The sequence below is a fragment of the Lolium perenne genome, chromosome 1, assembly GCF_019359855.2.
Source record: "Lolium perenne isolate Kyuss_39 chromosome 1, Kyuss_2.0, whole genome shotgun sequence".
Lineage (NCBI taxonomy): Eukaryota > Viridiplantae > Streptophyta > Magnoliopsida > Poales > Poaceae > Lolium > Lolium perenne.
In genome coordinates this window covers 50377050-50448030 of record NC_067244.2, presented here as the reverse complement: position 1 = coordinate 50448030, position 70981 = coordinate 50377050, and the positions used below count along the sequence as shown (strand labels likewise).

At 43.3% G+C, this 70981-nt stretch overlaps 5 protein-coding genes and 1 non-coding gene across 9 annotated transcripts; 2 read left to right on the top strand and 4 right to left on the bottom strand.

Annotated features, from left to right (window-relative positions):
• Window positions 1-19402: 19402 nt before the first annotated feature.
• Window positions 19403-20367, bottom strand: LOC127330997 (pleckstrin homology domain-containing protein 1-like). Its single transcript, XM_051357089.2, has 2 exons — window positions 20056-20367; window positions 19403-19441 (listed from the first exon to the last, which is right to left on the bottom strand). Exons 1-2 carry the CDS (start codon window positions 20365-20367, stop codon window positions 19403-19405), a joined length of 351 nt encoding a protein of 116 aa, XP_051213049.2.
• Window positions 20368-20868: 501 nt separating this feature from the next.
• Window positions 20869-23641, bottom strand: LOC127349378 (uncharacterized). Of its 2 annotated transcripts, none has more exons than XM_051375117.2 (2): window positions 23378-23641; window positions 20869-23270 (listed from the first exon to the last, which is right to left on the bottom strand). In XM_051375117.2, the coding sequence occupies exon 2, from the start codon at window positions 23261-23263 to the stop codon at window positions 21296-21298; it is 1968 nt and encodes a 655-aa protein (XP_051231077.1). In that variant the 5' UTR covers window positions 23264-23270; window positions 23378-23641; the 3' UTR covers window positions 20869-21295. The 2 variants fall into 2 exon arrangements, with proteins under 2 accessions (XP_051231077.1, XP_051231085.1); XM_051375125.2 differs by having other exon boundaries at window positions 20869-23265.
• An 11563-nt stretch (window positions 23642-35204) lies between these two features.
• LOC127349369 (protein disulfide isomerase-like 2-1) lies at window positions 35205-38674 on the top strand. Its single transcript, XM_051375110.2, has 11 exons — window positions 35205-35428; window positions 36090-36174; window positions 36312-36409; window positions 36500-36555; window positions 37033-37150; window positions 37240-37267; window positions 37383-37474; window positions 37647-37803; window positions 37884-38008; window positions 38131-38230; window positions 38315-38674. The coding sequence occupies exons 1-11, from the start codon at window positions 35253-35255 to the stop codon at window positions 38384-38386; spliced, it is 1107 nt and encodes a 368-aa protein (XP_051231070.1). The 5' UTR covers window positions 35205-35252; the 3' UTR covers window positions 38387-38674.
• Window positions 38675-40534: 1860 nt separating this feature from the next.
• LOC127349355 (uncharacterized) lies at window positions 40535-43400 on the bottom strand. Of its 2 annotated transcripts, none has more exons than XM_051375103.2 (3): window positions 43089-43400; window positions 42679-42752; window positions 40535-41374 (listed from the first exon to the last, which is right to left on the bottom strand). In XM_051375103.2, the coding sequence occupies exons 1-3, from the start codon at window positions 43236-43238 to the stop codon at window positions 40690-40692; spliced, it is 909 nt and encodes a 302-aa protein (XP_051231063.1). In that variant the 5' UTR covers window positions 43239-43400; the 3' UTR covers window positions 40535-40689. The 2 variants fall into 2 exon arrangements, with proteins under 2 accessions (XP_051231063.1, XP_051231055.1); XM_051375095.2 differs by having other exon boundaries at window positions 42655-42752; window positions 43089-43397.
• A 4621-nt stretch (window positions 43401-48021) lies between these two features.
• LOC127349342 (uncharacterized) lies at window positions 48022-54088 on the bottom strand. 2 transcript variants are annotated; one of them, XM_051375076.2, is made up of 13 exons: window positions 53837-54088; window positions 53606-53743; window positions 51693-51774; window positions 51504-51580; window positions 51304-51410; window positions 50569-50701; window positions 49827-49943; window positions 49609-49700; window positions 49376-49442; window positions 49204-49282; window positions 49035-49126; window positions 48664-48807; window positions 48022-48496 (listed from the first exon to the last, which is right to left on the bottom strand). In XM_051375076.2, the coding sequence occupies exons 1-13, from the start codon at window positions 54035-54037 to the stop codon at window positions 48338-48340; spliced, it is 1488 nt and encodes a 495-aa protein (XP_051231036.1). In that variant the 5' UTR covers window positions 54038-54088; the 3' UTR covers window positions 48022-48337. The 2 variants fall into 2 exon arrangements, with proteins under 2 accessions (XP_051231036.1, XP_051231045.1); XM_051375085.2 differs by having other exon boundaries at window positions 48022-48478; window positions 53837-54087.
• A 69-nt stretch (window positions 54089-54157) lies between these two features.
• TRNAT-AGU (transfer RNA threonine (anticodon AGU)) lies at window positions 54158-54231 on the top strand. The gene has a single exon. It is a non-coding gene; the product is annotated as a tRNA-Thr (tRNA).
• Window positions 54232-70981: the final 16750 nt, after the last annotated feature.

Below are 70981 nucleotides of genomic sequence, written 5' to 3'. Positions count from 1 at the left end.
CGCCCGCGCCTTCTCCTCTACATACCGCGCGCCGCCATCGCCATGTCGTCGTCTTCGAGCTTGCCTCTATTTGATGATCATTTGGCCATGGGAGAGAGCACTTCTATCTTGTGTGTGAAGCGCTTTGTCGTTGCAATTATGAATGTTTTCGGATCCACATACTTGAGAGCCCCCAATGCTCAAGACACGGCAAGGCTTTTGGAGATCAACGCCAACCGGGGATTTCCCGGTATGCTTGGTTCCATTGATTGTATGCATTGGAGTTGGAAGAATTGTCCAGCGGCTACGCATGGACAATTCAAAGGATACAAGAAGGATGCCACCATAGCCCGTGAAGCGGTCGCCGATCAGGAGACTTGGATATGGCATGCATTTTTTGGAATGCCCGGATCTTGCAATGACATCAATGTTCTTCAACGATCACCACTAATGACAAGACTTGCAATGTGGGAAGGTCCATTGGTGGAGTTTGAAGCAAATGGCCACAAGTACAACTATGGCTACTTCCTCGCCGACATCATATATCGAAGGTGTCAAACATTTGTGAAGCCGGTTATTCAACCACGAGGTAAGAAGCAAACCCAATTCCACAATGCACAAGCGGCGGCTAGGAAAGATGTAGAGAGAGCATTTGAGATTTTTGCAAGCTCAATTTGCCATTGTGAGAGGGCCAGCTAGATTTTGGGACCAAGCGTGTCTTTCGTATATCATGACCGCTTGTGTCATCATGCATAACATGATTATAGAGGATGATCGTGGGAAAGATGTGGATCATAGCCACTACGAGTTGATGGGGGTTCCCGTGCAAGTAAGGAGGTCCGCACATAGGATTGCCCGGTTTCATTGCCTCGTACCATGTCATTTGCTCCAACGACACACATGATGAGCTCCAAAAGATCTCATGGAAAAATGGTGAAATTGGCATGGACAACAGTAGTTGCATACTTCTTGTATTTGTTTGAAAACTATGTGGTGTATTGTCTCAAAACTATGTTGTATTGTTGTATGTTGGTCCTTAAACTTGTTGTATTTTTGTGAACAATTTTATGTACTTGTTGTATTTGTTGTGAACAATTTGTTGTATTTGTATGGTACATTTTATTTGTGAATTTATATGGTTGTTTGATCTTCTTTGATGCATACTTGTGTGTGTTTGTTGTTTGCGCCGCGCTGCGCGCCGCATAATAGAGTGCCCGGTGGAGGAGTTTTTTTACCGCGCCAACGCGCGCTGCAAAATGGAGCATCCGGTGGGGCAAATTTTAGCGTAGCGCGCACTATCCGTTTATAGCGCGGCAGAAGCAAGGTTTAGCGCCCCGATTTTTAGTGCGAACGTTGGAGATGCTCTTATGGGTGGGACTATATATACATCTCATTTGTTGAGAATGAAAATAAAATATATAAATGGAAAGGAGAGAAAGTAGAGCTGGTCCAGCTACATGTTGCAATGGTATAAATGAGATTTATTGATACAACAGGTTGAAGATCACGAGATCAGATATTATATACAAAATATACGGCGGCGTGTGTTCTCTCTATTTCTTCCCATAAAAACATCCCAATAATGCCTATGTTAACTACCACCATATATTCCAACCATCTTGGCATGTTCTATCCACTTCAAAAGTTTATGAAAAATGTTGAAATTTAAGAGCATCTCCAGTCGCGTCCCCAAACCGTCCCCCAAACGGCGCCGAATTGAGCGTTTGGGGAACGTGTTTCGTTCGTGCTGCGTTTGGGGGACATCGCGCCCAGCCGCGTCCCCTAAACACCCGCCAAAAATGAAAAATAATTATAATAGATAGAAGAAAACTCTTTACTAATATTCAAATCGGTGCAACATAAACAAATTACATATAAAACTTCGAAAAAACATAATTAGATTACATATAAATTATTTTAAACTACTTTTTCTTCTTCTTTGATGATGGCCCCGCCTCGTCGTCGTCATCATGGTGGCGCTTCCTGCTCATCACCTCTTCCGAAGAGGCGGTGTCGGCCGACGCGTTGGAGGAACTTGTGTCCTCCTCGTCGTCGTCAGTGCTCGTCGGCTGCACCTTCGCCTTGGCCTTGGTCTTGGCCTTCGCTTTTGTGTCCGCCTCCGCCTTCGCACAGGCCACTGCCACCTCCTCCTCTGACCCTTCTTCCTTCGTGTCCTCCTCCACGTCCTGCCATTCCTCGGCGCTGTCAACTGGCGGCGGGGAATTATCGTCGCTGTTGGGCGTCCCGTTGTCCCACCAATGGCGCCATCCTGGAAGCTTGCCCTCGCTGGAGGTGTCGGATGGAAGCTCAGAGATGTAGCTCATCATCGTGAGAAGAAGCTTGGATGAATGGCGGCCGGTTGAAGATCCGAAAGTGCCTACGTACGGGTCTTATTGAGCGCGGATGAACGGTGGCGCAGAAGTCGAAGAGAGCGGCTGTTGCTCTTCCGAGGAGTCCGCGCTCCATTCCGGCGGTTGGTGCGTCGGGTGACGCGGTTGCCAATGCGACGGTTCCGCTTCACGGCAACTGCACCGTTGCTAGGTAGGTGGCGGTTGAGCGTCTGATCCGCTGACGTGTCGGGCCCGCGCCTCCCCGCATCTCATTTCTTTGTGTCCGGCGTGCCCGGAGCGTCCCCTGTGTAGCGGTGACGGGCTGGGGGTGCCGGACACCGTATTGGGCCGTGCCGAACAAAAATGGTCTTTGGGGCGCGCGGTTGGGAACGTATTTTTGTCCGACGCGCCCCAAATCGCTTTGGAGAACGGTTTGGGAAGCGCGAATGGAGATGCTCTAAATGCGACAGATACGGTGCTATAACAATGCAAAATGGGATGTTCTTGGGTACACACCCTTTGGAAAAAAATGCAACATTCGATTCAGATCGATGGTCACCATTAAAACCTACATGGTTCATATTGTTAACTCATTAAATTAGTCAACCTAGAAAAAACTTATCAAGTTAGTCGCTCTTCCGGTCGTGCTTCTCTTGTTGTTAGTGTGTGCGCACCAACAATATATATCAGATCAAAGCGAGGTGGTCTCACACGTGCAACGACCGCTCAATCCGACCCATAGTTTTCAATTATTACGGGTCACTAGTAAACATGCACGGGCAACGCACATCTCTATCAATAAAAGAATACAATCATAAAATTTGTGAGCCATTTTCTTTTTAATAAGTATGTAAGATTTCCATGGGTTCAAAAATAGATGTATCATTTCTATTTGATCTCAAGGTGTGATTATTTCACATGACATCAACAATACAATATTTGCAAATTCCTTTGAATACCAAGAGTCTGACCAAGGAAAACCAGGAATAGATCCATCACCAATATGAGAAGATAATCTTCTCTTTCTTAATAGATGGTCCCATTTTGCTGATCTCTCAGCGAGCCACGTCACCAGTTAAAAAATTTACTCCCGCAGCGTTGTCGCCCGTCACGTTCGCTGGTAGCTCGGCCTTTTCTCCTGTCCCGTGCAATCACCGAGAGCCTCGTCGCCCGAAGATTCTTCTTAGATGGGCTGGACCGATGTTGACTCGCCGGCAGTTCGTGGGCTCGCAACCTCGCTTGCAGGATTGCTCGGCACCCATCCTCGTGGGCTTGCAGTGTGAAAAAAAACAGAACCGCTGTTCCTCTTCCACAAGTGACCGGCCGCGACCTTCCTTTCTCCTCGCCACGAAAATTCCATCCACGACCTAAATCCCGATGAAAACGCCTCATAAATCCCAGCAATTACCATCGGAAACTGCTCCATGGAACTCATCCGTCGCCACCACCATTATAAAAATCAGGCCATGCCGCGCCCAACACCAGTCCGTTTGTCGTTTCGCATAGGTCGGGCGGCACAAAACAGATGCGTTAGTCAGGAAGAAGCCGTCGTCTCCAGGACGCCACCAGCCCTGATTTGTTTCAATGGATCTAGGATCGAGTACATAGTGACTCATGGATGCGGGCAGTCCTGGTAGCAACGCCACCATCCGTGATTGAGTACATCTCTTTTGTCTACCTGCATCATGTCTTCCACTCCCCTCATATAGCGATTACTGGGTCTGAATCATTTACTCTCAAAGTCTCAACGATGGTTTGCTTATTCACAGGTTCATATATCTCTGTCCTCTAGGTCTCCGGCCGTCCGTCTGCATATTACTGGATTCCTGGTTATTTTATTCTGTATGTGCGAAACTGAGATTTACAGTTCCCATAAGATGTTGTAACTGAGCTATTTCATATGATTTATGTAGATCATTTGGATTTTGGTTAGCTAATTCTCCCAGTCTTAGTGCATCGTCTTAAAACAATGTGATGCTACTTTGTACTGGTTTCGGCAGCTTAGGTACTACTGATCTTTTTCCTCCTTCTAGGATCACTACCTGTCATTTATGAGGTGTCGCACGGCTCATGTTAATAGAATCTTTGAAGCAATTCAAAAGGAATTCTGCAGGGCTATTATTTGATTGTTATATGTCAATAGATGAAGGCGAATTATCAAGTTCAAAACTTCAAATGTCAGCATGTATTTGTCTTGCACCTCAAGGCTATATATCATGTATTCCCACATTCTGAAAGCCTATTTGTTATTCTCCTTAGACACACTCAATCACTTCGGCTTTGCTCTGATATCTGCTATTTCTATGGTTGAGGATGCATGCTATATGAAAGAATTGGTTAACACGTTGTTTAATTGGGGGCCTTTTGAGATTCAGGATAAGATATTCCTGCCTGAACTACCTAGATGAGTTGTTGGTAATGGAAATATAAACTGTTGTCCTACAAAATTTTGGTACATCTTTGCTCAATTTGTCCATATACGAGCAAATTAACTCCATTACACTGCACATATTCTTCAGGTATGAATTACAGGACCATATGTATTTTTGCTTGATATGTGTATTATTATCTCAAGTAGATGTTATTTATTGCTATCTTGAATACAAAACTTATATATTTTGGCAGGCTGAAATACTCGATTGTGGATTGTGGATATATATAGGTAGACCCATGTTGTTGTCTACCTTTTCTTTTGAATAATGTTGTTTTGCCATGCTTATTTTAGTGTTAACTTTAGATCGTACTCTATATGACAATAATGTGCTATCCATATGAAATATTGATTTGATGATATTCACATCATCATGCTTCAGATTTATACTGGACAAACATGTGTTCTACTATTGTTTAAGATTCATTTTGCATCCTAGGTGGTAAACTCAATATGCAAAGTGTTTCTTCTACATGTCCGGGAACATGAAACAAAGATTACAGGTTTTGCCACGATTATTTGCATAACCGGCAATAATAGGAAATTTGTTTAACAAATTTGTTTTCATATGCAAGTGGGAAATGCATTGTCGTGGATAAACATGCCCATAAATCTACCAAGTAATACGCATGTATGTATATTTTGAAAATTATAAATATTTTTTCAACCTATGCTTCTTATGAATAAAAGCATATCGATCCATACATTTCATTGCTTTTTATGAATAAAGTGTTTTAGTTTATGCCTTTTCGTTCTCATAGATGTCCGCAGCAACGCGCGGGGAATCATCTAGTTTTATAAGTTAGCAAGAGCCCATAGACCGAGCAACTTCAGAGAGATTGTTTCTATTGGCCAGCTCCATCTTCCACATCGCTGCTCAAATCCTGGTCTAGATGAGGGATGGCATTACTGTATCAAAATAAATATTTCATATGTACACAAACAAACGAAAACTTAAGTAAAGGGAAGGCATCATTCTGTAACTACTTTTTAAAGAGGTTATCATAGCATGACAAGCTGGAAAAGAAATTGAGGGTAATTTATGAACCAGCATTATGTAACTGAATCACTTGTGCAATTTCTAACACAAAGACTCCTGTTAGCGGTGTCTCCGATGCTGACACAAACAAAATGCTAGAATCACTGACTTCACATGCAAGAACTACTGGTGGCTCAAATTGAGTGACCATTAAGTATTAAAGATTTTTTTTCCATGACTATAAACAATTGTATGAATAGACGATAAAAATTTAAGAAAGATAAAAAATAACGTGTATGTAAGGGCAATACCTCTGTGTACCAATTGTGAAGGCAACAACAGTTGCCATTAGCACACATAAAACTAATAATTATTAACTGCCGAGAGAAGTATATTTCAAGTTTTATTTATTATCAAAATTCCAAGGGAACTGATTCAGTTTTATGTTACGACTAATGAGAAGAAACAAGGGATTTCTATTTTCGTGCCCCTGGTTCGTTAGCTGTACTCAGTTTTCCCCAGCCTCTTAACTTTTCCTCAGTTTTCCCCTCCCTCTAGTTTGAAACCCCTCGCAGAGGCTCGGACGGGAGGGTTGCCGTCAGGTCAGAGGCCTTCCGTTACCGGTGACGGCTAGGGAGCCGCGGTGGTTTTGACTTGACCGTTGCTTTCGAAATGTGTTGACTATTGACCGGAAGAGCTGGCCCAAAGCTTTCCCCTCCGCCCGAGACTGGAGGAGCTCACACACCGCCCCTCCGCCGCCACGCCATCCTGCCCACCTACCTTATGGCGTCGTCCGCCGGCGAGCCGGCCCCGCCCCCACCACCACCCCCGGGCTCCGCCTCCACCAGATCTGGATCTACCCCTGTCCTCTTTGAAATTCCGTCTGGTGTGCCGCCTATTCCCGTCAGCCGTGGAGAAGATTGGGAATCGGAGGGATCTAACGCATGGATTCCATCTGGGTAAGCATCGTCTGCCTATGTGAATTAACAGTAGGCAGTTTTTGAGCGCCAATCGTTGTTGCTCAACTAACTGCGTTGCTTTTCGAATAGGATGGATCCAGCGCTGGCTTTTCGGCTGGTGGTTAGGCTGGATTCTAGCTTTACGCGTGATTCTAAACGCTGTAAGACTGGGTTTGACTTCCCTGCGGTGGTTGCAACCACCATCTCGTTAAGGGATTTCAAAGCTAACATCTACGATAAGTACAGCTGGAGCTCTTTCGATGCAGTTCATTTCGAATATTTCAACAGCCCGAAGGGAAGATTTGTTCCACTAATTTCCGAAGACGATCTGGGAATTCTTTTTGCTTTGAATGCTTCTTGCCGGTTCGGTAAAATTCGTATCCATGTGGACAGGGGCCAGGCATCATCTGGTGCTGGGGCATCATCAGGTGGTCGGGCATCATGTCTCTCTACTGCTGCTGCCTCTGCTAATAGTGTGCGCCGTGGCGCTCCTTGTAGGTCCACAGCAGCACCATCTGTCCCCAGTGCTAGTGGTAGCCAGATCGTTCGTACGGTCGATGTGGAGGATGATGCAGACATTGAGGATCAGTCTCCTCAAGATGATGAGGATGAGTTGATGTTTCCTGAATTGGTAGATCGATGCGAAGCGTGCAATGGAGGATCAATACATGGAAGATATTGCTTTTGGTGCCAGATTTGATGACACTGATGATGAAGAGAAGAATGAGAATGATGACAGCCTCGTTTTAGCCGATTACGAAGGTGAAGACTTGCCAACAATTGAGTGGAACAGGGAGAATCCCCAGCTTGCAGAAGGCACCGTGTTTCAAACGATGATGGACTGCCGTAATGCAATTACTACATATCACATTCTCACTAAGAATAATTATGAGGTTATTAAAAGTGAGCCAGGTAGGTTCACAATTAAATGCCCATACCAAAGGTGTAGGTTTAGGCTGCATGCATCCACAATGCGCAGAAGCAGCTTGGTTCAGGTACTACGCCAACCAGTTGTGTATTTAGATCACGGTGTAAAATTTGTTATCTATTACTGACATCCCTTATCATTATGTTTCAGATAAAGAAGAATAAGGAGATCCATAGGTGTCCACCTCTAGGGGGAGAGCCAGAGCTGAAAACAAAGCTAGCGAAGACTAGGTGGTTGGCAGATATAATCCTAGATTGGCTGAGAGAAAATCCTTCACTTGGTCGAACAGCACCCATAAAAAAGGTGGTTGAGAAGTATAAAATGGAAGTACCTTACATGAGGATGTTCTATGCAAAGGAAATGGCTCTTGACAAGATCAATGGTCCATGGAATGAAAGCTTTCAGTTGCTTTACACTTTCAAAGCTGAAGTGGAGATCGCTAGTCCAGGCAGTGTTGTAGCGATAGACAAGCATACAGTTCCCTACAAATTGAAAAGCGGGAAGGTAATGCACAAGGAATGTTTTAGAAGGGCTTTTGTTTGTTTCAAAGCTTGTTGGAAAGGCTTTTTGGACGGTTGCAGGCCTTATTTGGCCGTGGATGCATCAGCTCTTCATGGCAGGTTTAAAGGACAACTAGTTGCTGCTACTGCAGTTGATGGACATAATTGGATGTTCCCTGTTGCTTATGGGGTTTTGGAGGTTGAGTCACAGGAAAGTTGGACTTGGTTTCTGCAGAATTTGCGCGACCTTATAGGTCATCCACCAGGACTTGTTATCCACACAGACGCTTGCAAAGGTTTGGAGACTGCGGTAGAAGCAGTATTCCCTGGAGTGTAGCATAGGGAATGTATGCGACACTTGGTACAGAATTTTACAAAGAAATTCAAGGGTAAAGTTTTTACTGACAACCTATGGCCAGCTTCATACACATGCAGCTCTAGGAAGCATCTGTTTCATTTGGATTTGTTGTATAAACAAAAACCGGGAACGTATCTGCTGAAAACACACTACTTCCTGAAAATCTGAAAATTTTGGACATGGACCACTAGATCTTGTACCAACGGTGAGATGTTAACCTTCCTCCCACCACGACATATTTATGCAGAAAGCCCCTGAAGTTAACATAAATTTCATAGATTTCACCACTGACTCTGTTCCGATTCCCTGTATCGCTGGAGTTTGACAATGGAACTAAGCAGGCCATGAAACTCGAGGTTAAAATGACGATTATTCAGTCTTGTGAATCTCAAGAACCAGCTCCGTGTCTACAATCGTGAAGAAAAAAAATCCGAATCAAAAAACCCATGACCAAAAGAACCTAACAATTTGGATCCTGGATCTAAGTGAATCTGCGATCTAATCAGGCCGTTCCAATCATTGAGAAACTAACCGTGATTGTTCTTGTATCAGCCAGATCGAACTCAAATCTGAGCAAAATGCAAAAAAGAGAGGAAAGGAAACAAGAGAAGATGCACGTCTGTGCAGCTTGGTCTGAAACGGACGGATCCGGCGGTGGTGAGCGCGGGCGGCGCCATCGTTCAAAGACCGGTGGCGACAGGGTCAGCTGGACCGCAAAAACATAGTTCTCACGATCTGATTCGTGGCATCGCACAGCCGCATACGGACGAGAGGTAGGAGACAACAGGACTGTGAATCTGAGATAGAGTAATATCTAGGTACCTGTTTGCAAAATGGATGGATGCGGGATGGTTGGTCATGATCTAGTCGTTGGTGCACGATCGGGCGGCCCATATCCAAAATTTTCAGGTTTTCAGAAACTGTCCATTTGCACCAGATATGTCCCCAACAAAAACCTGGGGTGAAGGAGTACTTGGATGAACATCATGGTAGGGTGTGGTCAAGAAGCCAATTCAATGAAATTTGCAAGGTAGACTATGTAACAAGTAACCTTGCGGAGAGTTTCAATTCAAAGGTCAAGTCATTGAAAGGGCTTATGCTGTGGAAAATATTTGATAAGATTAGGCAGATGATCATGATAAAGATCGATCTGCGTCAAAGAATTGCATCCACAAAATATGCTGGCCATCTCATGCTCCCATCTTTGATTAAGTCTTTGCATGACAGGGCAAAACAATTGAGGATGCAATGCGTCAGAAAAGGAATGGAGGCTGAGGTAACCTATACTGACAGTCAAAACAGGCAGTGGAGGTATCCAGTGAGTTTGGTTGATAGGACATGCCATTGTAGGGGATGGCAGATCCGTGGGATACCCTGCATACACGCATTGTTTTTCATGAGTGTTATAGGGGGTGAAGATGGTGAAGTTGATCAGTATGTGTCAGAGTATTTCTCTGTTGCCAAATTTAGGGCTGCATATGCTATGAATGTTCCTACCTTGTTGGGAAAAGACCAATGGATGAAAGTCGATCCAGGCTTCAAACTGTACTCTCCAGTATTGACTAGACCGGCAGGTAGGCCGAGGAAGAATAGGATCAGAGCTAGTGCAGAGGGTGGTGCACCGATTCGAAAACGTAAGTGCAAACGTTGTGGAATCCCTGGACACATTGCTAGGCTTTGTAAAAATGCAGTTGACCCAGCTTTTGGAATGGAAGATCAGGCGGGAGCAGCAAATGCAGAGGAGAATGAAGCAGCAATTCAACTTGAGATTGAAGCAGCAGTTCAACATGAGGAGATTGAAGCAGCAAATGCAGAGGAGATTGAAGCAGCAAATGCAGAGGAGATTGAAGCAGCAAATGCAGAGTAGATTGAAGCAGCAATTGAACATGAGGAGATTGAACCGATGGATCGAGAGCAGAGGGAACAGATGGATGTAGAATGGCTTCAACCGATGAGTCCAGAGGAGAGGAATGATAATCGAGAGTGCCTCGAAAGTACTAAGGCCATGGTAGAAGCTAACTTCGCAGAAAGTACATGGCGTAATAGTGCCAATAAGCTTCGCAGAAGAAGAAGAACAAGAAAGAGGGCAAAAGGAAGGTAGACACCGGTAATATCCCTGGTAGGGTTACCCGGAGTAAGGTGGTGGCCCCGGCGAGTCACACCAGGAGCAAGAGAAAGATTTTTTTCTGAACAACTAATTTGAATTTGTATGAACAATTTGTATTGGGGTTCCCTTTGTATTGGGGATCCCTTTGTGTTGAATAATTTGTATTGGGGTTCCCTTTGTATTGGGGATGCCTTTGTGTTGAACAATTTGAATTTCTATGAAAAATTTGAATTTGTATGAACAATTTGTATTGGGGATGCCTTTGTGTTCAACAATTTGAATTTGTATGAACAATTTGTATGCCACATTTAAGCCACATTTATCATTTTCTCTAGGGTTTAGGGTTTTAGGGTTTTAGGGTTCAATTCAAAATAATTCAAAATATGGTGGAACCTTCCCATGGAGCCTTGTTATGTTACCTACAACCTAGAGAAATAATAATGGAAAAGGAAATATAGAGATATGAAGTTTTTATGCCAAAAGCTTCAAAACCACTTCCTAGTCCATGAGCTACTAGATATGAAGATGCAGGGCTTTCTGCTCAATACACCTCCCAAATACCCACTATGCTTACAAACTTTGTCCAAATGAGTCCAAATTCGTCACACTTGTGTATCTTTGAATTGCAAACAATATCTGGTCGGCCAAAATGTAATATATTGTTCAAATAACACAATTTTACAATTTTTATGCCAAAAGCTTCAATTTTCCTTGGTCCATTTATTATTTGGGTGCCCCTGTTTTACTTAGTGTTACTCAGTTTTCCCCCTCCGGGCCCACTTGTTGTACTCAGTCCTACTCAGTTTTGCCCTTCCGATAAACATTTCCTCACTTTTCCCCCTCTTAGTTCTACTCAGTTTTCCTAACTTGTACTCACTGGCTGATCTCTGATTGGTCGAGATGTATGTCACACGGATCTTGGTTGGTTGAAAGCTCAACGAACGCTTGCACCGTACGATCATTTATGATCGGACGGCCTGTATATCTCTCTCTAACACGATGGACGCATACGGAGACAAGAGCAGAACACATACCTACCAACCCTGGCAGTCGCATCTTCCTCTCTCCTCTTTCCTCTCTTACTCCGGCGGTCGCAGCGCCGCGGATCTAACCGTGCGTGCAGCGGCGCGGATCTAACCGTGCGTGCGGTGGCGTGCGGCTGCGCGGATCTAAGAGCGCCGGTGAGGATCTAACCGTCAGAAATAGTTGAAATGTCTCTCTCTGTCTCACTTTCGTTTCTCTTCTCAGATCTGTTGAATGATGAAGAACCCCAAGACGGCGGCCGTGCCGACAGTGGTCATCGATGCCGCGAACATTGAAGCCATCGCCTACAACATCGCTTCGACGGCGCAGATCCAGCATTCAATGTCGGAGGCTGTTGATGTCTCACTTCCGTTGCCCTCCTCAGATCCGTTGCTGATGAAGGACAACAAGACGGCGGCCGTGCCGACAGTGGTCATCGATGCCACGAACATTGAAGCCATCGCCTGCAACCGCGCTGCAAACCCGTCGATCCAGCCCTCCACAGATCCGTCGCTGATGAAGTACACCAAGACAGCGGCGGTTCCGACAGTGGTCATCGATGCCACGAACATTGAAGCCATCACCTGCAACCGCGCTGCAAAGCCGCCGATCCAGCCCTCCGCAGATCCGTCGCTGATGAAGTACACCAAGACAGCGGCGGTTCCGACAGTGGTCATCGATGCCACGAACATTGAAGCCATCGCCGATAACATCGCTTCAACGGCGGATGGCGCAGATGACCACCCTCAGCCGCCCGTCGACCCGGCCTTTCTTGCCCATCGCTGCGCGGCCGTGTTCGACGCCGCAAATTGAGATAAATTATGATAAATTTGTATTTTTCAATTTCCAATTGGGATAAAATTGTTCGAACTACTACCACCGTCTCAAAAAAAGCTTCTCCACGTTCTTGATGTGTCCATGTACATCCGTATGTATGATTTGAATTCTATCCCAACTTGATTGGGAAGATATTGATATGTATTTGATCCGGAGGCTGGTACATGCTTTCACTTTTGGGATCCCTCCACTTTTATAAAATGTTCATGCATTCTAAAATTATTGCGCGCATTACATAGCACAACTAGGAAATTGTACGCCAAAATACAGTGCTTAGAGCCACAACAAAATACAGTGGTTAGAGCCATCTACTGAATAACAATTCTATACAAAATCGTCTACCAGAACCACATAACTGCTAGGACAGGGATGACACCTAATAAAACTGCCCAGATGAATCTACTTTTCTCCTCTCCCATCACTTTAAGTTCATGTTCTTGATTTTCTACCACTTGATCAAATACGGCAAGATCTGTCTCAACTCTCAACTTCTCCTTGTGAATAAGCTCTGAATTCTTCTTTTCTTCCTCCACAATACGCTTCAGCTCGAATATCATCAGGTTTTTACGGGCCAATTCATCACCTAAATTGGCCACCTTCTCCTCCAAATCCATCCTCTGGCTACACCACTGGGTTGATTCATCTTGGTATGCAATGTACCATGGATCATCGGCTTGCCTGGCTAACTGTAACAATAATAGAAAAAAGAACAACTCAAATCACTCCAACAGGCCATGGCGGAACTTTCAACGGTAGTACAGAGAGCTGAAGCTAGATACCTGCACTTCCGACGAGGTAGGAGAAGTAGAACGTGGCCACGACATGATCGAATCCCCACCCTCACCGGTGTACCCGCTACGACCAGACATTGAGGACTATTTCGTACCTGCAAACTCCAATAAATTACGGGAACCGAATCGATTAGGGGGCGGGGGAGGCGGAAGCGGAGGTCTTACCAAGCTATACTACCAATTGGTGCGCGGAACAAATCCCGGTCGTCGTGGGCGGTGGATCTGCTTGCGGCGGACTTTTCTGCGGTGGGTACAATGTGTGCGGACGAAACAAGTGCTGGAGCCGTGGTTGATGTGCAGCGCCGCAGTCCGTCTGACGCCGCGGGGGGACAGAGCCGGCGGCGCGACGAGGCGCCGGCGATGGCTGCTCCGTCCGACGGTGGGGAACGAGCTGCCAGCGGTTCTCCGGTCTAGCTTAAGAATAATTAATTAGCGAACTTGTTGCTTCTCTCTATGATATTCTCTAAAGACATATATCAGAGCGGCAATATGTGTCTTTTCCTGAAAAATAGACGACCCCACTCGTCATTGGCTGCGGGGGCCCCACAGAGCGGCAATATATGATTTTCTCTAAATAAATAGACGACCCCACTGGTCATTGGCTGCGGCAGCCCCACAGAGCGGCAATATGTCTTTTCCTGAAAAATATACGACCCCACTAGTCATTGGCTGCGGCGGCCCCACAGAGCGGCAATATATGATTTTCTCTAAATAAATAGACGACCCCACTGGTCATTGGCTGCGGCAGCCCCACAGAGCGGCAATATATGTCTTTTCCTGAAAAATATACGACCCCACTGGTCATTGGCTGCGGAGGCTCCACAGAGCGGCAATATATGATTTTCTCTAAATAAATAGACGATCCCACTGGTCATTGGCTGCGGCAGCCCCACAGAGCGGCAATGTATGTCTTTTCCTAAAAAATATACGACCCCACTGGTCATTGACTGCGGCAGCCCTATAGAGCGGCCCCATTTATCATTGGCAGCAACGCGTATAAAATCATGACATAAAACGGCCCACACGTCAGCGATAGATGGATGCCTGCTCCGACGTGTCTCCTGATCCTACCCGTCAGCACGAGACGGTCAGGGAGGAGCTGCCCCTGTGCGGCCCCATCCGGTCAGACTAACGGTCAAGGCCTCTGACCTGACGGCTACCGGCCGTTCCAGCACTTGTGCGTGTTTCAAACTAGAGGAGGGGAAAACTGAGAAAAAACTAAGGGACTGGGGAAAACTGAGTACAACTAACGAACCAGTGGCACGAAAATAGAAATCCCAAGAAACAATTGCAAGACATTCAAAACCCTAAATAATCAGCGCAGATAAAAGACGGTGAGGAAACTTAGAAGGTCGGGGAGATTTAGCTACAGCAGTCCCAATTCAGTATAATGCATAAATAATTGCCTATGAAGACAATCTAGTAATAACACTTACAGGTCCAGATCGGAGCTAGCAAGAAAGAAAAACAAACTGTTAACTTCTCAGAGCTACCAATCAGTCAGAAAAGGTCGAAGCTAGCAAGAAAGAATGTCAATCAGACAAAGTGTATCACACAAACTTAAAATATATATTCATTGGAGAGATGATATTTTTCTATCACTGATGGCACCAAAGGTTCACATTTTCGTCTCAAAAGAAGGGTTGGATATATTTATTGAGCTTTTAGATTTATTACCATTATTAAGTTTCCAACAAATAAAAAACACTATTTAAATAACGACAATGTGATGCAAAACAGCTTGTGATTACGACCTACCACCACTACTCCTGGGAACAAGATTGCAAAGGCGCGAAAAATTGTCACAAAGTGTATTTGTGATTATTTAAAATTTATTTTGTTGAGAAACTTACACAAAACTCAATCCCTTAATTTTATCTGAACATTGCTCGCCAGCTTGCAGGAAAAAGAAACCGTTATGAACAACCAAATAAAAGTAAATGTTGGATGGTCCAACCTGAAAGAAAATTTTCATGCGCCTGTACTCTTAGCACTTCCGGAAGGAGCATATGACCATTGCCAAAAAAGGTTCAGTTTTAAGATTCGTATAAATTCCGAAATAATTCGGCTTCACAATGCAAGTCTCCTAGCCTTCTTAGTGATTCTTTTTCACAAATATAAGGAATGATACCTTGCGATACCATAAGTGGGGAGCATATATATCTACATTAATAAAGAGCATGGAGACTTTACCTGTAGGTTTACATCAAATCAATAAAGGTTAGATCAAATTCAAACTCTGTAATAAGCCAACTTGAATATCTAAACTAAAATTCACCAATAAATCTCCCATACTACATCAATCATACAGAAGGGTAATAACTAAGAAGAACACACTATAGTGACACAGATTAAATATTGTTTACTGCTAATTTCACATTTAAAAAATTGAGAACTTAACAAACAGAACAAATCAGCGTTTTCGAATAACAAAAATTCCAGAATGGTTCAACCTGCATTACTGAGCGCAAGTTGTACTCCTGTTCAAACCGAGATCGTCTAAACAGGAGTACTCCCTCCGTCTCACCAAAGTTATATGGGATTTGTTAAAATTGGGATGTATCTAGACACTATCTAGCTAGTATGTAGATACATCCAAATTTTGTCAAATTTCAGACAAATTTAATGAGACAGAGGGAGTAGTTCAGATTTGGTTCATGCATACCTTTGAATGTGAGAAGTTGAGATTTGGTACATACACAACTCGTGTAAACATAAGTAGTATTGAGATAGTATTGAGAAGTAGTAGTTCAGATTTGTAAACTGAAGTAGTTGCACGATATGAAGGAATGCAGATGAACCAATTTGAACGAATCTGAAGCCCAGCTTCCTTAGTTTCTCATACAGCAAGTACAGAAGCATAGACAAAAAAAAAATACGAACTAAGCTGAACCAATCTGAACCAATAGATGCTACAGCACTGCATTATTTGGATATACACACAGTATAGAAGTGAAATCGATCAATGAATGAACACAGCAATACACTATTTGGCACCATGAACAGAACAGTGCAACAGGGGAAAGATTGATGAAAACAGAAAGTCTACCTTTAGCTTCAGGTAGCAGCTTCAGGGAGCCGGTGTTCATGTTTGCGGCGTTGGCGGCGTACGCATGGAGCCGGCGTTGGAAGGCAGAGACGGCTTTGAGCGTGTACGTGTGGGATGAGTATGCAGGACAGCGGCGGACGACTCCGTCGAGGGCATGACCATGCCAAAACCAAAATAAACTTCTAGTACATGTTTCTTCTGGAACGGAGGAAGTATAATATTAGGAAATTGGAATCCTATATAACTAAGTAATTCATCCCCACTAACCTATTTCTCTTGACATGCAACCTATCCACCTCAGCAGGTCCCACTAACGTCCATGTCATACCATCAAAACCAAACGTGGTAGCATCGTTCCTGGTATGACTCTTTTCCGACTTCCAGCGCCGACACCTTCTCCCGGTTCAGCAAAAAACATCCACGTCAATTGACATACCCGCACAATCAAGGATGATCTCCACGGCTCCTCAAAATTTTAATTCTAACCCCTGTCCTTTCCGATTCCTCTTTTAATTTAGGAAGGTTCCAGACTTCCATCCCTTCCTCTCCCGTTCTAGACGATCCCACCTTATATCTACTCCTGATCTTTTTCCTCTCCATCATGTGCTCTTATCATGGATCCCATCCCACTCCAGTTCTTGAAAGTGGTGGCCGTGTAGATTACCATCAACGCAGCCTACTAGAGGGAGTCATCCGACCCGACAATCCGTCGATGGTCATCGCCATGGGCCATGGCCATGGATGACCAACTTGCTTCCATGTGTTTGGATGTGCATCGTCAGGCTGCTCGACTCAAGGAGACAAGGTGCAGGCATGCAGGACTTACATAATCGTAATCCAGATTAGCAGCCGTTCAAGGATAATATTGAGAAGAATCAAAAGGCTAATGTTTGTTGATTTGATTTATACTTCTCCTATATCCGTTCAGTTTTGCTCCCGTGGTATCTTTGCCTTCACAATTTGACATTTCTTTCCGCTTGAAGGGGAAGATACGTCTACTTTCAGTTTGCACCATATTCGTCCAATGCAGAGCCATGTACCACTACAAATTGAGCGATCACCAGTTATTGCATTGAATAGAGCTTTGGTGGATTGATGTTGTCGCCTCCATGCAAAGCATCCATCAGGTTACTCTTGAAAAATCTGACTGCAAGATTTCAGTGATCTAATGATTGGAAATTTATTATCTCATTCTTATTTTTAGATGATAAAAAGTGTTTTGTATGATAGATTTTAAAAATTATCTGAGATTCACAGCATTATAATCTATCGTGGGTGCCCTTGGGAAAGAGGAGATTTGGAATTTATTTAAGTTGCATCTCTACTGACTCCTCAGTTAAAATAGGCAGAGCTCCTTTTGATTGTCTCTGGTTGATTTTCTTCTTCTTACGGATTTTCTTCTTGCTACACGCCTATTCTCCAATGTTTTCCAGCGATACCCCAGCAAAGAAAAATGTTTCCAGCGATACCCCAGCTGATCCCTTCCTCGCACTCCTCTATCCCTAGCCTTCCCCAACAGGTAAATATTATCTCATGTTTCCCCTCACTTTTGAGAAATATTTGTATGGCTTAAGTATGTGTTCGTTTAGAATTGTGAAGCTTATTTTGTTTTTTTTTTCGAGTACCGAAGCTTATTTTGTTTGGAGAAAGAATTGAAAATACACTTAATTAACAGACAACGAATCAGTTCATTTCGAACCTCCTTTTCTTTGTTTCGACATGTGAGACAACTACCAGAACGTACATATGAGGCTTCGATTGTCTGCCATAGTGCTATAAGCCTATGTTAAACCTCCTCTTCCTATATGATGTGTCTGCAGATTTTCTTTTGTCATATTCTAACGTGTTCACTGAAAGCAGGTTTCGACCATTATACTGCAGACAATGATAATGAGCAGATTAGTTCATCTAACTTCACAGCTTGGGGTATTGGAATATAAGGAATATACAAGTTTTATCTAAATCGTGTGAATCTCATGGATTTAATATAACATATCTTGGTATTCCATTTGTGAAGTACTCCCACTGGTGTCAAAAACCACAACCGCAGATGGACATTGTTTTTGATGAAAAATAAAAAGACCAACACTGCAGTGTGACAGTCTGCAACAAAGATGACCTCCAGAAGCTACATCGCTCGTATCTACCTCCCACCGGGCATCTGTTTTGATTGTGGAATGATGTAATGTTGAATGTCTTTTTTGGTTCATCTACATGTTTCCTTCTGTTTTTTGTTACTCAAACCTAAGTTGTAAGTCCGGTATGTTTTTTCTTCATATCTGTACTAAAACTTGACGTTTTATATATTCCAATAATTTCTCTATACTCCTACATGGGATTAGTATAAGCACGGCTCTTTACTTTCCTAATTAATGCTTGAGTCACCAATTTACTGTTTTAGCTCTGATCGTCTATTACCCAATGAGTTTTTCTTACTTTTATCTGTATATGTATTAGAAAATTTACACATATATGCCCGCAGCAACGCGCGGGGAATTTCTAGTACACACAAAGAAGCACACAAGAAAAACCTCTGTAAATTGGAATTTAGATGTGAATGTACGTGTACACAGTAACAATACTCATACTCACATATACCTGTCATAAGGAGTGCCATGCTTGAGAATATCGGTGTAGTTGTTGGTCCCTGGAAAGCCAAATCCTTCGAAAAGATTTGAATTCCCTTTAGTGAACTCTGAAGGAAAACAAAGATTCAAAAATACGAAGTAACTCTTGCTTGACACTCCCATAACACAGGCTGTACATTTTCTTTTGTGGTAAATTCCCATTTTTCAAATAGTTGCGAATACTCGTGCATCAATAGGAGCATATATAAAACACCTATTTATCATGTATAACTCGATGGAGATATGAGATAAAAATATTATTCTATTTTGAAAACTCCTAGCATCAATGAAAAATAAGCTAAATCTCTATTTGAAAAAGGAAAAAAATAGGCTGAATCTCTAGCGTTCAAATACTTTTGATTTTAAAACTCTGCTGTGTTTGAAAGCCACGATTTTTTGTTAGATCTGTACCCAGGCCACACTCATCAGACCACGAAGAAGACACACCCAGTTGATCGAGATAAATCGGGCCGCACAATAGAGACAACGACACAACAGATAATATCAAATGAAGGTGTTGTACTGAACAACGTACTGAGACAACTGCACAGCATCAAAAGTTCAAAACAGATATCAGTGTTAATCTAGAAACACAGGTTGATTCTTAGACTTACAAGTTTATCCATTCGGCAATACATGTGTGAATCTGGTCCTCTCCATCAGAAATTCAAGAGCAGCCACTTAGCTGTAGCCACAAAGACACCATGTCTAGACAGGTATCAAGTCAAAACATGGTTGACCATGAATCCATGAAAATGATCACATCTATACAATCTAGGAATAGGCACTTGAGCAGACTAATCAAGTAGATAAACCCATTAATTTAGCTAGCCTTGTTTTGTCCATACGATTCAGATCGGGAAAAAGAAGAGGACGGGAATGTCACCGCCCAAGGATCACAAATGAGATTGAAGAGTGAGGAGCGGTGTTATAATCAGTGGATGTATACTTATAACTTCACTGGTTACAAGAAGAAAACCGATCCGTAGTAGTATCAAAGACTACAACGCTGTAAACCTAATAAATCATCGATACAGGTGCACACATCATATCCGTAGAAAACAAGAATCAAACTCCTCAGCATGTATGGAAGGATAAGTTACAGGGTCACCGCCTCACCTGTGGGTTCCGATCGATCGACGAATCTATGATCTGACGCCTGTTGTGGTCTGGCCGCTGTTGTAGTCGACGATCTCATCGTCAGTGGAGTGCTGGACGATGGAGCATCCGATCGGGTTGATCCACTCCTTCTTCGCCTTCTCGGAGTCGGCGACGAAGTACATGGTCTCCTGCGGGGTAGAGAACTCGAAGACGAACTTGCGGTTGAGCACGTCCTCGGCGCCCTTGACGATGAGGCAGGTGGCGACGGGGATAACGCCACGGGGAACCAACACACATGTGACGGCCGAGTTCTTGAACCAGAAGAGCTCGCCCTGCTTGAGAACGAACCACCGCCGCCGCCCATTCATATTAGGATAATGAAGATGGCGGGAACATCACCGCGGAAGGATCACAAAGGAGTTGCGGTAGCGGCGCTCGGAGGATCTGCACAACGGTTACGGAACGGAGGATCATCAACGTCCCGTGTAGTCCTCGAAAAGCCGAGGGTCAGCGCCCACGCGAAGAGCCGTGCGTGGATGGAAGGATTTTGATCAGGTGGGCAGGGACGGAGCCAGGAAATGAATTCAGGGGGGGGGGGGCGAAATGATCAGAACGAAACTTTCACGGAAGATCATGTAAAAAAACACCGAAGAAAAATGTCAAAAGATCACCATTTTCACATAATAACTTGCTAAAATAACATTATATTGGTCTGAGATATACTGGTTACATTAGATAGGCAAAATATGGACGAGAAGAAATAAAAGAGGTGGAATTTAGTTGAAGTCTAGTCGACGCTTTTTCCTTGCATCAAACTCATCTATAAGTGTGTCGGTTGAGAACTTGAAAACAATATCCCTCTGCCCTCTCGATGTAGATTATCAGACAATCTCTTAGAAACTCATCCTCCATTTTATTTCGGAGTCTTGTCTTCACAAGTTTCATGGCGGAGAAAGCTCGCTCTGTTGTTGCTGTTGAGACTGGTAAAGTTAGAACAAATCGAATTAACCTGTCAATCAAGTGATAATCCGTCAACTTCTCGGTCTCAAAAAGTTTCTGGCAAAGTTCAGCTATAATGGATAAGTTCGAAAACTCCTGATTTCTTAGAACATCAAGCTCATAATGGCGCAATTGACACCTCAAATTGTCCCTTTCTTGCTCTGAAAAATCAGAAGGGTAAAACTTTGCAGCTAGAAGACATATATTTTCAAGGTTGAATGATCTGAATGAGTTCCTTGGATCGAGGGAGGTGCACAAAATAAGGAGCTCTGTTGACTGTACACTGAACCTGCTATTTCACTCCTGTAGTTGTTGATCAACTGCAACCATGAACACATCATATTTATAGTGATGCTTAGCTGAAGTCTCATCCTCTTTACGAGACCGAATAAAATCCACATAGAAACCATCCATATCCGGAACTAAAATACCATGCTTCTTGCAAAACAAGACCACATCACATAAAAGATTAGTCCAACCATCATCCCTTAGTTTCTGAATCAATTCTTTTGTAGTAGCAACGTCATGCATAGCATTCACAATATCTTGCGATTTCTGTTGTAACTTCTTGCAAAGCAAATCAGTTATTCCCATGAGCTCTTTCATGACATGAAGAATGAACACAAAATCAAATGACATCACAAGTTTGACTGAACCTGCAGCCTTTCCTCGTGCAGAAGGAGAAGCACCTTTACTTGAAGCAATAGCTTTGAGGACTAAAAATGCAGGCTTATACAGCCTGAGAAGACTGCATACAGAGCTGAAATGAGAGCTCCATCTAGTATCAGATGGTCTCTGTAAAGCTCCAATTTGGTTAGCTCCACTTCCCGTTTCAAGCTCGTCAAGCTCAACCAAATTCAGAATTTCAGCAACTTGATGGGCTCGCAATTCATCATTTCTCTTACAGGAAGAAGCAACCGTGTTAACAACAACAGCAAGATGTTCAAAAAAATTATGAACTTCAGTAACTTCCTTAGATGCAGCAACAAGGGATAATTGTAGCTGATGTGCAAAACAATGAACATAGTATGCATAGGGACATTCTTGTTTAAACTTCTGCTGCAGTCCATTCCATTCCCCACGCATATTACTAGCACCATCGTATCCTTGTCCACGGATATTTTGAACATCCAATTTGTGATAATTCAAAACAGCACAAAGTTCTTCCTTCAGTGTTGCAGCAGTAGTATCACTTACATGCACAAGGTCAAAGAAACGCTCTCGAATAAATCCACGTGTGTCAACAAAGCGAAGAACTAGTGTCATTTGTTCTCTTTTTGATTCATCTCGTGCTTCATCAACAAGCAAGCAAAACTTTGCTTCACCAATTTCTTCCCTAATTGAAGCTTGCACATCAGTAGCAATGATATTCAGTATCTCCTTTTGAATTTCTGGTGAATTGTACTTAGCATTACCTGGAGCATTGCCAACTAATGCAGCAACCTCCGCGTTATATGAGGACAAGACTTTAACCATTTCAAGAAAATTCCCTTGGTTATTTGAAGTAGGACCCTCATTATTTCCACGGAACGAACAAGCTTGTAGTGCTAACCATTTCACAACATCAATTGACGTCTTCAGCCGCAACCTATTTTTGAGAATCTCCTCTTTAGATACCTTCTGCATAACCCGTGCAATCTGGCAAAATCCATTCTTCAAATTATCATAGCACTGAACAGAATAATTGTGAGCAGAATTAGAACCCTTCCCCATGTGACATATGAAGGCACACTGTTTTCCATCATTCACCCTTTTCCATTTCTGAAATCCTTTCACTGTAAATGTATTAGATCCACATTTTCCTGTTGGTTTCTTTGAAAACAAGAAGCATGGGAAACAAAATGCAGCATCTTTTGTAGGTGAATATTCTAGCCATGAAAAAGCCGCAAACCAATGATACTGAAACCTGCGCTTGCGACTCCCTTCGCCGGAAGAACGATAAACATCTTTTTTCGGCTGATATGGTCCGAGCTGCATATAAGCTTTTCTAATTTCATCTTGTTTATCAGCAGGACAAGCCCAAATTTGACACCTTAAAGCTGGATCAACCTTTACAAAATCTTTAACTGCAGAAACAACAAATGCATCTTCTATTTGGTCTGCATTTTCTACATGATCTGTGGGAATTGGGTCGGCCAATTCTGGTTCATCTTGAGATATACACACTGGATTCACCACAATCAACTGAGATGCTGCAGATGCATCAACAACAACAGCTTGGTCTTTTTTGGTGAAAAAAGAATCGATTTTCTTGCTCATAACCATGACTATCCTAGAGAGAAAAAAAATACTGATCATATAAGTACCAGGCCCTGATAAGTACCTAATTATTTTCGAAATTTAGCAGTAAAAAATGATGAAGATGGTAATGTATTTTACCTAGGCAAACAGGATTGCTGTAGAGGGGATTCGGCTCGACTGATCTGCTAGCTTCTCAATCCATCGCAAGCTTCTTGATCTGAATTTTGCCATCCATTTCCATGTCCAGCGTTGTGTTGAGGAGAGAGAGGGGAGAAGAAAAGGTAGGTGAGAAGTGAGCAGGGGAGAAGAACCGAGAAGAAAGAGCTCGGTTTGGTCTTTGCTTTTGGGGAATGAGGAGGAGATGATACGGTGGAGTTATGAATACACACATACAAACGCACGCATGCATGCATGCACTGTCAACAATTGCTGCTCCATGCCTCCTTGGGAGTCCAACTAGATTTTCTGTGGTCATATTTTTCTAGTTTAGTACACATGTAAAGCAATAGAGGGGGCCACAGAGAAGATTATAGAGCTCTACTCCACAAAATCTATAAGGGGGGTCTCGTAAAATATTTCAGCATGGGGGGGCGACGGCCCTAGCTTGCCCCCTTCCAGCTCCGTCCCTGCAGGTGGGTCGTGGGAAGTGGGAACCGTCGGGGTGGGTGCCTGATTAGCGGGAGAGCTGGATTAGCGAAGATGTTGAGGTCGAGCGCTCAACACGTTTGGTGTTCAACATTGAAGCAATCTAAACCATTAGTTTGATCTGGTTAGACGGCTGAGATCCATTGGATCTCCGGCTCTGGCTCTTTTTATATTAGTGGAGATAAATTTTGAATGGGGCTCAACCGGAGTTCACATATACAGTATATACCATACTTTTAATGAGCACACATTAGATTTAATGCCTGTCACATGGATTTACTGAAACGATGTAGGGGCTGCATTACATATATATCTCGAGTTTGAGTCTAGTTGTCCTTCCGTGGGTGTTCCATGGACCATGGGCACGGCCGGCCAGTCGGTGGAACATGGTCAAGCCTACATATATTCATGGATATGCAGGTGAATACCAAAAAAATTGGTAAACTTTTCAAATTATATAATAACAGCTATCAATTTTTATTTACATTGTATAAAATCTAATTCAAGTGTTGACACAGACTAGTTGTTCGTTTGTTGGCAAGAGTAAGTGTGCCTACACAAGCATGACATGTGTTCAAGCCCTGGTTTTGTTCCTATTTTTTCGAATTTTCTTGTATATCTTTCTATTTTGAATATGTAACAACTCGCACTAAGTTCCTTCTTCAAACAACACTGTCTAGGATATCTTTAATAAAAAAGGTGCATATCAATGGAGGAAGAGGACGTGGTTGAGATAGGTGACATTTGTCACGGGCTTCTCCATGAATCTTTGACCTAACTATTCACCTAATTTTTTAGTGTTTCATTATATTGGTTAAGTAAGAAGCTGCCCTTTTCAAATTATTCGCAGGGGTGTATGAAGCACACCCTGTGCAAACTTCAGTGTAACCTTATCAAGATACAAATGCGGTCACCAACTGCCCCACGCGGTCAGCTTGCGCCGCGTGCATGTATCACTTCCGCAAAGCAGCTACCAATGTCTAAACTAAAAACTAAAATTATGAAAGTTGTGTGATACAGCAAAATGAAACAACTCCTCGGAGGAAATTTCAACTGGTTGACTTATCATGAATTTGACAAAATTCGTCCAAACAATCTTTAAAGGAACACGAAACTGACATTAAAAAACTCGACGAAACTTTAAGCTGGTTGTGGAAATGGATTCGCAACATCGAGACGCATCTTTTTCATGTACACTTTATCTCGAGTCAAAGCATGGTTGTGTATATAAGAGTTGATTAAGATTAACTAGTGTGCTAAAAGACAATGCACTCATAGTCCCATGCTAGGTATTGTCAACCAAACCTCGCGTGTGTTTTTCTCCCACGGTAAGCAAATAGGTTTGTTAGCATCCAAACTAGATGCAAAACATGATTTTGGATTTGATCCAGTCCTCGTGGCACGAGGGGGGAAATCTCCACGATATGCGTAAAAAAACATGCGAGCAACCAACCACAATACTAATCCATCGGCTGAAGGATAGCGAAGAAGGCCATGACTGCGCTTACTGAGAAACTCTATCGACTGAGTGATGGAGAGCATCCAACGACGCGCAACCCGAAGAACGCGAGCGAGCGTTTCCTCCACGAAAAAACCAACGTTTCATAAAAGTCTAAAATAAACCTTAAAATTATAGAGGATGTCGAAATACAACCATGAACTTTCAATTCCGGCTCTCAGATGGCATTTAGGTCGTTGCCAAACAGGGATTGCTGACATGGCCGAGCTCTCCCATCTATCTCACACTAACATTTGTGGCCCACGTGTATTAATTTATTTTTCAGCGATTTACACAAAAATAACCCAAAAGTTAAAGAAAAGCACAGACTGACCCTCCGGCGAAAATATTTCACCAATCTAACCCTTTTGTGTGGCGCCCCTCCCATCGGCGCCACACATGCCAGTGTGGCGCCCCTCCTGCCGGCGCCACTCTCCCAGCCGACGTGGCGCCCTCGACGCTGAGCTGGTGCGCCCATCCGACGTGGCAGCACGTGTGGCGCCCCTCCCATCGGCGCCACACATGCACTTATAATTGCCCAAAACATACTGTGAGACAATTCGTCTGGGACTTAGCCGTTTTGCGAGCCTGTTTGTGTGGCGCCGATGCCACGGGCGCCACACAAAGAGGGTCGCCAAAACGGCTAAGGACTTAACTTCCGAAGCCCCTGGATGTTTTCGACCCCATAGTTGATATAAGTTGGCACGTGTGGCGCCAATGCCACGGGCGCCACACAGTGCAGTGTGGCGCCAGTGTGGAGGGCGCCACACACTGACTTATGTTAAAATCATGGAAAATCCTACCAAACTCCAGCAGTTTTCAAACAACAACAACAAGTAGCAATCTTAAAACAAGTAGCAATCTCAGAACATACACAACAAGTAGCAATGTGAGAAGATGTAGTCTACATCGTAGCAATTAAATTCAAACAACAAGTACCATTACAGACATTATTCGAAATGACATAGGGTTCACAACTCGATAATTATGAAGAGTTCACAACAACACGTAGCACATCCTAGTTTTGTCCTCGACGTGCCGTCCTCGCGGGCTGCTTCCGGACGGCCATCCTCTTCGTCCGCTGCCGTGGCTCTTGTTGTTGCTGCTCCTGCTGCTCCTCCTGCTCCTCATGCTCCTCCTCCTCTGAAGAGAACGGCTCGTCGTTCCTCATCCTCGACAAAGATGATCTCCGCGGCGGCCCCTCATCCTCCTCAGTGACAACCTTCTTTCCTCGGTTGACATAATCTTCCGGAGTGTACCGGTTTGGAGCCTTGCCCCTTGGCTTCAACTGGTAAGCTGACCGTGGGGCTTGCTTGGAGGTATGCTTTGGAGGTATGCTTTGACTCAGAATTAGCTCGTCCTCAGGAATCTTCACAAACAGGAACACATGAGATTACAAAAGTTGAAATTAGTAAGAACATGTTTGACAGCAACAAAATAGTCCATACCTCCCGCTCTTCTGAAGAGGAAGATGTAGCGATTTCGCCTTCGCGGCAACCTAGCAAGCTGGCTAACCGTCGCATCTTTCGTGCAGTGTTCTGCGTCATGGAACTCATGGTTACAAAGCCACCACAACATAATAGTGTACATTCAAAGTTGGTGATCATACCTTAATGAAATGCCGCAATGGTCCGACAGGCTTTTCATCTGTCCCGCTCTGCTCCCACATAATCTCGCACTCGTGAGCTGTTTTTTGGATCTCCTCCCGCTGTGACAAACATAGCATACACAATTGAAGCGAGCACATGGCAATCTAGATGATGTACTAGTTAGTGAGAGAATCCATTACCACGAAGTTCAGCTCCGAAGCAATAGAAGTCGATCTCCCTCTGCGAGCAAAGGTGTCGTGCTGGCTTTGCGCAACCTCATCGAACTCGATGGGGTCGTCCAAGATGTTGTCATCATACGCGTGCTTCACTAACTCGAGGTAGTTGTTGAAAGTGGCCAAGTCGTGAGGCACAATCTCCTCAGGGCCAGCATTCCGTGCCGCTTCCAAACAGTGTTGGAACGCTGCGACGTGGCCGCTATGATGGACTGGCCAATTTGTGATCTTCCTCTGCCGCTGCCTATCAAGCCTGCAAGAATCCAGAAGTTAGTTTGTACCTCTTCTATCAAGAATCTTCCATCGCATGATTCCAGAAGTTTACCTATGAAGCGCCTTGTCCGTGTCTTGCCACACTGGTGGGCACTCCTGATACAGCCCAAATTGTCTCATCACTCTTTGCGGCTGGTGCTGTTCAACAAGCCACATGCATATGAGTGGGCAGCGCATACGCCAGAACTGCACCTCCTCCGTGCACTTGTGGTTGAGGTCAGGCATCCCCGCGCCAATACGGTAGTAGCCGCCATATGGCTCCCATTCCACCTGCAGCATACAAATATTTCAGAATTCAGAACATGCCAGTAGAATCAATGAAAACTAGGATTGCAAAAGAGTGATCGGTTACCTGCTCAGCGGTAAGAGTGTCCAACTCCGCAGTGTACTGCCTGTACATGACCATTGGATCGCTCGTCATCTCCGAGACATTGTCCCAAAGGTATGCCCAAGTGGGCTCCCGATCAAGGTTCTCATGGTGATGAGGCCATGACCTCTCGTTGAGTACCCTGGGACGCCCAACTGATAGGCGGTCCCAGCTCCATACGGAAAGTAGGAGCATGCTTCCACCAATACCGCCGCTCTCAGTCCTGCTCCCAGTCCTACGACAAGCTTCGTCCAACTGCGCACATAAGACATTTGGTTAGTACTTTGTCTAGCACACTACTATAGGAAAATAGTACATAGAACAAATCATCACCTGCCGGTAGAGGTACGCAAGTGCCGCTGTTCCCCAACTCCACCGGTGCTCCAAAACCGTAAGCGCCTTCAGCCAACACCAATGGGCCAGCTTCCCCCCACTGTCAGGAAAGAGAGTCCTCGAAATCATGTACCATAAGTACACTTTGGTGTACGTCCTCAGAGTGTCCTCGTTGGCCCCTTCCGGGCATTGTCCAAAGTTAGTCCTGATCCAAGAGAAAGACGCGCCGGCGGGAGCTCTCTCCTTTGGTTGTGCTGGCAGCGGAGGAGCCCTGCCAATAAGCGCCTCCATCTGCTGGCGCCACCCATCAGAAGTTGTGTTCATACACAGTGGCTCGTCCTGAATAGGTAGTCCAAGGATCATGGAAACATCCTGGAGAGTATGGGCCATCTCGCCGGCCCTCAAGTGAAAGGTGTGAGTCTCCGGCCTCCACCGATCGACAAGGGCGGTGAGTGCCGAGGGGTTCATGTTCGGCCCCCCACGGCTTACAAGGGATATGAATGGCATAAGACCGGTAGGCTGGATGAACTCTGTGTACCTCTCGTCATACGGTATGCCCACTGTGCCATGGTAACGAATCTTCAAAGGGTGAAGATCCGTTGTCCTCTCCGTCATATGAACAGCCCGGTGATCCCTGTCATACTCTTGATCTAGGAGCCACACCATCCTACATGTTTATTATGAGCAACACATACATGAGAATATATCCAAATAAGCCATCACAAATACATCAAATACATACATATACATTCATATCTAGGGATAGAACACCATATGAGTTATTCCTTCACATACACATTCATGAAATTTGATGCCTAGGGTTCCTCCACGAATCTAGGATACATACATATCTAGGGTTCCTACACATACACATTCAACACTTACATACCCATTTCAACACATACATAGCCATTTCAAACATCTTTAAATACAATGCATACAATCTAGCAAAATTTAACATCTATGGTTCAAACACATGCATACAATCTATGGTTCCAACAAATCTATGGTTCAAATCTATGGTTCAAACACATGCATACAAATCTAGGGTTCAAACACAACCAACATTTCCAATCTAGGCAAAACGGGTAAATCGAATTAAACCGGAGCAAATCTTGGATGAATCGAAGGGGAACGAAGGGGAATACCTTGAGGATTGTATGGGGATGGATTTGGCCGGCCAGATCTGTCCAATCCGTGGAGGATTTGGTGGGGGCGGCGGCGGTTGAAGGAGAGGAAGAGAGGAGAGAAAGAAGAGAAAGAGAGGGTCGGGCTGGGGGCGGGCGCGGGCGCCACACTTAAGTGGATGTGTGACGCCCGTGGCATCGGCGCCACACATGCTTCTGTGGCGCCCGTGGCATCGGCGCCACACATAGAGGCTCGCCAAAACGGCTAAGTCCCAGACGTCCGGAGCCCCTGGATGTGTGGTGCCGATGGGAGGGGCGCCACACATGCTGCCACGTCGGATCGGCAGACCAGCTCAGCATCGAGGGCGCCACGTCGGCTGGGAGAGTGGCGCCGGCAGGAGGGGCGCCACACTGGCATGTGTGGCGCCGATGGGAGGGGCGCCACACAAAAGGGTTAGATTGGTAAAATAGTTTCCCGCCGGAAGGTCAGTCTGTGCTTTTATTTAACTTTTGGGTTATTTTTGTGCAAATCGCCTTATTTTTCTCCCAATCTGTCATCTCCTTTGATGCCGACAAGCAGCGGCGGCGCGTGCCATCTTAAGCAGCGAAGGCTGCCCCGTCACTCACAATTGCAGTGAGGCGCTTGTAGAGCGCGTGCGCTTTCTGGAATGCGGCGAGCCGCCCGCCCACCGGCGAGAGCGGGTTGTCGAGGTGGACATGCCACCCGAGCGCGTCCCTCGCGGCTGCGGCACGGTCAGCCACTCAAGGGTGAGCCGGAGCACCGCACAGTTGAGTTCAAGCGGCGACAAATACGCACCGACCATACGGCGGCAGATTTCGCTGCTCCTGCAAGCACGAGTAGCTTGCGCAGTGTTAGTCCCCGTGAATCCATTGAAGATACCCCGAGTTTGTAACTCCAATCGCAATCGCATCTTAAAACGTCAATCTGATAGTCTCAAACGAAGGATTCTTGAACATAAGGCCAGCAGCGTGCATTAATCTGGATTCTCTCGACCCCCCCCCCCCCCCCCCCCCCTATTAGCTCTTAATTTTGATTGTATCTGCATTGTTCATTTGTTTCTGCATGTAGTTTAGCTAAGGAGCTGCTGGCCCATGAAGCTTCAGTGCACGGACACAGCGAGATGCCAAGCTGATGTTGAAGCAAGGCGTGATGCCACGGTGCTGTGTGATGCGGCAAGATGCGTGCGGAAGTGTGATGACCAGGCCAGCATCCTCGAGTAGGGCCGGGTGATCCGGCAAGTCAGTCTTGCATGCTGAAGTTGTTAGCTAGTTGCAGTGCATGTTGGCCGGGTCTTTGGTTAGTGGCCGGTAGTGATGGATTCAGTTAGTGTGTGCATGGGTTAGTGGCATGAGTGGTGCATCCGGTGTGCGTGTGTGTGCCTACTTAAGGCTCTGTTTGTATCATGTTTATTTGTGAATTAAAAAGAGAAGATATGGTGAGGGCTGTGCGATTCACCCGAAACCAAAACACTTGTGTTTTGTATGTATTTTCTGTGAGAGCTACGTGAGGTAGCAGTGAGAGATACAGAGGAGCCGAGCGTTCAACTCTTACAGCCCAGTCGTGTTCTCCAATTCAATAAGATCGTTTCCCATCCAATGGCTAATCTAATTGAGTATGTCCAGTTGCTAGCAAACCTTAATCTCCGTAGCCTCCATCTCTGAAAAACGAGCTGCATCCATCTTGCCGCCCCGGCCCCGCAAGGCACTCTCGTCGTTGCAACCACCGGCCGGCAGCACTTCTCGCATGCCAGGTTATCACGCACGGAAGGTCGACAGGCAAGCCGGTGCGGAAACGGCACGGACGCTCCGACGATCCCCTATCTATAAAGCACGGCGGCCACCCCTCTCTGATGTCACCAGGAACTCGATCCAAGTGTACTCGAACCACGCACGAGGCAAAGGTCGGAAGGACATGGCTGCTAGGACTTTGTTCGTCGTGGCGGTGGCGGTGGCGCTTGTGGTCGGTGGTGGTGCAGTTGAGCACGCCCACGAGCAGCTGGCCAGCGCCAGCCTGCTCAGCTGCCTCCTGGGCTGCGCCACCCAGGCCATGGTCTGCACCACGAGGTGCAGCCAGAAGACTATCGGAGAAGCCCCCGACTGCATGCTGGCGTGCGGCGAAGCAAATGTGAGGTGTGTCGTCGACTGCGGCCCCGCTCTCCGTCCCACGCCGCCTCCGGTGTAGCCCGTACATGTAATACTTCTAGCTAGGGACGTGTTTTTTTTTCAAGAATGCTAATGGTTAAACATAAACGCCATGCATTTACACTGCCAATGTAAACGGAATGGGCAAAATCTGGAATCTGTTTGGTTACTACTGTTAATGTCGACCGAATGGGGAACAAGAAAATCGAACGAGGAACAGACCAAAACAAAACTTCGTGTGGCTGGCCGCCCAATGTCCAAGCCGAGCAGGAATTGGGATATTGTTCTCGGATTTAAAAGAACAGAATTGCTAAGTTTCAGCTAGCTAGGATGTAGTTTATGTCTCAGCGACGTGCTTCTATCGTTAGATTTTGTTTCTGCTTGAAGATTTGTGTTTGTTATTGTTTATGCTTTGTTTAGACCTACATTGAAACAAACTAATGTCATTTAACTGAGACATAAGTTAAGTCTCAGTCGACTGAGACTTAAACAAACCCTTAAAAGAAGTGGAGTTTGAAAAATAGTTTTTTTCCTTCATCTTAAATTGAGCCAATCCTCATAAATATTCAGCTTCATCATTACAAGTTATAATATTCCTGCTTGTTTGCTCTCCATGCTTTGGTGACCCAATGTCGGTAGGGCCCTAGAGAGCTGCAGTGGGGACGAGAACACATGGTTCGGATAACTTCTATTTCGTGTATTGAGGAATCTATATGGCTCAGCCAATGGGGTTTAGTCGCTTGCAGGCCTCTCTTTCTTGGCTCTTGCTCGTACTACCTTTGTTGCTAAATACCTAACATCGGGCTGTTATGTCCAATCTATAGCATTTTGAGACAATCAATAGAAATTGGAACTATATATTTGCAGCATTACAAAATATGAGTAAAAATAAATGGAAATATACCTATGGTCCTTTCTTTGTAGGAATACATGAAAGCATACACCGAAATCTGTACGATAGCTATGACAAATGCTCTTCTCTTTACGGACTATAAGAGAACTACCACTTGGACCAGAAGCCCAAGTATATGAAGCAAGCTTTGTGATCATGTTGATCTTACAATTAGAAGCAGTAAGAAAATTTGCTAAAAAAGACTCTACCAAACAGGGTTTGCAGATAAAGATAGGTTACTAATTGTTGCAGCTTCAGAAGCAACCCCTGCCACACACCCTAATCAACACTCTGAACTTAAGAAAGCACATATTTTGGAACTGACGCTTTAACATAAGCAATCATATGGGACAGAGATTTTTGGCTCCTACCTGCTATTTTTTTTAAATAAAATCACATTTATGTGTTTTTTAAAAAAATATAAAAAAATTTATGGTGTAGCCAATGAATTATCCCATAAACATGCAAAATTTTAATTTCAAATACAAAATATTCTAGGCTACACAAAAATGACAAATGTGTGGATCTGGGTATGCATATTTCAGATCTCCAAATTTCAACAGATTTTGTCTTTTTTGTGTAGCCTACAATCTAAAGAATTTCATATTAAAATTTTACATGCTTCTAGGTTACATTATTTACTATGTCCAGATTTTTTTTTTGATTTTCTAAAACAAATATGTATGATTTTCCAGGAGCCAAAGACACTTTTTGTAACCACATGTGTATCATAATATGTTTACCAAAAATTTACAAAAACAATTCCTAAATACATAGATATCATAATAACAATAACATATGGAACCACATCTTTTTTCTAAACCTTAATCCTTCCTCTGATGACGTATGTGTGTTAGAACGGCAGTAATCTCAGAACTTTTCTATATTTGAAAAGGAAAATCAAATGCATTATCACTTACTCGATTCCGTGAGTTTGTCAATCAAGTGTTAGAATATTGGACACTCAACTGTTATATTGTTATCCATCTTTACTGTATCAACGGTATATCAACGGGAGACTCAACTTGTATTTCTAAATGTATAAATAACAATGCCAAGTTAGGTTACCTTTTAAGGCATATCCGCAGCGATGTGATATCAATAACAAATAGTGCATTCTAACTTTGAACTTTTACATTAAGCTAACCCCGTGAACCAAAATAAAGAATAGTTTCAACATTTTGATTCCACTCTGTTTGGAAATATCCCAGACCACTCATGGTTCTGAAATTATGATTATTATTATGTTAATAAAGCTGCCAATTAATTAACACTAATCGGGGCTACAAATTGCTATCGTACAAATGGCCGACCATGGGAGGTAATAAAGTGGAGGAGGGGGATCAGCAATGCATACATGATACTTAGTTTTCCTTAGATGCTCACGGTGCAAATATGAAAAATATTAGATCAAAATGGTAATATGATCATTTTGGGATTTTATTTAAGGACATGTCACAAACAAAGAGCTTACAAAAAAAATGTAGAGGCAAGCAAAGATATGCAACTAATGTATCATGCCATTGAATTTTTTTCTGTGCATCACACAACATGATGAGATAAGCATCATGTAACTTAGTAAAGCGGTAAGTGTAATTCCACTTACATGAAGATCCTTTAACAAATAAACTGAACTTCAGAATTGAAGAACAAATCGTACTCATGATCTTGTAGGAAGGATTCGCCTTTCCAATGTCAGGAGATAGACATGATCATGTCAATTTCAGGACAGCAAAATTCTTATGAGGGAAACACCAGACATTTTAAACAAATTACAATGTTAGTACTCTAGATCAAGTACTCTGGATCAGTACATTGCCTGCAGAAATAGACATAATCATGTCAATTTCAGTACATCTTATGAGGGAAACACCAGACATTTTAAACAAACAAATAGGCTCCAGGCATGTTTATTTGCGCAGTTAAAACCTTAGAAAGTATTCCAAAGCTGGAAAATGCTCTTGAAATGATGAAAATAATAATGCCCTCATGGCTGCCTGATATCCCACCAGAGCAAACTAATCCATTGTTTTATCTATCATGCAATAGCTCACAAGCAACTTTAGAACATAACTTGTGAGACTAAACGTACATGCCTCTCCATATACATTCCTGAGATTAAACGGCTGGGTGTGTTGTTACATGTACATGCAGATGTCCAGGCGTTCCCCACAACCACAATGAAGTAGGTAAATCACATCAACAATGGAGTTATTCGATTGTTGAATCGCTTGACGCTTGCAAATCCTTTGTAAAAAAAATGACTAAAACATCGTATAGAAGTTCCTCTACTTTTGTGCGGTTTTTCCTCCATCTTCTAAACTATCCGTTCTTTTTAGGAAATAAAAGGCGTTCTTACATGATTTGCTAGAGTTTTTTCTAGAACTAAATATACTATTTTCTCTCGTCCATAATAATTTTCGGAGATATAGTAGTACAACTTTGTACTACCTCCATCCAAAAGATTAAGCCTTATATTATCTTTAGAAAGTCAAGCTATGTCAAATTTGACTAAATTTTTACCAAAAATCATTAACATGCAAAATACAAAATCAATATCATCAGATACATAATGAAATATATTTTCATATGGTATCTATAAAATATCATATTTATTTATAGATTTTTCTAAAAGTATGATCAAATTTTATTTGGTTTGACTTTAAAAAAATATAAGTCAAGCTTTGAGATGGAGGCAGTAATTGTTATTGATAGGAGGAAATATGTATCTTATCTGACATTAAATACTTTCATCAAAGAACAGATTATGAAAAAAAAATCCCATCTACCCAAACGGGCCCACCGGGTACAAGTACAAGAGTAGTTTGCAAACCATATAAACCTGACCACACCGTTGCCTCTTCCTAGCTAGAGCTGACATCAAGCAGATCCCATGGCGATCCCTCAGATCTCCCGCAGAACCCTCCTCCCCGTCCTCCTCCTCCTCGCCGCCGCGGCGCTCTCGCCGGCCGCCGCCGATGGAGACGAGGTGCTGGCCCTCACCGAGTCAACCTTCGAGAAGGAGGTCGGCCAGGACCGCGGCGCGCTCGTCGAGTTCTACGCTCCCTGGTCCGTGTCCTCCCCTGCCCTGCCTACCTCCTCGTATCACTGCGTTCTTGTGTAGTTTGACCTTCTCGCGCGCCGCTAGGGGCAAGATCCGTGAGTGCTTTGCTTTCTCCTGTGGTCGCGTAGCTCGGATCTCTGATGGGATCTTGTCCAGGTTTGCCGCTGTAATGGATCGGAGGGAAACTGTAGCCCTTGTTCTCGGGAGTTGCGTAGCCGGAAACAACGATCTGCTTGGTTCCCATCGGCAGCCTTAACTGTTTAGATCTTTTTGGACGGGTTCCAAAACTGGTTTTGGCCTTGCGAGGGTTTGTCTGCAATTTCGATCCCAACCTTTGGATCTCAGATTTGTTTCAAATTCTGGCAGGAGTGTAGAAAAGGTCAACTGGTAGGACATTCGTATTAAATCTCGGTGATCGTAGTGTATCGTTGGTACCACATGAAGTGATTGACACTTAGATATGCATTGCCTTAGCGAGTAACACATCAATTTTAAGGTTAGGAGTTAGGAAATAGCAATATAGGAACCAAACCTAATTGGTTGGATGGGTAGAAGTCTTGTCTACTGTTTCTGTTAGCCTCATTTTACGGTCTTGTCTGTATGAAGTAGTTCTTTCTGAGGATGGCTCTTTGGTTCATTAATTGATGATTGTTTTCTGTTTTATAGGTGTGGACACTGCAAGAAGCTTGCTCCAGAATACGAGCAGCTTGCTGCAAGTTTTAAGAAAGCTAAATCAGTCTTGATTGCGAAGGTAACTCGTGCTTTTGGAAATTTTTGGTACATGAAAACTAAAATCAGTTTTTGCAAACAATTGTGTAACATACTGTTATCAGCCTCTGAATTGCATAATGTCCTCTATGGTCAATTTACTAAGTTCCCTCTGTCCAGGTTGACTGCGATGAGCACAAGAGTGTGTGCAGCAAGTACGGAGTTTCTGGCTACCCAACAATCCAATGGTTTCCCAAAGGTTCCTTGGAGCCTAAGAAGTGAGAATATATACTTTATTGCTGATTAATTGGCGATGAATTCTTGTGTAAGATAAAATCTGTAAACTTAATGTTGAACTCATTGTTTAGGTATGAAGGTCAACGTACCGCTGAAGCCCTTGCGGAATATGTTAACTCTGAAGCAGGTAAACTTGTGTTTAACTCATTTTGCAACAATGCTGTCTTGGTGGGTATCAAATCAGTTGGGCTCTTTATGACCAGTTAACAAACAATGTAGAGCATTTAAGTTTTCACCACAAGGAATACTACATCGGTAGCTATAAGCAGCACATAAGTATTAAATTAGACAATTAGCTTTGTAGCAGTGTGGAGTTACTTCCGATGAGCCTTTGGTCCTTGTCACTTAAATGTGCAGATGTGCTGTGGGTACCATTCATCTTTGGTTATTACCACAAAGCTGCCAGAGTTACTTGTGTAGCATGGTTATATGTATATATATTCGCATCTCTCATTTTTGATTTGAATCATGTTGGGTGCTATTAGTGGATGAATAAGTCATTAGCAAACCAACCTTGCATCATAACTTTCATAGCGGTAAAATAAATTTTTTCGAACCATGAGTGGTAACATAGTTTCTAATCTTTCTGCCACCTGTCTGTCAGCCACCAATGTAAAGATAGCAGCAACTCCTTCAAGTGTGGTGATTCTGTCTGAGGACACCTTTGACTCGGTTGTCCTTGATGAAACCAAAGATGTCCTTGTTGAGTTCTATGCCCCATGGTAGGTTATTGTCATCAGCTTGCTATGCACCAAGACCTATGCTGCTTGTAAGAAACATAATTTGATGGGATGTCCTTTTTTCTTTACAGGTGTGGTCACTGCAAGAGTCTTGCTCCGGTTAGTAGTAGATCTCACTAACTTGGAAACTTCCAGAACAGCAGAGTTTTCTGTTACAAGAAGTGACACGTATCTTCATTTTCTAATTTACTAACTCAAGTTTGTGATTACTTAGATATATGAGAAGGTGGCTTCTGTTTTCAAGCATGATGAGGGTGTTGTGATTGCCAATCTTGATGCTGACAAATACACAAAATTGGCTGAGAAGTATGCACTCTTTATTTTATATTACGTTCATACAGTTCTTTCTGAGGAAAAGTGGTGTTTGCGTACCTAGCTGTGTTAAATCTTATACATGTATTATCCTGATGATTTTGTTTTTTTATGATATTTAACACCTTGTACATAGAGGAGTTTAAATCATGTATATCACTTTCAGGTATGGAGTTTCTGGTTTTCCCACTTTGAAGTTCTTCCCGAAGAGCAGCAAAGCTGGTGAAGAGTATGAGGGCGGTCGGGACTTGGATGCCTTTGTCAAGTTCATCAATGAGAAAAGTGGAACTAGCCGTGATTCAAAGGGTCAACTTACTTCAGAGGTTGGTTACACATAAAAGCACCCTAGGAAATTAAGTTTTATGAATTTGTAATCTGATCAGAAGCTGTTGGTTTCTTGTAGGCTGGGCTTGTGGCAAGTTTGGAATCTCTAGTCAAGGATTTCCACAATGCTGCAGATGACAAGCGGAAGGAAGCCCTCTCTAAACTGGAAGAGGAGGCTGCAAAGCTCAGTGGTTCTGCTGCCAAGTACTAACTTCCACCTCTCCTCTACTATTTACAAGTTATCAAACTGTTTGCAAATTCTAATCTTATTATTCAAGCAATGTCATTGCCTGTTCATAACTTCACAATCATGTTTTCTAAACCAGGCATGGAAAGATCTATGTGAACATTGCAAAGAAGATTCTGCAGAAAGGCTCCGACTATACGAAGAAGGAAACTGAGAGGCTTCATCGCATATTGGAGAAGGTGAGCAACAAAAAGTCTACTGTTAACATATTATACTTAATCTACTGAATCTATGAACTAATTCCTGATTTCATAACATGACAGTCCTCGATCAGTCCTTCCAAAGCTGATGAATTTGCCATCAAGAAGAACATCCTCTCAATCTTCTCCTCTTAGTGGGGATGATCCACGTGCGCCCTGCCATATGGGGTATAGTCAGTAGTGCAACTCCCACCTGCCACAAGAGGAACCCAAAAAAGACGGTAGATCAGAGAGGTGGCAACGGAAGTTTAGCGGTGATAGGATACTGTTGAACAACATGCAATCTCTTTTTTCTCTGCCATTTATTTTTATGGGATTGAGTTAGCACTCAAAAGAGTTTACTTAAGAACAGACAAAGTTCTTGTAACCATGTTATGATGACATTTGTTTTGTGATACAATAAAGTTGACATTTCAGTTATAATATGGCCTATTTTGCATTGTTCTTATCTCTTAAATGAGAAATTTTTGTCTTGTCCACAATGCAGTGCATACTGCATAGGCATAAGCCTTGTGCTAAGTGTTGACTTTTTTTTGGATCTTGCGTTCACAATACAGTCCATGCTGCATAAGTGCATATGCATCAGTCTTGTGCTTCAGTGTTAAGACTTTGTTTAGATGGACCACACGATTTCCATTAAGCACGAGAAGGGAAAGTGGTAGCATGCAAATTTTACCTCGGATGAGGATTATCGCTTTGTAGAATCTAGTGATGACATCGAGCTGTACCTCTGTACCCGTACCGGCTGGAGCTAGTGAAGGGTTTTGGTTTTAATCTCTCTGACTTTGTGTCAACAGTTTATTGGTGTTAGAGCATCTCCACTGGCGTTTCGGGCTCGCACCGACGGGCCCCATACGACGCCGGCCATTTTTCGAGCCCAACAAAATCACCGGCAACCCCGTGTGAATGGGGCGTGCCGGCGCCTCGTGAGGCTGAATGTTTTGGGCGTGGGAGCCACCTGTCAACCACACATCCCAAAAGTCGACGCCAGCGGGGAGTGGCGGGGCCGACGCGTCAGCGGCTCATTCAATTTTAACCTAACTGTCGCCTACCTCGCGACGGGAGTTAATTGGGGCGCAGCGGCGATGCAGTTGCTGCAGACACGCAGCGAACCATACCGTCGGGCGCGCCTTGCTCTTCGTGTCGCCCTTAATGAGCGACACCGCTCCCCCGCTCCCCCGCCTCCCTCCGGCATATAAAAGGGCCGCCTCTCATCGTGCCTCTCACACACAAACCCTAGCGCCTCTCTCCCCAACCCTAGCCGCCACCATCTGAAAAGACGACGCCATGTCTGGTCGAGGTCGAGATCGAGGTCGCGGCCGTGGTCGTGGCCGTGGCCGCGGCAGAGGTGCACACACTCCGTCGCCTGCGGCGCCATCGTCTTCATCGTCGGAGATGGACGAGGAGGGGCCCGTGCTGTTCGAGTTCGTCCTCGTCCTCAAGGGCGACCCGCGCGGCATCCAGAGGCTGCCGGACACCTTCGCCGACTTCGTTGCCGGCGACGACCGCCCGGGCACGCTGCATCTGCGGGAGGATTCGTGCGGCTACTACCGGTGGATCGTGGACGTGATCTACGACGCGCGCGGCAAGATGTACCTCCACATCGGCTGCAAGAAGTTCGCGCGCCACCACAGCCTCCAAGCCGGCTTCGTGCTCGTGTTCTCCTACTTCGGCGACAGGAACATGAGCGTCAAGGTGTTCGACGACACGCGTTGCCACCGGAACTACCACATCGACAGCGCCGAGGAGGACGACTGATGAGTGTTGTTTCTTCGCAGCGAATATCGGCTCGCATGTTTTCGGATGTTCTTCATCGAAAGAACCAACAGGGGCACCCTCGCCAGCTGGATTTTCCAGTTTTCCAGTTTAGGTGACTGGGTGTGCATTGTTCTTTCTTCGCAGTGAACACCCGAAAGTTCACCCGAAACCTGCGATGACCGGCCTAGTTAGGTTTAGTTTTTTTTGCAACGTTTTATATTTGTGCCAATCATGGTTCAAACTATGTATTAGTTTATGAAAAATCATGTTCCAAATTATATCTTCATGTAAACCATGTTTCCAATTACGTATTAGTTTGTGGAATAAAATATTTCTTATTCAATTTTCTATGCATTTATTTACGAATTTAATTCAAAACATCTATCGGGGCCGTCGTTTTGGGAACAGCTCACACAAATAGAGGATGCAGTGCTGGTGCCCCCCAAACGGAGGTGTCGGCGCCCCTGCCAGCGCCTATTTGGGGGAGATGCTCTTACGAGGCTCAGCAATAAAGCTGGCCACCAATACATGTAAATGTTACAATTTCACCATTAGGCCAAGAAGTCAGATTACAACGAATCTAAAAGCATAGGAAATTACAACAAGCATGAGACGCAATCTCACATAGCCCCTAATTAACAAGACAATAGCGCAGTGTTTACGCCCCTGATAAGTGATATCTATCTATTTTTATCCATGCTGGCATCAGAATTACCTTGGGTACCATCTTCCTTGAACTTGAGACTATTCAGGACATCATCAGATGTGCAGCGGTCAATGTAATCTATATCGTGCTCCTGTCGCCCGTAGCTGTTTTCAGCACCCTGGTAGCCAGTAGCTTCATGGTCGATTGATTTCCTGCAAGATGATCTGTCTGACCTGTCCAAATCCTCCAGATGTTCATGACCATGTTCATCTTCATGCACATGAACGTGATGTCCATGACCATGTTCATCTTCATGCTCATGGACATGTTCTTGCTCTTGTCGGCCGCTGAACGACATATCATATGCGTGGGGACCATGCACCCTCATATGCACCGACCTCAGGAGCGCTGTTCGTCTGAGGTCTGCACCGTGGCACATGTCATTTGGGGAAGATGGGAACCGGCCTTCGTTTTCAGAGCCACGGCGAGGGTGAGAGCAGGCCACGGATGAGAGAGAGCAGCTAGGGAGAGAGTATGGTGGGGTTGATGGTAGGAAACCAGCTTGTGGCTTCTGGAACCGGTGAGGAGATGACATTGGACTAGTTGAAGGGCTGACCATTGCATCGCCTTGACTCCCATTAGGGTTTAATTGTGTGTCGTAGTACCGGTAGTCATCCGAGTCTTCGGACATTGGTGAGTATTGGGAGATCATTTCGTCCCTGAAAGAGAGAAATACGAAGATACATTGACATGTGTACCATGAGTACACTATAATACGATTGCTGAGAAGCAGTAGTACTATACCAACTGAGTAAGCATGAAACCAATTGTATGAGATACAAAAAGATGAAATCAAAAAAGGACAAGGTCTGGCAAAAAATAACAAAATAACATGTGATCTTTGAAGGTACCAAGTGTATCCAGACAAACGAAACAAATATAGTTGTATTAGGTATTTTAACATCAAACAAAGTGCTTACGACCACGGTTACTACACGCATAACCAACTAGCGAGAAGACATCGTGGACAACAACTTTCCTAGGCATCCTTAAGTAATATTCTTAATTATACTATATCATGCAAGCTTGACATGTTCTATAACATGCTTATAATGATTCGACAAGTTCAATGCTTTCATGTGGATGCAATCATTGAAGCAATCAAATGTAGGATCAGATCATGTCCAGAAGCTCTAGATAACTCATAAAGTATAGAGATGGAAGACTTTGTCCACATTATTCACTGTTCATGATGTGTATTACAGAACCGTTAGAACCAACACACCTTTACACTTTCTAATATAATCCCTAGATACTTCATAGCAAGAAAATAAGCATGAAGTTCGTAAGGAATCCTGACAAACTAAACTATTCCTACTTTCAGACAAGCTAGGCAATGACATCCCTAATATTCTAAATTTAATAGGAACAACAATGAAGCAACTATCTCCAAATCACTTTTTAGGGGGGGTCCAGCAATTACTGAAAATATTAGAAATTAGGTGACACTGATATCCGCTGTTGCCATAAGTCCAATCAAATCGACCACATTTCTCCAAAGATTAAATAGGAAATTAGGGTGTTTACAATCCTATATACTCCATCCGATCCATATTATTCGTCTCTAATATGGATGTATCTAGAAGTAAAATGTGTGTAGATACATCCATATTTGCGACAGTAAATATCGATCAGAGGGAGTAGAAGTTTATGGATAAGACGGAACAATATATATTTCTTTTTCTTGGCAGATCATAAGCATACTATAACTGAAATAAATATGGATCAGCAAATATATGTTGTTCCTCCTCTCACATATATTACATTAAGAGTCTATTGAATTTGGTGAATAACGCAAATCCTACTGAAGTATATGAGTTTGAAAGGGTTAACATGGCATCTCTATCTTCCGAAACCCTCTTTTGAACAAGTGATCAGACATGAACAATCATGGATGAAGTGTTGCCAGGAAATGTGCACTGAATTAGAGCACGCAAACCTGACGCAGGAGGGGCTCTCCGACCTGGCAGGGGACTCCATGATATTGTCAGGGAGCGAATCCCCAACAGACAGTCCATTCAGGCTGGACGCCATTATCTGCAGTAGCACACCCAATGGTCAGCGGATAGAGCAATAATATTCAGGGGAAAATAGAGAGACTGTTGAATAAATTGGAAGATGCAGAAAGGGGGAAACAAGTGGATAGCACACAAAATTTGGAAAACGAAGCAGAGTTAGAGATCACTAATCGACAAATCAAGGAAGCCTATCTCTCCCCTACTGGAAGAATCACGGATCAAGGAAGAACTCGCTCTGCCCGTATTCGAGGAAGCGAGAAACCGCCTGGAATCTGAAACAGGGAAGCCGTTTCCCCCGACCAATTCGAGCCCAAACCAAGAACCGGACGGCCGTGGAGACTGAAGGGAGACCCACCTCGCTGAGGTACCGCTTGTGGGAGTTGAGGTTGTCGACGTACACGTCCTCTTCCGGATCCCTACCGCGCTTTGCACCGCCGCCGCTGCCGCCGCCGGGGGAGGAGCCAGGCGACGACATTGCCGCCCCCTCGCCGCTTCCGCCCACCATCCGCACGGGGCAGCGGCACGAGGTGGTGCTGGGATTGGCTGGTTCTTGGAGGCGGGGGAGCCGGGAAAGAGTCGAAGTGGAAGCGAGGAGGGGAGAAGCTTTTTCTGTCGTCGGTGTTCCCAGCCTCAGAGCAGAAGGTCCCAACTCACAGTAATAGCATGAAGGGTCGTTTCGGTGAAAGCTCAGAAACACGAATGACACTTCATCAGTATTTGAGGCGTCATACAACCTTTCTTTTTACAATCAATATCACATATATTTAAACTCTAAAAGCTGTCTCCAACGCCTTACAAAATAAAGTCTAAAAAATACTACTTACATAGATTTTCAAACTTTTTCGTCTTTCAAGATACAATCTTATATTTTTCTGAAGTCAGCCAAAGATAAATAACAACTCATAGATTTGTAAATACCGACAAAGGTTCTCAGGTAATTTTAATTTGAGCCGCAATGCTAAGGTTGTGTGCATGCGCGCAACCATTAAAGTAATCAACAACATCGCCAAGAGTACCAACATCAGTATGTCAGGGAATAACAACCGACCAGCCTTATCGACATCGCTAGAGAGTCGAGAGTACGAATCACCATTGTCGAGCATTGTCGAGGACGAAGCAGCCGGGACAAAAACTGCAAGGATAATCCACCTCGCGCTAACCATGAGAAAAAAATCCAAAATCGATCTGGCGAAGCAATATCTGAATGCCATACCTAGAAAGTTGTAATCTTTCAACACCACCATTGACGATGGAAGAAGATATCATCACTTATTGCAAACAATACCATCTCTATTACGGGGAAACCAACAAGAAGATGGCTACCAAACCCTAACAGTAACAAATGCTACTTTTATTTAAAACTTCATGCATAGATCGGGTTCCCCGCTCCCCCGACACCGGCGAAGTCGGCCAGAGGAGGAGGACCAATCTATGGCAGAGGCTGAAGTAGAGATGGCTAAAAAAAAATTACATTGGCGGCGGTTGTCTTCTCCAAAAAAAAAAGAATTCAAGCTCGTTTGGTAGGCGTCATACAAATTTCTTCCGTTCTCTCACGCCTAATAGCATCTCTAGCATACCCCTCGCAAGCATACCCCCTCGCAAAATGGCGGATACAGGACATGAAAAATGTGTTTAGCAGGCTGAAAATGCCCTCATGTTGTGTTGTTCCGAGTCTCAGCCCAAAAATTCTCAAATCGCAATAGCACGCCGGGTCATTTTGACAAAGTTAGAGCAGAAATTCAATTCGGCACATGGAAGGATATGCTCCTGTCACCGGAAAAAACATTTAGAAATATTAAAAAAAATCGAACTAAAATTTTCGCGCTTACATATCGACATTCTATGTGAGCACATCAAGTTTTGCGAAAAAAACGACATTTTTTATAACTTGTGTGAAAAGGACAAAAATAGACAACCCTTCTTTACACCAAAATTTGTCTTTTTTATGCATGACACTAAAAATGTTGATTTTCCGTGAAACGACTTTGTAAGTGTGTAGAATTTCGAGATGTACCTATTAAATTTTGTATCTAAATTTTTCAATATTTTAAATATGTATTTAAAACAAAATTTAAAAACCGGGAGCATATGCTCCGCTCTCGCGTCCCAAGATGTTGAGCAGAAGTGTCTGACCGATCATATGGGGGAAAGCCTTATGTTGCCGTATTTCGATTTTGGTGCGCGTCTATTCTCAGTTACGCCGTTCAAACGCATCGCCATACAATTTTTTATTTATCCTTTTTGCAATTTCTAACCCAAAACCAATTTAAGCACACATATAAATCATTTTACAATATTGTTTGTAAATGGAAATAAAACAATAAAAAATTAAATAATTTGAAATTCAATTTGATCAAGCCGCCATCACTTTTTTTTTACGAATAGAATCCTAGCTTTAAAAGAAACATTGAACAATACAAAACATTTCAACAAAAACGATGACTCTCCTTTGAGCCTCCACATATTCTCTATGGAGTCAATTTCCAGTTGGTGATCTGCGTTTGTGTCACGGATTTCTACATGCATGAGGAGAAAATTAACTGTATCAACGACTGCTGACATTTTCACTGCCGCGTTTGAACGTTTGAATTGAGAATTTCAGGCCGTCCTTATCCACAATACTGACTCGGTACTTGCTGTCGCTTCACGGCCATTGAACCGACTCCGAGCCGGTTTTCGGGCCATTTCTTTTGAGCTTCTAGAGCTGCTTCTAGGTGTCAAATCGGTGAAGCTCAAAAGAACTGTCCAGCTTAACCTAGGCTTATTTCCGCCAACTCATAGTGTAATTTCAGAAACTGGGAGTGAGCAGTTTCCCGAGCTTCTGCGTCATGAAACCGAACCGGTACGTGAACCCACCCCTATAGATCAGTTCTATTTACCGCAACATGCCACTCCACCAGTCCAGAGGAAACGTTTCAACCAAAGAATAGAAGAAAAAAAAAAGCAAAAAGGAAAAGAACTGCCGCATGACACCAGATCGAGCGAGCAGATAGCCCAGCGCCGCCACCTCCTATCTCGCCGGCGCCGTAGCGCCTAGCCCGCCGGCGCCTCGCATCCGCTACCGCCCCCGCGACTGGACACGAACCGGCGACGCTGCGAGGGAAGATCTTCGATCTACCGCCGCCGGTTGACAGCTCCGCAGTTCGATCTAGGAGCGCCGCCCTCGCCATGGAGCTCCACCTCGTCACCGGAACGTTCATCTCGCCGCCGTGGAGCTCAACCTCATCCCCGACCAAGTACACCTTTCCGTTCCCATCGATGTTACAGACCATGTATGACAGACACTGGAAATGAGACAGAGTTTTTTACCTCTTTCTTATTTCTGACATGTCCATGATAGACAGTACAAAGTATGACGGTGCATGAAGCATAACTCTTTTTTCAACAGAATTATGCTTTCATGAATTTGTATTATTTTCAGATGATCAATGCATGAACAAATAGTTGTTTTGCGAGTATTCAGCTCGAAGAGTGCATGCTTGTATGCTAGTAACGATGGGATTTTATCAGTTAAAAAACATGACACAACTTTTTTTTTAACAACATGACACAATTCATGCCTAGGGGTGTTGTAGACTTTGCGCAATAAACATGTCAATTTGAAGAAGTCCAAAAGAAGGGAACACCGGACGAGAGGTCGCCCGCCCCTTTGTTGACCAGCGTGCACCATAGGATCTTCGGAATCCGGTGAGGGGATGCCGTCCAAACGCCAAACGCCAAAAGAGGAGGTGTCTTCCATGGTGGTGAAGCCCTCATCAAAGCGCTGCACCGCACATTTGCGGCCCACGAGCAGATCCACCACCTCCAGTCTCCACGCGAACGGAGGGAGCCCATCGACGACCACATGGACGCGGAAGTGGAGGTCGGCGTTGTAGGCGTGGGAGACTGCGCGCCATGGCCGGAAGTGGATGTCGAGGCCGTCCATCTTGAAACAGCAGCGGTCCGTCCGCATGACCTCGTTGCGGAGCTCGGCGGTGGCGAACTTGACGAGGAACTGCTCCGGGTAGTGGGCGCTGACCAACAGCTCTGACTCGTGGAGACGGAATTTGCGTCGGAAGGCGTCGTCGACGTCGGTTCGGTCCATCCCCGACGGAGCGGAGATCACCCAAGCAACAATGGCAGTATGCTCCCAGTCAAGCCGCTCGCGGTCCAGGTCGTACGAAGTGGCGATGTAGCATGAGTCTTCTTCATCACGCGTGGTGGGGTGGCCCAGGAACGACATGGTCGTCGGGGCAGGGGCGCCCTTCCGACGCGGTACCGAAAAGCTTGGAGACGGCGACCGAGGGTGTGGCTTGCGGTAACGAGGCTTGGAGCAGGAGGCGACCAAGTGATCTGGAGAGCTGCAGCGGAAGCATGCCTTTGAGCCTTTAGTAGACGAGGAGGGAGACGAGGGGGCGCTGCATCGGGTGGGGGAGAGGAGGCGGCGGCGGCCGGCCTCGAACGACGCACATGCCCTTCGAGTTGCGAGTCTGTCGCTGCGAGACATAACAGTCATCCATCCATCTTCCGAGGCGACGGCAGCAGGGCCCAGGCCCGATGAAGCCGAACCGATGCGAAGGCGCGGGCCCGCGTGAGCCCCTTCGAGGTTTGAGGACGTCGAGGCCGGCAGAAAGAAGCGGACGGCCTTTCTGGCGCGGCGACGGAGCGGAGCGCCAGGCGCCGTGGGCTCACGAAGGATGCCCACCGGAACCTTGGGCGAGGCGGACAGAGGCGGAGAGGCCGCACGGCGCCACGCCGCGAGCGAAGCGCAGATCGCCTCGCACTCTTCCGGCGATGGCTCGTCGAGAGGAGGCCCCGGAGCGACCGTACCCTGAAGCGTGGAGGGTGGCCTGCCATCGCCCGCCGGCGGCAGAAAGGCAGGCGAGAGGGTCGTCGAAGATGCAGATCTTGCAGCAGCTCTTGAAGGTGGGAGCGACGAAGTTCCTAGGAAGGCTGGAGTAAACCCCGGTGGGATGGATGAAGGTGGAGGAGATGGATGAAGGTGGAGGAGGAGGGTGTAGAGGTCTGGAGGAAGGGCTAGGGCGTCCGCCGGAGCAGGTGGACGGCGGTGGCGGCGCACCGCCGCGTCGAACGGCCGCCTCGCAGGAGCACCTCGCTCAAACGGTCATCTCGCTCCTGCAGAGAACCTATGAATACACATCCGACTCGCTAGTACATCTCAAAACTATGTGATTTCCCGTTTTTCAAGTGAACTTGATTTGGCAACTCTTGCCTTTTTCTTCCAGACGATTTGGCTAACTCTACAGTTTTGATTCATTCATGATTTGGTTAACCGACATGGAAAACTGTGGAGCAACCAACCAAACTTGCCCATCATTGACAACTTCCTATGTACAAATGCGATACAACTAAGGTGTCAAGTGGGATCCCGCGAAAATCTCACTTATACTTCATTTTGTGATTTCTAGTTCAAAATTTTGGCCACAATTTGAACTGCAGAAATCACAAAATGAAGTATAAGTGGGATCTTGGTGGGATTCCACTTGCATCATACAATGGACCATGTTCAAACACATTAATTTTATGAACCAGTAGCTCAATCAACACTAGGTCAAAGGGCGGAAGGGGGTGTCAATCCAATATTACACAAGGGCGTAAATGTGTCTACAGTTTCAGGTATATGCCTTTCATGTGGAGGAAGCAGGCGGCCAGACACCAGAAAATTATCTCCACAAGGACGAACGACAGTGTTCCCAAACGTTCCGAATGGAAGATGATCTGGAGCAGAGACTCGGTTGCATCCACCTGAAAGGTTTTTATTTTCTATCACGGGGTTCTCAGTCAGGGGTAACAGCTTCGGCGGATAATTTTCCAAGCCGATAAAACATGTGAGCAGCATGATACTTTGTGTGCGCGACAACTTGTTATGAGCTCTATACATAATCTACAAAAAATATGGCAGGTGATGGAGAGATGCAGAAAACACGTACCAGGTTGTTCTCAGGCGACCGCCAGTAGAATCCCTGAATAAGTGTAGGGAAGAGCTCGCAAGCTGCCAGGACATAGACTATAAGCGCATTCATGCCCATCCACTGGAACAGAACTAATGGCTTCTTGATATGCATAACATCGACCTGCATGACATACAGGCTCTCAGACAGCAGCAGAAGCAGCAGCAGAAACTGCATTCATGACAGTCTAGTACTCTAGTTTCTTGGATTAGGATGGGCAGCGACTGTCGGAGGTGTTACAGAAATAAGGTGATATCAGGACGAACGTACTATTCTTTTAGTGGTTCCGGAACTGACCTATAGTAACAACGTTACAAACAACAGTCAGAACCAAAGAATACTGAACTTACTACGTAGTACAGCACCAACAGAAGGAATCCAGACACTCCACCACTGAGCAACATGTAGCTCACTGTATAGAGAGGTTTGCTGAAAGGCATACCTACAAACCAACAAGCAGAACGTCTAACTCAAATCATGAACTGTTGCATGTTGCGCTCTTGCAGAATGTTGTGTTACCTAATAGTTGTAGTAAAAACCCTGAGACTGTTAACACTGTTGAAGCCACCAGCCATGACATCATTCGCTGTGAATGATTCTGCAGCAAAAGCAAGGTTATGGAAGTTTCGAAATGTTCGGTTCGAACAGACAGTCAAATGGTTCAAGATGCAACACATTTCTTGCAGTGTACCTTGCAATGAATCAAAACATGCCCGAAATGCAACCCAACAAAGCAACTCACTGCAGCCATCAACGTACTGTAAAACCAAAAGGGAAAGGCGGTGAGGGGGGTTATGTTCAAATTTTCTACAAGACATGTCAATACTCCTATTGGGTTAACACTGGGTGGAACAATAAACAAGTATGGTATGAATAGGCATTCAGTTGGCAATTAATTGGGAAATAAACGATATATATAACTACCTTAGTAAACCCTCAGGATCAAATGGAGCAAGACACCAGTCTGGGGCATTTGGAGGAAGTGGTCCATAATCAGGGGAGTTAACGCTGCATTCCTATGGATGAATGAAAAAAAAAATTGACCATTAAGATATGTTGTATCATATAGAGAAGTTGCCTTACTCTTTGGTGTTGAAGTCATGGAGAACAAAACAGTAGCAGACTATGTCTTGAACAATAACCTTAGTCCTTTTGTAGACAGGGTTCTTGTACAGGTGATTTTCACCGAGCAAAAATCGATCAACGAAGCCAACTGCATTGCAAGGGGGTCCAAGACTACCTCTAACGTCACAGTGGATCTGCAAGTTGACAAAAGAAGTGAACAAAATAGATATGATGATTACTTGTTAAAAAGTAATTTAAAGGTGTTCTAAAGGCACCAACAGGGAGAGAAATTGTAAACACTTGTCAGTATCAGGGTTTCAAATCCCACCAGTAACTGGTAAGCTCCCATAAATGCTGGTAGGAACGGACTTAGAAAGGCAGTTGACATTTATTAATTTGGGAAAAGAATCAAAATTGAATTCCTGGTTCCCCATTGTAACCATCTGAGAAACTCTTTTTTGATTATACCCTCAGTTTAAGTGTAGGTGCGGGAAGAATGGGGGCAAGGTTCAGAATTTGTTTCCTACAGTACCAATTCCATGGAAAATGCAAGAACAAAACAATGTGGACAAGATGATGAATGCTGCGATCTGAATCTTGAAATCATATTAAAAGCTTTCAATTTTAATTACAAAGAAAATCGGTTCTGTCAAAGCATATTTAGTGGAGATACACCAAGTGAGAAAAAATGTACGGCAATAGTGTTTGAGAAGTGTCATCTGTTCAAACATGTAGCACATATAAACAATTGTCATGTTCTTAAAGCCTTGAGATCATACAACAAGGTAATTAGGTATTAGTAGAGGGTTATCATCTTACCGTTTTGAATCCTACTTCATTGCTTGGATTTGAAAAGGTTGAATTGCTAGTTTGAACTTTAAATTCCCAATTTGAAACATAAAGGCCAAATACTAAGCCGATATAAAGAGCTGAAATCATTATGGCCATGATCCTTCAGAAGATAAACAGATGTAAGTACTGGTACAGATACATGTGCAGTGTTTTGTGTTAAAATAATTCTTAATAATCTACATAACTGATCTCTGAAGTACACCCATACTACTAAATTTGTATATTTCATTAGTATACAGCAATGAGTTATGTAACCACATCTAGAAGTTCAACAGACAGAACAAAGGAGCCAAAATTTCAAATAAAGGGCCTTCTGGTTCCTGCTTTTGAGAAAAAATCCATATAAAGGGCCTTATAAAATATGAAGACAACGTTCTGAAATAGACAACTAAACATCTTATTTTTGCCACTAAAAATATTACACTGCCTCAAAAAAAAAACATTGAAAAAGTTATGTGTAGGTGGAGCTCAATTTATGGAAATCACAGGACATCTAGAGCGCAAGCAAAAGGATTGGATTACATACGCCCAAACTACTTACTACCGACTCAAGAGGAATTTAAAGACTACAAAAATGAATATTTCCATAATAAAATGTAACCCTTGTTGACATGTACAAAATACTCAGTACCAACACAAGAGGAATTCAAGGACTACAAAAATGAATATTTCCATAGTAAAATTTTGCCTTTATTGACTAACCACTCCATGTAGTATTTCTTCATGTATGATACTGGTGAATCCACCAAAGTATTGTTCACGAGCCAAATCTCAGCTATTGCTGCTAGAAAGTACCCAATAGCTATTCTCTATGAAAAAATAACAAGTAAAGATGTTGAAATAGCATTAAACAGAAATAAAAGAATAGAAATGTGGGAAAAAAGATGTAGTATATACATTACCTGTAACACACCTAGCCATCGAATATGATCCAAATCAACGCCATAAGTTAAATTGTGTCGTCCATGAATGTATCCTCCTACAATTAAAAGAAATAATATAAAAACATAAAACTACAGCCCAAATAAATGACATAACATGGGGTTAAATGATCACAGTCTGGCTGGCAAAGTAATAGGGATAAGTATAACCTTGCAAAATTATGCCCAAGATGAAAAGCTTGATAGCCCTATATGCAGCCTTCTTAGATGTCGCTATCTTGTTTGGTGTTTTCTGTAGTGCACCATCAATATTGTCAGATGTTATTCTAACAAAAGTTGGGCAGTGGTCAAATTGCAGAATGAGTAAGAACATCCAGGGGAAGATATACAAATCAGATGTATCCTAAGGAGCCGAGCATAACAGACAGAGGGACTAAATTTGTTCTTAGCAACTGAAGTGTCCAGTCTCAGGTGTAAATGCCATAACATAGTTTAACGTTTAAAGCACAACAACATCAACATCAAAGCCTTTTTCACAAACAAGTTGGGCTAGGTTAGATATGAAAACCAGTAGAAACCACATAAGGAAACCAACACCACTGAAGTCGCATCTCATGTACTCGGTCTTGGTCCTACTAAATCTAAACCCCTCGGATTCCAAAGTCTGCCTCCATAGCTCTAACTCCCTATTTACGCCGACCCTGGTTTCATCTACTAGCATCACATCATCAGCAAAGAGCATACACCAAGGAATATCTCCTTTGTGTATACCCCGCTATAAAATCCTGGATATCTGATGATGGAATGGTTGGTGAAGAACCTAGGAATGAAGATTTTCAACAAATTTAGATTGTGTTATGGTGGTTTATGACAATCTATTGGCCATATGAATATGACCTATCTCACTACTGCAGATATTACGACGAACCATTAATTCATAGTTTCCCACCATTAAACCATAGCATCTGACGACAAAAAATAGCTGCCACAGAACCTGGGAATGGGAAGGTTCAGAAAATTTTGGTGGGGACTGGTAGCAAGATTCGATGGGTAAGTTTATTTTGGAAATGTTTACAACTTTTAATTTTGCTGTTCAACATTTCATCTCCAAAACGCCCTTATATTTCGCTGTTCGACAACTTGTAACTTTGACTACAGTTTGTGCTTATAACATGTCCCAAAAATTTATATAAATATATATGAAATGGAAGAGATTTCCAAGATGAATGCAACAACATCATTTATACATTCTGGAACAGTATAATTTTGTACATACTAATGGTCAAAGTTGTGCATCAAAGACCGTGCAAAAAAAGTGTGCCTTATGTTTTGGGATGGAGGGAGTATCAGTCAGTAATTGCTGTAACCCTGATTCGTTACCATTCTCTTCATCATATTCCTTGTCCGCTTATGTCATGTACTTGTTCCAATAAAGATTAGTAGAACGCATTGGTCTTCATCAAATATAATGTCGTTATAAACTGGCAGTATTGTTCTGCGCATTGCAAGTAGGGACCATATTGTATTCAAGGGTCAACAAAACCGCTGGTTCAAGAAATTCAGTAAGACCAATTACAGATCCTATACGTAAATTGACTTATTGCATTGTTTCCACATAATTTCTTGGGTTATACATTTCATTATACGATAATCGTAATTTCATAGAGAACAATATAGTGTGCCAGGTTACTTATAGGTTTGTAGTTTAACACAAATTTACCGCCTTACTGTTTCTTCAACTGCTGCGTACATCTTCAACCAGCCATGCTATTTCTTCGACTACTGAGCCAGTTGACCACTGATGTAGCTTTGTTTCTTAATCATGATTTGTATCTGCCCTCCACCATAGATGGGTTCTCACATTCCAAGGTATGACTGTATGAGGGAATTGCAGCACAAGGGACAACTGTTCCTATTTCAGTTAACAATCTAATCATTCATCATATTTTTAATCTAATATCATCCGACACCTTAAGTATCTCACGGGTGCCATTTGACCATATGAATTTCCAAGCAGCGTAAAATAAGTTCCTAATTGTGGGCATGACCAAGAGCTAGAAACACTATTTTGGATTCTGAAGCATGCCAAATTCTGTAGATCGTCGCAGAGATTTTCGGTATACCTTGAAGACGAGGGCCGCGGAGACGCCGATGATGAAGAGGAAGGCGGGCATGACGAAGTCCGCCACGGTCACCCCTAACCACGGCGCGTGGTTTATCCCCGGCCACGCCCCGCCGGCGTCGTCCACGAGTATCATCATCTGCGCAAGTGCAAACAGCACCAATCACGATTGGCGCGAAAGCTCGAAGAGACGGAGACAAAAGCTGTAGGAGGAGGCTAGGATTCTACTGACGGCGACGGTGAGGCCGCGGAACACGTCGAGCGAGACCACCCGCTGCGGCTTCTGCTGCTCGGGCTTCGCGTCCGTCCCTGGCGGCTGCGGCGGTAAGGGGGGTTCGGGGTAGGGGTGAATCTCGTTGGTGGGTGCGAGGAGGGGTCGGCGGCGGTCGACCTCGTCTCCATCGCCGGCGATGGCGACGACGGAGGCGTCCATTTTGGGGATCTTCGGTTGCTGTCGTCCGCGGAGTACAGAGGAGTGTGTGCAAGACGGCAAAAGCCGGAATAATTTGTATTATTAGTTTTTATCAACTGTAAGCAAATTTATATCATAGCAGCTCTCGTAGCTCAGTTGGTTAGAGCACCCGTTTAGTAAGCGGGAGGTCTTGAGTTCAACTCTCAACGAGAGCATTTCATTTTTGTTCTACTTTTTTAGCAGGAAATTATTTTTGTTCACTTTTTAGCAGGAAACTATAATTAATCCCTTTATTTTCTCTCTTCTCAATATCTATGCCAGGTTCGTGATGTACGAAACCATTTAAAATATCTTCAACTCATCTTAGCGAGCATTTTGTTTTTATTCTACTTTTTGGCAGGAAACTATAATTAATCCCTTCATTTTCTCCCTTCTCAATATCTATGCCAGCTTCATGATGTACGAAACCGTTTAAAATATCTTCAACTCATCTTAGCGACAAGCATTTTTGTTCTACTTTTTTAGTAAGAAATTATAATTAATCCCTTCTCCTTTCTCAATATTTGTGCCAACTTCATGATATACGAAACCGTTTAAAATATCTTCAACTCATCTTAGCGACAAGCATCCGACCTCTTATTTCCTACTTCCATGCGTCCTCATTTAAGTTTTCTTTAGCTAAAAATTACTTTAAATATATAAATATTGTTAATATATAATTTGTATTATTATAAAGTGTTTTAATACAATTCAACGATACTAACTACGTATGATATAGGCAACGATACTAATTACGTTTAAAATATTCAACTCATCTTAGCGACAAGCATCCGACCTCTTCTTTCCTACTTCATGGGCCCTAAATCGTCTTGAAAGAGACCAGATCCAAGACAAATTAAGGCAAATATTGGTGGATTGTTTCTTCTTGATGAATATGCAGGATCCGTGGGTGTCGTTTTGAGGGACACATTGGGAAATTTTGTAGCGGCATCAACTATTTATATTACAAGTATAGCATTTGCATTGATGGTTAAAGCTTTGGCGATGAGGGAGGGGTTAGCCCTGGCTAGCCGTCTAGGATACAACAACATGTCGATGGAATTGGATACGACTAAAACCGTTGAAGCATGTTCAGGAGACGAAGTGTGGTGGGGCGAGGCCTCGGCTATCTTTGCAGATTGTATTGATTTGGTGTCTTTTATAGGATGTGTCAAGTTCAAGCATTTTCCAAGAGAAGCCACATAAGATGCTCATGAGCTAGCTAGAGAGTGTTTTGCAAATAAAGTTTCTTTGTAATAGGGTCGATGAGCCTCCTAGCTTTATTCTTAGAAAACTTCTGAACGATGTAATTATTGTTGATAAGTAATAAAGTCTCACAACAGAAATCTGTTGTTTCTCTAAAAAAAAATATACTCCATGCATCCTCATTTTTCGTGTTTTTTCTTTAGCTAAAAATTACTTTAAATATATTAAAATTATTGATATAAAATTAGCATCATTAAAAGTTATTTTAATACAAATTCAACAATAATAATTTAATCCCTTCATTTTCTCTATTGTCTATATCTATGTCAGCTCCATGTTGTATAGAATCGTTCAAAACATCTTCAACTCATCTTAGCGACAAGCATTCGGTCTCTTCTTTCCTACTCCATGCGTCCTCATTTTTTTTTTTTAGCTAAAAATTACTCTAATTATATAAAGATTATTAATATAAAATTAGCATCATTAAAAAGTATTTTAAATAAAAATCCAGCGATACTAATTACGTAAAATATAGGCAAGATTTTACTGCTCATTTTTGGGCCAAAGTTCACCTTAAAATATGTGTTTGTGCCTTAAACAGAGGTAGTATATTGGTATTTCAAAGCTAGATTTCCATTGTTTCAGTTTTACAGAATACTAGTTTTGCTTCCTTCTTTCTAAATGTCTCTTTCAAGTCATTAGTTTTGATTGGGTGATAACGATTCATTAATCGATCATTATGCGATGGCAACGTGCCCAAAAAGTTAGGACGCATTGAGTGAGCCTTCGGCCGGAGGAACTAACACCTCTATGTATGCAAGGAATATTTCTATATTTGGAATTTTAAATTAAATTATCATTTAAATTGTTAATTCAATTGATGATCCGTCTTCACTGCTAGTTTCGCCTCAACGATGACTTCAAAATAAGATTCCATCTTAATATGTTTTGACAATTTTCTTTTTCACCGCCAGATGCCAGGTTATTATGTCACACCTATCATAGTAGCTGATACGTCTCCGACGTATCGATAATTTCTTATGTTCCATGCTTGTTTTATGACAATACCTACATGTTTTGTTCATACTTTATATCATATTTATGCGTTTTCCGGAACTAACCTATTGACGAGATGCCGAAGTGCCAGTTCCTGTTTTCTGCTGTTTTTGGTTTCAGAAATCCTAGTAAGGAAATATTCTCGGAATTGGACGAAATCAACTCCCAGAGTATTAAAATTCCACGAAGCTTCCAGAACACCCGGAGGAACCAGAGGGGGGCCACAGGGCCACCAGACGCCAGGGCGGCGCGGCCCAAGGGGGGCGCGCCCCCCTAGTGTGTCACCGCCTCGTCAGCCTTCTGACTCCGCCTCTTCGCCTATTTAAAGGTCCCTGACCTAAATCTTCGAGACGAAAAAGCCACGGTACGAGAAACCTTCCAGAGCCGCCGCCATCGTGAAGCCAAGATCTGGGGGACAGAACTCTCTGTTCCGGCACGCCGCCGGGACGGGGAAGTGCCCCCGGAAGGCATCTCCATCGACACCACCGCCATCTTCATCAACGCTGTTGTCTCCCATGAGGAGAGAGTAGTTCTCCATCGAGGCTAAGGGGTTGTACCGGTAGCTATGTGGTTAATCTCTCTCCCTATGTACTTCAATACAATGATCTCATGAGCTGCCTTACATGATTGAGATCCATATGATGATGCTTGTAATCTAGATGTCGTTATGCTATACAAGTGGATTTTACTTATGTGATCTCCGGAGACTCCTTGTCCCACGTGTGTAAAGGTGATAGTGTGTGCACCGTGTGGGTTTCTTACGCTATATTTCACAGAATACTTATTCATTGTTATGAATAGCATAGTGAAGTGCTTATTTATATCCCTTTATGATTGCAATGTGCTTTGTATCACTATTCTATGTGCTACTCTAGTAATGTTATTAAAGTACTCTATTCCTCCTCCATGATGTAATGGTGACAGTGTGTGCATCATGTAGTACTTGGCGTAGTTTATGATTATGATCTCTTGTAGATTATGAAGTTAACTATTACTATGATGGTATTGATGTGATCTATTTCTCCTTTCATAGTATGAAGGTGACAGTGTGCATGCTATGTTAGTACTTGGTATAGTTGTGTTGATCTATCATGCACTCTAAGGTTATTTAAATATGAATATCGAATATTGTGGAGCTTGTTAACTCCGGCATTGAGGGTTCTTGTAGCCCTACACAATTAGTGGTGTTCATCATCCAACAACAGATTGTAGAGTGGTTTTATTATGTGATCAATGTTGAGAGTGTCCACTAGTGAAAGTATAATCCCTAGGCCTTGTTCCCAAATATTGCAATCATCGCTTGTTTACTGTTCTACTGCATATGTAATGTCTGCAATATTACCACCATCAACCACACGCCAGTTGTAGCAGCAAGATATTTTCTGGTGCCGTTACTACTGCTCATATATATTCATACCACCTGTATTTCACTATCTCTTCGCCGAACTAGTGCACCTATACATCTGATAAGTGTATTAGGTGTGTTGGGGACACAAGAGACTTCTTGCTTTGTGGTTGCAGGGTTGTGATACGTCTCCGACGTATCGATAATTTCTTATGTTCCATGCCACATTATTGATGATATCTACATGTTTTATGCATACTTTATGTCATAATTATGCGTTTTCCGGAACTAACCTATTGACGAGATGCCGAAGGGCCGATTCTTTGTTTCTGCTGTTTTTGGTTTCAGAAATCCTAGTAAGGAAATATTCTCGGAATCGGACGAAATCAACGCCGAAGATCTTAGAATCCCCGGAAGCATCCGTAACACCCGAGAGTCGCCGAGGGGGCCACAGCCCACTGCACCATAGGCCGGCGCGGCCTGGGGGTGGCCCGCGCCCCCCTATGGTGTCGTCGCCTCGTTGACCTTCTGACGCCGCCTCTTCACCTATAAGAAGCCCCTCGACCTAAAACCTCGAGACGGAAAAGCCACGGTACGAGAAACCTTCCAGAGCCGCCGCCATCGCGAAGCCAAGATCTGGGGGACAGGAGTCTCTGTTCCGGCACGCCGCCAGGACGGGGAAGTGCCCCCGGAAGGCTTCTCCATCGACACCACCGCTATCTCCATCACCGCTGCTGTCTCCCATGAGGAGCGAGTAGTTCTCCATCGAGGCTCGGGGCTGTACCGGTAGCTATGTGGTTCATCTCTCTCCTATGTACTTCAATACAATAATCTCATGAGCTGCCTTACATGATTGAGATTCATATGATGATGCTTGTAATCTAGATGTCATTATGCTAGTCAAGTGGGTTTTACTTATGTGATCTCCGGAGACTCCTTGTCCCACGTGTGTAAAGGTGACAGTGTGTGCACCGTGTGGGTCTCTTAGGCTATATTTCACAGAATACTTATTCACTGTTATGAATGGCATAGTGAAGTGCTTATTTATATCTCTTTATGATTGCAATGTGTTTTGTATCACAATTTATCTATGTGCTACTCTAGTGATGTTATTAAAGTAGTTTATTCCTCCTGCACGGTGTAATGGTGACAGTGTGTGCATCCGTGTTAGTACTTGGCGTAGGCTATGATTGTGATCTCTTGTAGATTATGAAGTTAACTATTGCTATGATGGTACTGATGTGATCTATGCCTCCTTTCGTAGCGTGAAGGTGACAGTGTGTATGCTACGTTGGTACTTGGTTTAGTTGTGTTGATCTGTCGTGCACTCTAAGGTTATTTAAATATGAACATCGAATATTATGGAGCTTGTTAACTCCGGCATTGAGGGTTCGTGTAATCCTACACAGTTAGTGGTGTTCATCATCCAACAAGAGGGTGTAGAGTATGCATTTATCTATTCTGTTATGTGATCAAAGTTGAGAGTGTCCACTAGTGAAAGTCTAATCCCTAGGTCTTGTTCCTAAATACTGCTATCGCTGCTTGTTTACTGTTTTACTGCGTTACTACTGCTGCGTTACTACTGCTTGTTTACAGTCCTGGGTAAAGCACTTTTCTGGTGCCGTTGCTACTGCTCATATTTATTCATACCACCTGTATTTCGCTATCTCTTCGCCGAACTAGTGCACCTATTAGGTGTGTTGGGGACACAAGAGACTTCTTGCTTTGTGGTTGCAGGGTTGCATGAGAGGGATATCTTTGACCTCTTCGTCCCTGAGATCGATAAACCTTGGGTGATCCACTTAAGGGAAACTTGCTGCTATTCTGCAAACCTCTGCTCTTGGAGGCCCAACATTGTCTACAAGAATAGAAGCTCCCGTAGACATCAAGCACTTTTCTGGCGCCGTTGCCGGGGAGGAAAGGTAAACGGCACACACACACTGGACCCCGGCAACTAGCCACTTTTCTGGCGCCGTTGCCGGGGAGGAAAGGTAAAAGGCACTCATACTCCGGTTCCAGGTAAAGTACTTTTCTAGCGCCATTGTGTTTATGCTCGAAGCTATTTCCTTTAGATCCTGCAATTGCATCTTTTTGTTTCTTGTTTACACTAGTAAGGCATAATGGAAAACAACAAAAATATGAGAGATCTTTATGAACTTTATCTTGAATTAGGACATGATGTGTTTGAAGAGAGAATTAAAAAACCCATGGAACTTTATATGCATGCTAATGGGAATGTTATTAATATGAATGCTTTGAACACTATTGTTGCTAATGCTATGGAAAATTCTAAGCTTGTGAAAGCTGGCTTTGATGAGCATGATCTTTTTAGTCCCCCAAGCATTGAGGAGAAAATTTACTTTGATGATACTTTGCCTCCTATTTATGATAATTATAATAATAGTAGCCTTCCGCCTGTTATGGAGGATAAATTTGATTATGATTACAATATGCCTCCTATATTTGATGATGAGAATAATAATGATAGCTACTTTGTTGAATTTGCTCCCACTACAACTAATAAAATTGATTATGCTTATGTGGAGAGTAATAATTTTATGCATGAGACTCATGATAAGAATGCTTTATGTGATAGTTATATTGTTGAGTTTTCTCATGATGCTACTGAAAGTTATTATGAGAGAGGAAAATATGGTTCTAGAAATTTTCATGTTATTAAAATGCCTCTCTATGTGCTGAAATTTTTGAAGCTACACTTGTTTTGTCTTCCTATGCTATTCACTTTGCTCTTCATGAACTTGTTTATTTACAAGATTCCTATGCACAGGAAGCATGTTAGACTTAAATGTGTTTCTAATTTGCCTCTTGATGCTCTCTTTTGCTTCAAATACTATTTTTTGCGAGTGCATCATTAAAACTGTTGAGCCCATCTTAATGGCTATAAAGAAAGAACTTCTTGGGAGATAACCCATGTGTTATTTTGCTACAGTACTTTGTTTTATATTTGTGTCTTGGAAGTTGTTTACTACTGTAGCAACCTCTCCTTATCTTAGTTTTGTGTTTTGTTGTGCCAAGTAAAGTCGTTGATAGTAAGGTTCATACTAGATTTGGATTACTGCGCAGAAATAGATTTCTTTGCTGTCACGAATCTGGGCAAAATTCTCTGTAGGTAACTCAGAAAATTATGCCAATTTACGTGAGTGATCCTCAGATATGTACGCAACTTTCATTCAATTTCAGCATTTTCATTTGAGCAAGTCTGGTGCCTCAATAAAATTCGTCAATACGAACTGTTCTGTTTTGACAGATTCTGCCTTTTATTTCGCATTGCCTGTTTTGTTATGTTCGATGGATATTTCGATTCCATTGACTTTCAGTAGCTTTGTGCAATGTCCAGAAGTATTAAGAATAATTATGTCACCTCTGAACATGTATATTTTGATTGTGCACTAACCCTCTAATGAGTTGTTCTAAGTTTGGTGTGGAGGAAGTTTTCAAGGATCAAGAGAGGGAGATGATATACTACGATCAAGGAGAGTGAAAGCTCTAAGTTTGGGGATGCCCCGGTGGTTCACCCCTGCATATTTCAAGAAGACTCAAGCGTCTAAGCTTGGGGATGCCCAAGGCATCCCCTTCTTCATCGACAAATTATCAGGTTCCTTCTCTTGAAACTATATTTTTATTCGGTCACATCCTATGTATTTTACTTGGAGCGTCTGTGTGCTTTTATTTTTGTTTTTGTTTGAATAAATGCTTGTGTGGGAGAGAGACACGCTCCGCTGGTTCGTATGAACACATGTGTTCTTAGCTTTTAATGTTCATGGCGAAGGTTGAAACTGCTTCGTTAATTGTTATATGGTTGGAATTGGAAAATGATACATGTAGTAATTTGCTATAATGTCTTGGATAATGTGATACTTGGCAATAGTTGTGCTCATGTTTAAGGTCTTGCATCATATACTTTGCACCTATTAATGAAGAAATACATAGAGCTTGCTAAAATTTGGTTTGCATAATTGGTCTCTCTAAGGTCTAGATAATTTCTAGTAAAGAGTTTGAACAACACGGAAGACGGTGTAGGGTCTTATAATGTTTACAATATGTCTTTTATGTGAGTTTTGCTGCACCGGTTCATCCTTTTGTTTGTTTCAAATAACCTTGCTAGCCTAAACCTTGTATCGAGAGGGAATACTTCTCATGCATCCAAAATACTTGAGCCAACCACTATGCCATTTGTGTCCACCATACCTACCTACTACATGGTATTTCCCCGCCATTCCAAAGTAAATTGCTTGAGTGCTACCTTTAAATTTCTAATCCTCTACCTTTACAATATATAGCTCATGGGACAAATAGCTTAAAAACTATTGTGGTATTGAATATGTACTTATGCACTTTATCTCTTATTAAGTTGCTTGTTGTGCGATAACCATGTTCCTGGGGACGCCATCAACTACTCTTTGTTGAATATCATGTGAGTTGCTATGCATGTTTATCTTGTCTGAAGTAAGGGAGATTTACCACCTAATGGTTAGAGCATGCATATTGTTAGAGAAGAACATTGGGCCGCTAACTAAAGCCATGATCCATGGTGGAAGTTTCAGTTTTGGACAATATCCTCAATCTCATATGAGAAAATTAATTGTTGCTACATGCTTATGCATAAAAGAGGAGTCCATTATCTGTTGTCTATGTTGTCCCGGTATGGATGTCTAAGTTGAGAATAATCAATAGCGAGAAATCCAATGCGAGCTTTCTCCTTAGACCTTTGTACAGGCGGCATAGAGGTACCCCTTTGTGACACTTGGTTAAAATATGTGCATTGCGATAATCCCGGTAATCCAAGCTAATTAGGACAAGGTGCGGGCACTATTAGTATACTATGCATGAGGCTTGCAACTTGTAAGATATAATTTACATGATACATATGCTTTATTACTACCGTTGACAAAATTGTTTCTTGTTTTCAAAATCAAAGCTCTAGCACAAATATAGCAATCGATGCTTTTCTCTTTGAAGGACCATTCTTTTACTTTTATGTTGAGTCAGTTCACCTATTTCTCTCCACCTCAAGAAGCAAACACTTGTGTGAACTGTGCATTGATTCCTACATACTTGCATATTGCACTTGTCATATTACTCTATATTGACAACTATCCATGAGATATACATGTTACAAGTTGAAAGCAACCGCTGAAACTTCATCTTCCTTTGTGTTGCTTCAATACCTCTACTTTGAATTATTGCTTTATGAGTTAACTCTTATGCAAGACTTATTGATGCTTGTCTTGAAGTACTATTCATGAAAAGTCTTTGCTATATGATTCAGTTGTTTACTCATCTCATTTACATTGTTTTGATCGCTGCATTCATTACATATGCTTACAATAGTATGATCAAGATTATGATGGCATGTCACTCCAGAAATTATCTTTGTTTATCGTTTACCTGCTCGGGACGAGCAGGAACTAAGCTTGGGGATGCTGATACGTCTCCGACGTATCGATAATTTCTTATGTTCCATGCCACATTATTGATGATATCTACATGTTTTATGCATACTTTATGTCATAATTATGCGTTTTCCGGAACTAACCTATTGACGAGATGCCGAAGGGCAGTTGCTGTTTTCTGCTGTTTTTGGTTTCAGAAATCCTAGTAAGGAAATATTCTCGGAATCGGACGAAATCAACGCCGAAGATCTTAGAATCCCCGGAAGCATCCAGAACACCCGAGAGTCGCCAGAGGGGGGCCACAGGCCCACCAGACCATAGGCCGGCGCGGCCTGGGGGTGGCCCGCGCCCCCCTATGGTGTCGTCGCCTCGTTGACCTTCTGACGCCGCCACTTCGCCTATAAGAAGCCCCTCGACCTGAAACCTCGAGACGGAAAAGCCACGGTACGAGAAACCTTCCAGAGCCGCCGCCATCGCGAAGCCAAGATCTGGGGGACAGGAGTCTCTGTTCCGGCACGCCGCCGGGACGGGGAAGTGCCCCCGGAAGGCTTCTCCATCGACACCACCGCCATCTCCATCACCGCTGCTGTCTCCCATGAGGAGGGAGTAGTTCTCCATCGAGGCTCGGGGCTGTACCGGTAGCTATGTGGTTCATCTCTCTCCTATGTACTTCAATACAATAATCTCATGAGCTGCCTTACATGATTGAGATTCATATGATGATGCTTGTAATCTAGATGTCATTATGCTAGTCACACTACAAGGGATTTGATATACTGTGACGAGCTCTAGACGTCATGCAATAGCAATAAACGTCACGGAAGACCCCTCGGTGACGTTCTTTGAGCGTCACAAGCATCGTCACGGAATCCCCGTCACAGATTACTCCCTAGTGACGCGGCACGCGAGAAAACGTCACTGAATTTGGATGATGTCATGTGTGATGCCAGCACCTAGTAGACCATCCTACGCCTAAAGAACGTCACCGATTAGCGTCACGAATGTGGATGATATCATATGTGATGTCATGATATTAATTTATTAAAAATCTTGGATTGTATTTTTTTTCTTTTTCTAAAAAATACTTTTTAAATATTTATGCTTTTGCTGATATCTTTACTAATTAAGCTTTTGTTGAACCATCGGAAATGGCCCATGCATATTTGTGTTGTACACTTGTCCGCAGTTCACTTAGGCCATGGCCATGTTAAGTATCATAGTAAACCTTTATTCACTGAAAGTCGAAAGTACATACTGGTATTACAAAGTATATCACACCATGCTCTAAATAAATTGACATTGAAACTCATAAATTGCACGTACTAGCTAATCCATTGCACCAATGAGAAACTACACTACTAATGTTTTGTTCCAATTCTACAAACACACACAATTATTCTTCACTTCTGCGCAGACCGAAACTGAAGCAAACGCAAGAAGCCAGGAATTGTTTATAACAAATGTGTCCTCTGCTGTCAAGTCCAGTTTATGTTTCCAGCCTCCTGCACTCAATTAGAAAAGTTTTATACATTAATTTGATTTTGATTGACTCAAAGAGTGAAATATAACAATGAAAGTAGCATCATACCTTTGGTGTTATGAATAAAACCTGCATCAGTTCACTAACAACTCTAAATGGACATACTAGAAACAATAAAGGACGTAGGTAATTACCTAGCCAAGCTTTTTTTCCAACAGGTTGTGCATCCTTCTTGGATCTGAAAAAATAGCCACATTTACCCATAATGATTTTAGTATGCAGAAGTACCAATATTTTAAATAAAATACAATGAAGCACAATAAATCATGTAACTATATCCAGATGTAGCTGCATACGCATACTGGTACCTAGTTGTAAGTGAGATTTCCAGAATATGATTCATACGCGGGAGTTAATAATAACATGTGGTTACAAACAAAACTTGCCAAGAGTGATACCAAAGATTTACTACTACACTATCAATCACGTTGATCCTAATAAACTGATGCTTTTCCATCCTCCAAGGAGGAAACCTACATGTGTTGACCTGCTGATTGGAAACTTTTACTATTGCACTATCAATCACATTGATCCTAATATAACAAGTTTAATAGCGACATTGTAAATGCAGAGCAGTATTCCAGTATATAGGGTGCATATATATACACTGTAGCATAGAGTATAACATATCAAGTAGGTACACTAATGCTTGAGCATGTGAATTAGTACCTTGCACTCAGGATATGTGTATAGGTAATCCAATGGAAGGGGCTACTGCAGCAAACATAATTTAGACAAAATTACTTAGGGCTGAAACGAAATCTAAATATTATTAGTAACTATTCACATCATGTATGAATAAACCATGCATTTTATAAGCTTTCCCAATTGAGGGAAATGAATTACCTGATCTTAAAGCAAATATGAGTAATACATTGTTTAGAGAAAAACAAGTGCTCCTTTCAGATTGAAGCATCCGTAATTGCTAGCATAGATGTTTCACAAATCTAGTTTCTCGGAAAATAATACCGCCACTATAAAATTATGCAGCTAACACCCATACATGAAATAGACTAAATACAAGCATGAAAACTAGTGAGACTAACATACATGGTATTTATTTATGCATGTGTAGATAGAGAAAATCATGCCAAAAAACTGATGGCTAGGATATTATGTGTCTGTTCATGCAAAAAGCATATTTCCATCCTGGCTACCATAGTACCATGTTCACAATCTCAAAATTGTTGGTTCCAAGAACAGGTGTCATAACATGCTAAAGCACATAATAAAGTACACTCGAATGGTCTAGAACTAAGAACATGAGGCGCTGTTCATCTAAACAAACACACAATGTAGTATAAATATATAGCAATAACTTAGAATTCTACGACCAGCAAACACCTACGAAATGTAACAGACAATTAGAAGAACGGGGCCTGCTAGACATGTGGTCCACTTATATGAAGCTACTGTACAACACATGGGCAATTTGGAAGAAACAAAACTTACATCAGCAGCAATTTGGAAGAAATAAAATTAGAAGTACATTGATGAAAATGACAATGTGCTAATATAAATTATATAATACAAAGTAGGTATCGTATCCACAGAGCTGATTGTTCAACTGTTAAGCTATATATACATAATGCATTGGTATTGGAAATAGGAATACTTCAACTGTTAAGTTTATAGATATCACCTGGTAATGGCGAAAACAAAATTAGAAGGTACAAGAGAAAAGTCAGCAAGAACACTAATAGGCAGGATGAAGCCAAACTACAACGAGCACTTGCCCCTGTGCACTACGTGCACTAGTGTTGCTGAAATGCAATAGTCCAAGGTATGTATGGTTACAACACCTATACATAACAAAGTATGAGCATACATAACATGTTTGATTAGTGCCCAAATTTGGCTCGCCAAAAAAAATGTCATCCGGCCCATGAGAGCTCAGCCATATCTCTTATAGTCCTACTATTTTCGATAAGTAAAACCACATGAATCGTTAGTCAAAAAACTTGAAGGCCAATTCTTGCCCATGTTCGGTAGGGCTGCCCAGACACTAAGCTAATACATCTTAGTCATTAGACTGTCAGACATACGGGCAGTTGTTCGTCACAGGCAGTTGTTTTCCACTTCGGATCTACAAACCAGAATCAGTGATACCAAGAACGATGGGATGGGAAAGAGGGATGGCGCTCACCACGGTTGAGATACAGGACTGGTCGCCGTGCTTTTTCTCTTCGCGCCCTGCCGCCTCCTGCTCGTTATCCTCCGATCGATGGTGAAGACAAAGGGCGGCCAGTCGCAGAGTGCGGGCGGGATTGGATCCTCTAGCGCGTTGCTAGATAGGTCCAGCGTGAATCGTGATGGTGGAGAACTCGTAGACGGCGCCAGCCGAGGTGGTGTCCAAGGTACATGACGAGAGGCGCCAGATGGGTCGACCTCACACCGCGGAAGCACCTTCCGTCGTCATCCTGAGGCTCCGGCGCTGGCTGTGGGTGGGGCTGCTGACTATGGCGGGACAATCTGGAGCCATCGGGATAGTCGTGGTCTCGTGGAGGCACTGCATAGAGAGGGGTGGGAGAGAAGAAGATGCGGCGGCGGGGTAGGGTTTGAGGGTATCGTGGTACACAGGCAGTTAGAGGATCGCGGAGTTTCGGAGGCGGACGGTATGAAAATTTTGATATGTAATTTGAGTGTCAAACAAATAGCGGGAGAAGAAAATAATTTAAGGTAGAAGTAATCCGTACATGATTTTCAAACAAGTATTAATATTCAACAGAAAAAATCCATGTGGAAAAATGTTTATAGATTTGCAGATGGGTGCCTCAAATAAGGTAATTTTTTGAGCGGTGATGCGAGTAAAAGGAGGAGGATGTGAGTAAAACGGTGATGACGCTAGCAATGGAGATCGCCAATGACTCGGCTACACGGGAAATAGGTGTGGTTGGCACTGCTAGGAAGGATTCTCGTGGAGTGCCACAATGCAATCTGTCGTAGGTTTAATTTTCAAGCGATACAATGCTAGTTGTAATAGTATTAATTTACTTCAATCATGTTGTTTTAGATAAAAGAAATGTAGGGAGCATGTGCAAACAAGAAAAGGGCTAATAGCCTAACTATAAATATCACTAGTGCATGATTGAAGACACATGTTCGATCTCCAACTACCCCGAATTTCTTCTATGACCTAACCACATTCGTCATGGAAGCTAATGGAGCCGTCATGGATTGTGGTGAAGGATGACGCTGATTGTGTGATCGTCACAGATTTTTAGGAATCCATGACGCTGGGTGCAAAACGTCTTACATTACCATATTTTGTGACGTTACGAACAACTGTCATGAGGATTTTCGTCACAGTATATCAGTTCTCTTGTAGTGTCAAGTGGGTTTTACTTATGTGATCTCCGGAGACTCCTTGTCCCACGTGTGTAAAGGTGACAGTGTGTGCACCGTGTGGGTCTCTTAGGCTATATTTCACAGAATACTTATTCACTGTTATGAATGGCATAGTGAAGTGCTTATTTATATCTCTTTATGATTGCAATGTGTTTTGTATCACAATTTATCTATGTGCTACTCTAGTGATGTTATTAAAGTAGTTTATTCCTCCTGCACGGTGTAATGGTGACAGTGTGTGCATCCGTGTTAGTACTTGGCGTAGGCTATGATTGTGATCTCTTGTAGATTATGAAGTTAACTATTGCTATGATGGTATTGATATGATCTATGCCTCCTTTCGTAGCGTGAAGGTGACAGTGTGCATGCTACGTTAGTACTTGGTTTAGTTGTGTTGATCTGTCGTGCACTCTAAGGTTATTTAAATATGAACATCGAATATTGTGGAGCTTGTTAACTCCGGCATTGAGGGTTCGTGTAATCCTACACAGTTAGTGGTGTTCATCATCCAACAAGAGGGTGTAGAGTATGCATTTATCTATTCTGTTATGTGATCAAAGTTGAGAGTGTCCACTAGTGAAAGTCTAATCCCTAGGCCTTGTTCCTAAATACTGCTATCGCTGCTTGTTTACTGTTTTGCTGTGTTACTACTGCTTGTTTACAGTCCTGGGCAAAGCACTTTTCTGGTGCCGTTGCTACTGCTCATATTTATTCATACCACCTGTATTTCGCTATCTCTTCGCCGAACTAGTGCACCTATTAGGTGTGTTGGGGACACAAGAGACTTCTTGCTTTGTGGTTGCAGGGTTGCATGAGAGGGATATCTTTGACCTCTTCCTCTCTGAGATCGATAAACCTTGGGTGATCCACTTAAGGGAAACTTGCTGCTGTTCTGCAAACCTCTGCTCTTGGAGGCCCAACACTGTCTACAAGAATAGAAGCTCCCGTAGACATCAGGTTGCATGAGAGGGATATCTTTGACCTCTTCCTCCCTGAGTTCGATAAACCTTGGGTGATCCACTTAAGGGAAAACTTGCTGCTGTTGTACAAACCTCTGCTCTTGGAGGCCCAACACTGTCTACAGGAAAAGAAGCGTGAGTAGACATCAAGCTATTTTCTGGCGCCGTTGCCGGGGAACGAAGGAAAGCTACACCATTTCCTCCCTCGTCAACAGCGCGCCAGTCCTGGACAGCATCAAGTATTTTGTGGTGCTGTTGCCGGGGAGGAAAGGTAAAAGGTACTCACACTCCGGATCTCGGCTACTAAGCTATTTTCCGGCGCCGTTATAAGTACTTGAAGCTATTTCCTTTAGATCCTGCAATTGCATCTTTTTGTTTCTTGTTTTACACTAGTTTGGCATAATGGAAAGCAAAAGTGAGCTTTTAAAATTATTTTCTGAGTTAAGACATGGATGGTTTGATGCGAAAATTAAAAAACCCATGGAACATATTAGTATGAACACTTTGAACACCATTGTTGCTAATGATATGGAAAATTCTAAGCTTGGGGAAGCTGGTTTCGATGAGCATGATATTTTTAGTCCCCCAAGCATTGAGGAGAAAATTTTCTTTGATGATACTTTGCCTCCTATTTATGATGATTATAATAATAGTAGTCTTTTGGTGCCGCCTGTTATGGAGGATAAATTTGATTATGATTACAATATGCCTCCTATATTTGATGATGAGAATAATAATGATAGCTACTTTGTTGAATTTGCTCCCACTACAACTACTAAAATTGATTATGCTTATGTGGAGAGTAATAATTTTATGCATGAGACTCATGATAAGAATGTTTCATTTGATAGTTATATTGTTGAGTTTGCTCATGATGCTACTGGATATTATTATGAGAGAGGAAAATATGGTTGTAGAAATCTTCATGTTACTAAAACACCTCTCTATGTGCTGAAATTTTTGAAGCTACACTTGTTCTATATTCCTATGCTTGTTACTTTGCTCTTCATGAACTTGATTATTTACAAGATCCCTATGCATAGGAAGCATGTTAGACTTAAATGTGTTTTGAATTTGCTTCTTGATGCTCTCTTTTGCTTCAACTCTTATTTCTTATGAGTGCATCATTTAAATTACTGAGCCCATCTTAATGGCTATAAAGAAAGAACTTCTTGGGAGATAACCCATGTGTTTATTTTACTACAGCAATTTTGTTTTATATTTGAGTCTTGGAAGTTGTTACTACTGTAGCAACCTCTCCTTATCTTAGTTTTGTTGCATTGTTGTGCCAAGTAAAGTCTTTGATAGAAAGGTTGATACTAGATTTGGATTACTACGTAGTGTAAGGGTATTTTACCCTTATGCTGTGTTTGGATGCATGGAATTGGGCTCGGAATCACCGAATCTGGAATTCGTGAGCAGTTTCCACCGTTTGGATCGGTCTCAGAATTGGAGCGTGGAAACCGAGCCCAAATTCCACAGCCGAATCGGTATGTGTTAACATCCCGCAAAACTTTCCGAGGTCAGACCCTCGGAATCGCTCGGAAACTGAAGCCTCTTCCTCGCGAGCGCAAAAGAGCAAGCAGCAACGCGCCCATCGCCGCCTCCATCCCGACGCAAGTTCAGCCCCTCCTCTTCTCCCGGCAGTTGCGCTCGACGGCTAGCACAGGGTGAACGGCGGCGGCCCTTTCCCGCGAGCTCTGGACAGCGGAGGCGCTCGGCGGAGGCACCTGGCCGCGAGCGGAGGCGCGCGGCGCTCGTCCCCTGGCCGCGAGCGGAGGCGCGCGGCGCTCGGCCCCATGGCCGCGAGCGAGGCGCGCGGCGCTCGGCCGCGAGCGGCGGTGGCGCGCGGTGGAGGCTCGGCCGCGAGCGGAGGCGCGCGGCGCTCGTCCCCTGCGAGCGGAGGCACGCGGTGCTCGGCCCCCCTGTCCGCGAGCGGAGGCGCGCAGCGCTCGGCCCCTAGCAGGCGGAGGTGGAGACGGCGGCCGCCTCGCCGGCAAGTGCTGGCCAGAGCTGGGAACGATGGGGATGAGGCCGATGGATAACTGTGGTCTACCT

Coding starts and splice junctions, on each gene's coding strand:
- LOC127330997 (XM_051357089.2), bottom strand. CDS start 20,367: ATGAATGGGCGGCGGCGGTGGTTCGTTCTCAAGCAGGGCGAGCTCTTC. Junction 19,442..20,055: donor GCGGCCAGACCACAACAGGC/GTCAGATCATAG, acceptor GATGCTGTGCAG/TTGTCTCAGTACGTTGTTCA.
- LOC127349378 (XM_051375117.2), bottom strand. CDS start 23,263: ATGGTTATGAGCAAGAAAATCGATTCTTTTTTCACCAAAAAAGACCAA.
- LOC127349369 (XM_051375110.2), top strand. CDS start 35,253: ATGGCGATCCCTCAGATCTCCCGCAGAACCCTCCTCCCCGTCCTCCTC. Junction 36,556..37,032: donor ATATGTTAACTCTGAAGCAG/GTAAACTTGTGT, acceptor CCTGTCTGTCAG/CCACCAATGTAAAGATAGCA. Junction 38,009..38,130: donor CTCAGTGGTTCTGCTGCCAA/GTACTAACTTCC, acceptor TTTCTAAACCAG/GCATGGAAAGATCTATGTGA.
- LOC127349355 (XM_051375095.2), bottom strand. CDS start 43,238: ATGGTGGGCGGAAGCGGCGAGGGGGCGGCAATGTCGTCGCCTGGCTCC. Junction 42,753..43,088: donor ACAAGCGGTACCTCAGCGAG/GTGGGTCTCCCT, acceptor GTGCTACTGCAG/ATAATGGCGTCCAGCCTGAA. Junction 41,375..42,654: donor GAGAGCCCCTCCTGCGTCAG/GTTTGCGTGCTC, acceptor TCTCTCTTTCAG/GGACGAAATGATCTCCCAAT.
- LOC127349342 (XM_051375076.2), bottom strand. CDS start 54,037: ATGGACGCCTCCGTCGTCGCCATCGCCGGCGATGGAGACGAGGTCGAC. Junction 50,702..51,303: donor AAGAAATACTACATGGAGTG/GTTAGTCAATAA, acceptor TATCTTCTGAAG/GATCATGGCCATAATGATTT. Junction 49,701..49,826: donor CTGTCTACAAAAGGACTAAG/GTTATTGTTCAA, acceptor ATTCATCCATAG/GAATGCAGCGTTAACTCCCC.